This window comes from Adiantum capillus-veneris, chromosome 12 (genome assembly GCF_014529385.1).
Source record: "Adiantum capillus-veneris isolate H3 chromosome 12, ASM1452938v2, whole genome shotgun sequence".
NCBI lineage: Eukaryota > Viridiplantae > Streptophyta > Polypodiopsida > Polypodiales > Pteridaceae > Adiantum > Adiantum capillus-veneris.
In genome coordinates, this window is record NC_140942.1 from 133,926,293 (window position 1) to 133,998,381 (window position 72,089).

General features: G+C 45.1%; 1 protein-coding gene and 1 pseudogene across 3 annotated transcripts; both read right to left on the bottom strand.

Moving 5' to 3' along the window:
• Positions 1 to 10,260: 10,260 nt before the first annotated feature.
• LOC147446532 (glutamate receptor 3.3-like) lies at positions 10,261 to 53,204 on the bottom strand. Of its 3 annotated transcripts, none has more exons than XM_086525749.1 (6): positions 52,786 to 53,201; positions 51,387 to 51,496; positions 47,644 to 48,048; positions 12,099 to 12,130; positions 11,535 to 11,956; positions 10,261 to 10,974 (listed from the first exon to the last, which is right to left on the bottom strand). In XM_086525749.1, exons 1-6 carry the CDS (start codon positions 53,167 to 53,169, stop codon positions 10,591 to 10,593), a joined length of 1,737 nt encoding a protein of 578 aa, XP_086381875.1. In that variant the 5' UTR covers positions 53,170 to 53,201; the 3' UTR covers positions 10,261 to 10,590. The 3 variants fall into 3 exon arrangements, with proteins under 3 accessions (XP_086381875.1, XP_086381876.1, XP_086381877.1); XM_086525750.1 differs by having other exon boundaries at positions 10,838 to 11,084; positions 52,786 to 53,204; XM_086525751.1 differs by lacking the exon at positions 10,261 to 10,974 and adding an exon at positions 11,091 to 11,432 and having other exon boundaries at positions 52,786 to 53,203.
• LOC147446533 (uncharacterized) lies at positions 33,229 to 36,951 on the bottom strand (annotated as a pseudogene).
• Positions 53,205 to 72,089: the final 18,885 nt, after the last annotated feature.

Here is a 72,089-nt window from a genome sequence, read left to right on the forward strand (position 1 = left end):
ACATTTAATGCAATAGTAACTTAAGTGTAGCAAAAAATGATGACATAGTGAGAATTTCATTAAGAACAAGTTCCTAATGAGCATAGAGAGAGTACTTGGTTGAAGAAAGCAACATAGCAATTACACCTAGCTAGTTTGGCATCGACAATACTTGAAAAAAGAGAGAAATGGAACAATTGACAACATTTGAGGACTAGATTTACATGGAGCCGGCAGTCCCCCTCCAAAAAAGCTTTTTTATAATAGCTTCTCCCATCAAGGGAGACTTTTGTACAATGCAATCTTTTTGTTGCTTTACAAAACTCATTGGTGCAATGAAGATGGAAGCTTCATGCACCAAATTATGCTTGAAAAACACACAAAGTGGACCTAGCCTCAGTCCCAAGACCTCACACACCTTCAAAGAAGGTGAGAGCTACCACGGAATGAGGAAAGATGAAGAGGAAGAAGATGTATCTTATGAGGAGAAAGAAGTATTCTCCTCACATAATCACTCTTACATCATAGCTTAGCTTAGTAATTAGCATGGTAGAGGAGATGAGCATGCCATTGAAGGTTGGCTCTTGGTTGGATTTGCATTCCATAGCCAAGAGTTGTTGGTGTAGGACTCTACTTCTCAATGCTTAGAGAAGGAGATGGAGTTCTTGCTCAACACATGAGTTGTGTGTGTGTGTGTGTGTATGTGTAGCAAAATGAGTTAGATTCAAAATTCCAACCCTCTCTCTTCTTGGTCGATCCCTCTTCCCATTTTCTCTTGTTGGCTTCCCATTGGCTCCTGTAGAGCTTAGCCAATAGAAATTAAGAGGCATATTTGATATTCTTGTGACAAGTGTCCCCCTTTTCCCTTTTGTGAGGTCTTTAGATGATAAAAATAATTTATTTAAACTCCCATTGGACCTTGTATTCTTTTGGTCAATAGAAATCAAGCAAGCCATTTGGCTGCTTGATGCTGATTGGACCCCTTGGTAGACTGTCCAATAGTCTAGGGAGCTTAATTTCTATTGGTTCTTTTATCAAGCATTTTTAAATTGATTGAACTAATTTTACTCTAGCCTAATTTTGAGTAACATGAGACTTTTTTATCTTCCCTCAATTACCTCAAAAGTCGCTTTTCCTGTGGAAGTATGTACATTGTTATTATAAGCATACTCCACTAAAGGGAAGTACTTCTCCCATTGGGACTTTTGATCTACTTCTGTGACATAAGCTTTTAGTAGATCAAGAATTGTTAGGTTAGCTAATTTACTTTGGCCATCCGTTTGTGGGTGATAGGCCAAAGAGAAGTTTAGCCTTATACCTAATATCTCAAAGAGACCCTTCCAAAAATTACTGGTCATTCTAGGATCTCTATTTGACACTATGGACGTTGGCAAGCCGTGGTACTTGAAGATTTGTGATATAAAGAGGGTCGCCATTTGATGGGCCTTGATAGTCTTTTTGATAGGTATGATATGCGCTTGTTTGCTAAACATGTCCACTATCGTCCATTTTCATGTATTCCCATGGATAGACTTGGGCAATCCAAAGATAAAATCCATGGATATGCTCTCCCATGGTGAATTAGGGACTGGAAAAGGTTGAAGAAATCCAGGTTGCTTCCCTCTATCTAACTTTGTCTTCTGGCATACCACAGATTTTAAAACATACTCTTGTATGTTTGCTTTCATGGTAGGTCAATAGAAGTATGTTTCTATCTCTCTTAGGGTAGATTGAATCCCTCTATGCCCCGCATAAGGAGGATCGTGAGATTCATACATTACTTTCTCACGTAGTGAGTTAGTAACACATAGCATGTTGTCATAGAGAAGATAACCATATTGTAAGGTAAATGGTTCTTCCTTCTTCCCTAGTGCAAGGGCTGAAATCACATCTTTAAAATCGAGATCGAGAGCAAACTCATCTACTTTAGAAGAAAGATCATTGTGAGTTGCTATGGATACCGCATTCACTCTCGGTCATCTTGAGAGTGCATCGGCTACTTGATTATGCTTGCCAGATATGTGAGCAATATGAAAATGGAATTGTGAAAGGAAATTTTTCCACCTCATTTGTTTGTCAGAGAGTTTGATCTACGTCATGAAGTACTTAAGGTTTTGGTGATCCATTCATAGAATAAAAGGAGTCCCCAATAAATAGTGCTTCCACGAGTCGAGAGCATATAGAACTGCTAAGAGTTCCTTCTTACATATACCCAGAGCTTGCTCAATAGAGTCGATCCTTTGACTTTCATAGGCTATGGCGTGCCCTTCTTGGAGCAAAATAGCTCCTTTGCAATCACCACAGGTGGCGCATTGGACCTCAGATGGCTTTGAGAGATCCAACAGTGTAAGCATAGGTTGAGAGATAAGCTTCTCTTTAAGATTTTTGACAGCATTGTTCTCCTTGGTGGACCATATATACCTAGTGTTTTCTTTGTTAGGTCATGTAATGGTCCCATGACTTGTGAGAACTTTTCTATGAAGCATCTGTAGTATTCACATATACCGATAAAGCTTCTTAGTTCATGCAGATTCCTTGGATTAGGCCATCCATTTATTACCTCTAACTTTGATGGATCCATTTGGATGCCATCGTGAGAGATAATGTGACCTAAATATTGAATCTCTTGTAAGAAAATATCACTTTTATTTTGATTTATATAAAGCTTATTCTCTCATAAAACTTGAAATATTACCTGGAGGTGTTTCTTGTGTTCGTCTAATGAATTAGAGTAGATGCTTATATCATCAAAGAACACTGCAATAAAGCTTCGTTGAGGCCTGAATAGCTTCTCCATCAAACAGTTGAATGTGACTAGTGCATTGGTCAAGCCAAAAGGCATGACAATGTACTCGTAAAGACCAAACGTAGTGCAAAATAATGCGGTCTTTACAATCTCTTGATCAACTATCCTTATTTGATGATAGTCACTTTTTAGGTCAATCCTACTGAAGTAGTTTGACCCCTATAGCTTACCAAAATGGTTCTTCTACCTGTGGAACGAGAAACCTATTCTTGATAGTGATCCTATTTAGTGCTCTATAGTCGACACACATACGATATGTGACTAATAAAATTGGCGAACAAAATGGAGATGAGCTAGGCCTAACCATGCCTTTTTCAACCAACTCATGCACTTGCCGCATAATCTCCTAGAAACTCGATAAGGAGGTTTGTTGGGCAGTGAGCTTCTTGGACGAATCTCAATTGCATGGTCGTCATTCCCTCGTTTGGGAGGTAGTTCACAAGGGATTTTGTAAATAAAAACATCTTGGAATCCATTTAGGAAATTAGACAACTCTAATTCCTTTTCATTCCCTATATCTTCTTTTGCTAAAACATTAGGTTCATTTTGAGAGTCTTTAACAAAAATCATGTACACGGAAATAGAGCTCTTTATTGACTTATCAAAAGCTTGCTTATGTACAATGGGTATGGTGCTACCCGACTCCTTAGCATCTATGTACATATACCTAAAGTAATTTTGTCTTTTAGGGTATTTAACATTGGCAGCCATGCAATCAAACCATGGTGCCCCTAGGATTACATCCTCATGCTTGAGAGGACAAATGAAGAAATCCTCCTTGTCCACATGGCTTTGGACATGGAACCTCAATTTCCCCATTAAAGGAGTGACTGAGACTTCTTGTCCCTTGAAAGCACCATCGGCAGGTAGGACATCTCCCACCATCTCATAGGCTTGGATGCCTAGCTTGGTGGCCAACTCCGTGGATATGAAATTGTGAGTAGAACCAGGGTCAAAGAGAATGAAAGCATCATGTTCTCTTACCTTTCCCCAGGCATAACATAGAGGAGACCCTTTGTGATGAGCATCCTCTTCTTGAACTTTGACTATGGAAGCTCTAGGAGGCTCATTACATGTATTCTTGTGGGGCAAGCATGATAGGCATTCCCTTGCTCCCTGCACTTGTAACAACGGTTATCTTTTTGATAATGCTCTAGCTCTTTAGGAGAGAGTTTATTTTTGCCTTTATAAACTCCCTTCTCCTTGTCTTTGTTATTGTTGAAGTTGCCTTTGGGAGACTTTTGGACTTTGTCCTTCCCCTAGGCTCACTACAGACCTTGCTTTCCATTAGCTTAAGATTTCTCTTAGCCCCTTGTTGGAAATTGGTTCTAGAAGCCACCATTGTATGGTGTATGACCGCACATTCGATGCGAGGCCTTTGGGAGTTAACATACTCCACCATATCCTCCAATAAACCTGCACAAAATTGTTGTTTTTGCTCTCCAAAATCCGTGTTTTTGTAGACAATGGCTTTGAGATGTAAATCCCAAAACTTGTCTACATATTTGTGAATAGATTCATAGGGATAGAGCTTCGAGCTTCGCCATTTTGTGAGTACTTTGTCTTTGGCATCGCTAGCAAAAAACTTCTTCACAATGGAAGCTCTTAAAGCTTTCCATGTTCATGCAGCTTAACCGTTTGCTCGTAGGCTAGACCACCATTTCCTGGCAAACTTTTGAAAATGTAGAGCTACATGACGTAGCTTAGAGAACTCTGTGAAGCCCTCATCTCCAAACACCGCATCAAATTGCTGGATAAAGGCCAAGACTTTTTCTGTAGCACCAAAGGTGCCATCGTAGGTAAGGAAAGAAATGTTATTTCCTCCCTCTTTGAGCTTTTTGATCTTGGACGACCTTTTCCAAGCGGCATAGGATTTCCTATGGCCTCTTCTCTTGGGCGTTTCAAGAGGAGCTGCACCATCACTTTCTTCAGAAGAGGAAGAGGATGAGGAGGATGGAGAAGAGGGTGACCTCTTTCTCGCCTTTTTCTTCCCTTGTTCCTCCTCTTCTGCACCATTACTTTCTTCAGAAGAGCCTAGAGGATGAGGAAGATGGAGAACAGGATGATCTCTTTCTCATCTTTTTCTTCTCTTGTTTCCTCTCTTCCCTCTTTGAATTATGGTAAAGAGGAGTATGCAATGGTCTTCTCCATTTAGGGGGTGTTGGAGAGCATTTTTTCCTCCTTCGTGGAGCCATCTCCACCGAGGTTCCAGGAGACTCGCTTATTTCTCGTTCTTTCGATGGGGACTCTACCATTGAAACTTAGGCTCTCCTTTGAGAGGGAGATGCCTCATCGAGTAGTAAGTTTTTGAGCCCTTCGTACAGATCCTCCTCTTCTTCTCTTATCAAAGAGAGTACTCTTTTGGAAGTCTCACCAGGAGCTTTCCTAGGTACTCTCTCTTCTTGGTGGGGAGTTTGGAGAATACCATGGGTGCACAATTGCTGTAGCACTTCACCTTGTAGGGATGGATTGCCCAGGGCTTGTTGAAGCCTAGAAACAAGATATTTTACAAGCATAGGGACATCATTAGATGCTCAATTACTAGCAAAATCAAAGCTATCAACATTCATTTCAATCTCTTTACCCTTGTGAACCAAGGCTAGCAAATTTTAGATGTAAATTTTTACTTGTACTTTGGCACTTCAAGCCCTAGTTTCTACTCTTGTTTACCTTCAAAGGTAAGCACTCAAGCATCTATACTCGCGGCTCGAATATTATTATTACAAGGAATAGAAGAGAGGGTTTCGCAGAGCCGAGACAGCACTGGCTCCTGGCAAGCTTCTAATAGCTCAATAATGGTTAAGCCCCATAGGACTCCATTATTAAGATCATAGCTCTCGACGGTATCCCCGTTAACTGCATAAATCCGGCGTGCTTCAAGGATGAAAAATCCCTATTGTACTTACTCTTTTTTAATTAATAACACCAACCAGTTGTAGCAAGCTTGAGAACCTCTCTTCTTGAGCAAGAAAACAGAAACCAATAGCTCTGATACCAATGTAACATTTAATGCACTAGTAACTTGTGTGTAGCAGAAAATGATAACATAGTGAGCATTTCATTAAGAACGCGTTCCTAATGAGCATAGAGAGAGTACTTGGTTGGAGAAAGCAACATAGCAATTACACCTAGCTAGTTTGGCATAGACAATACTTGAAAGAAAGAGAAATAGAACGATTGACAACAATTGAGGACCGGATTTACGTGGAGCCGGTTCCCCCCTCCAAAAAGGCTTTTGTATTATAGCTTCTCCCATCAAGGGAGACTTTTTGTACAACACAATCTTTGTGTTCCTTGAAAAAACTCGTTGGTGCAATCAAGATGGAAACTTCATGCACCAAATTATGCTTGAAAAACACACATAGTGGACCTAGCCTCAGTCCCAAGACCTCACACACCTTCAAAGATGGTGAGAGCTAGTAGGAAATGAGGAAGATGTATCTTATGAGAAAGAAGTATTCTCCTCACATAGTCACTCTTATAGCATAGCTGAGCTTAGTAATTAGCATGGTAGAGGAGATGAGCATGCCATTGAAGCTTGGCTCTTGGTTGGATTTGCATTCCATAGCCAAGAGTTGTTGGTGTAGGCCTCTACTTCTCAATGCTTGGAGAAGGAGATGGAGTTCTTGCTCAATACATGAGTTGTGTATGTGTGTGTAGCAAAATGAGTTAGACTAAAAATGCCAACCATCTCTTTTCTTGGTCGACCCCTCTTCCCATTTTCTCTTGCTGGCTTCCCATTGGCTCTTGCAGAGCTTAGCCAATAGCAATTAAGAGGCATAGTTAATAGTCTTGTGACAAGTGTCCCCCTTTCCCCTTTTGTGAGAGCTTTAGATAATGAAAATAATTTATTTAAACTCTCATTGGACTTTTTAGTCTTTTGGCCAATAGGAATCAAGCAAGCCATTGGGCTACTTGATGCTCATTGGACCCCTTGGTAGACTGTCCAATAGTCTTCTAGGGAGCTTAATATCTATTGGTTCTTTTATCAAGCATTTTTAAACTAATTTTACTCTAGCCTAATTCTCATTGGTCCACCTTTATGGCCATCCAATAGGATTTGAGGGGACGTTGGGGGCAACTGGGCTAGGAGCCTACCATGTGTCCATTGTTCCCTTTGTGTAAAGGGAGAGCTTGGGAGTGTGTGTGTGTGTGTGTGTGTGTGTGTGTGTGTGTGTGTGTGTGTGTGTTTCTCTCTCTTCCCCTACCTTTAGGGTTTGCCCCCTCCTTCTTAGGGATGTGGGAAGACTTTTTAGTCTTCCCATAACCATCCAATTTTCCCCACTTTTGGCCATTGGAATTTTTAATTAAAATTTGGAACCTTAGCCTATGGAAGTATTAATGGAACAAAACCTTAGGTCTTTTAAGCTCCATTGATGCACATTGCTCTTTTGCAGACTGTCCCCCTTTGGATCCCTATTTTCTCTCCTTTGGATCTCTGCTGAGACCGGTCTAGCAACCTTACCCATATTCTAGCTTTTACTCCCCTCGTACCTCCCCATATTAAATGATCATTTTAACATGAGAAAATAATTTGGGAGAATTACATATTAGTTTTATGACAGCAATGAGTGCAAGGAGGTCAACGAATTCATTACGAGTGTTGATGGGGCTTACGTTCATTGGCAATGATTGGAAAACATTTGGGAGAATTACATATTAGTTTTATGACAGCAATGAGTGCAAGGAGGTCAACGAATTCATTACGAGTGTTGATGGGGCTTACGTTCATTGGCAATGATTGGAAAACATTACGTGTGTTGACTTGTTCAGCAGCCCATAAGTTTCCTTGAGCTAGCTTGGCAAAAGTTCATTGAATGCATGACAAGGACTTACTGTGTGCTGACCTGGCAACAATCGGGCGGCTGTTGGAGTCGATCCGCTCAAGAAACGCCAACGATGGAGGGCCAGAAGCACCTGCCATGTGACCAGCGACCTTGACAGTGAGAGAAGAACTCTTCAATCCACCCATTACGTTCAATAAAATAAAAAGCTCAGATCCTTTTCAAGTTCAAAAGAAGACCCTCTTTACAAGGGTCAGACCTTACATTTTTCTTCTCTAGATAGGGTGGTGCTACCTCCTCTGTATGGTTGTTCTTTTTTGGTGGCTAGACTTGGTTTGAGAGGACATGTAAGTGCGTTTAAGTTGAAACACCTTCGTCTTTAGGGTTAGAGAAAGAAAAAATCCAACAAAGGACTTAGGCCTACTTAACTAATTGGAGTGTCTACTCTTAGAGGTGTGCTTTATCAAAGGCTTGGCAAACCTCGTCCTACTTGCTATCTTCCTTCTCCTACATGAAGACAATCCTCAATTGAGTGCAAGACCTCCTCTTCATGTAAGGTGGTACCATTCATATCAGATAGGATGACTATTTCTTTCAATTTGAGACTTGTATCGGCCCCTTTTCTAACATTAGTGAGACTCTAAACACCCACTTTTTTCTAGGATTATGAACTTAATTAAGTATTATAAGGCTGACCAAAAATTGAGTTGCGTTTTTCTTTTCATGTACTTTTTGAACAAATTTGTGCCTCTCTTGACATGGGTATTCACATGGTATAATATACAAGCATGGCTAAATGCCTCTTTTGAACGGTGGATGTATGCCTCTTCTGGACTTCAATGAGTATTTACAACTTTCACGAGTTGTTCACAATAGTGAGTCCCTCTGTCCCTAAAGGCGGCTTGGCATGAGCTTGAGACTGATTTGTAATCTATTGGTGACTTTATAATACAATCACTCACAATTGTGAGTTTTGCACACATACAAATTCTTTTGCATGTTCTAGACCTTAGTAGAATGTGATAATGGCATAAAGTATGTGCATTTCCTTTATGATGGCTTATTGTTCTTTGAGGATAGATTGATTCATGAAAGGGTATGATCTTCTATCAAGAGTTAAAGCATACAGCTACTAAACAAAGAAGTTGGTGGGAAAATACAAGTCTCCATTTGTCAATAAAACTATATTTCCTCTCGTACGTATTTGCTTAATTACCTGATTTTTTTTTGCTGAGACAAGATGAGCCCCTGGAACCAAGGCTTCTTGTCAAAACATCATTATATAAGGGAAAAGAAAAGCTTGAAAAAAGGGATTCATTGAATACCATGTATGCTAGGGGATTTTGTTTTTTGTGATTTTTACCTATTTCTCTTACCTTCTTTGAGAAAACCTTATCAAGGTGGCATGTTAGAGCATTTTAGATAGTCTTGTACCCACTCTGGAAACAAATTCCTTTTCTTCATAGGAGGATTTGAGAAAATAGTGAAAAAGTAAAATAGGTAAACACATCATTTCCTTTCTCATCAACATTATTCCACACAAGAGTGAAATCTCTTTTTTCTCATAAAATGACAAACTTTTCTCTATTAGGAGACCGTTTGCCAATTTTTTTTTGCCAAAACTCCATGTTCAAAGCAAGGATACTCTAGGCTTCTAAAAGCTCTTCCTACCAATCTTTTTTTGTTCTTGAGATCTAAGAATTCATGGTGTAATTTGTTGAATTTTTTGTTTTGTCATTATTCTTCTTTGTCATTCAATTGCCTTAGAATCCTACCAACTTTTCATAGAATGGAAAGAGTTTTGCATGCTAGAGTAGATTATTTCTAGGTTAAGGGAATAATAGAGACTAGTCCAAATGGGGCTAGCTAGTTTGCAAAGTGGATTGTGACCTTGAGATTTTAACCACCAATGGCTTTTCATCGAAGTCAACAGTGCAAAAGGGAAGGTTATGAACTGCAAGGGACATCAAAATGCATAGTAATCTGATTCCAACATTTCTACACATTACCTAAGGCAATCTACCCTTTCTACTACCATATGTCCTTAGTGGTTAGTGCCATATTAAATTAAAGTCTTCCACAATCAAGTTCAAAAGAAGACCCTCTTTACAAGAGTCAGACCTCACACATTTCTTCTCTAGAAAGGGAGGTGCTATCTCCTCTAGATGGTTATTCTTTTTTGGTGGCTAGACTTGGTTTGCGAGGACATGTAAGTGCGTTTAAGTTGCATCAATTGCAACATTTTCATCTTTAGGGTTAGAAAAAGCATCAAGAAGGTGCAAAAATCAGACAAAGGACTTAGGCCTACTACACTAATTGGAGTGTCTACTCTTAGACGTGTGCTTTATCAATGGCTTGGCAAACCTCATCCTACTTGCTAACTTCCTTCTCCTACATGAAGCAAATCCTCAATTGAGTGCCCATATTTATAGCAATGAAAGCAGGCTTAGGAACATTTTATGCAAGACCATCCATATCAGATAGGATGACTAGTTCTTTCAACTTGAGACTTGTATCGGCCGCTTTTCTAACATAAGTGAAACTCTTAATACCCACATTTTTTCTAGGATTATGAACTATTAAGTATTATAAGACTGACCAAAAATTGACTTGCATTTTTTCTTTTCATGTACTTTTTGAAGAAATCTGTGCCTCTTACCATGGGTATTGACATGGTATAATATGCAAGCATGGCTATTAAATGCCTCTTCTGGACTTCAATGAGTATATACAGCTTTCACGAGCAGACGTTGAACCTCTGAAGTTGTGCGCCTCTCTTGACATCCAAGTACCATAATTTCAATGAATCTTACTGTACACAATCTGCTGGTCATGTGCCAAACTGCTTGTCATGTGCCAAAGTACATCCAACTTGCTGTGTTAAAAAGTAATCTGATGATGTGCAGCATGTGCTATAAACAAGTAAAAGAATTGAGAAGGGAGCTTTCTCTTGCAAGTGCAGCCATATTCGTTGCGCTTGCAAGCGTTTATACTGGGATGTGTTTCTTTATGTACACATTGTCAAGAGATTTGATCATTTTGACTCTCGTCGTGAACTCTGTTTGAGCGCCTGCTTAACGACAAATCTCCTCTTCGTTGAATGTTAGCTCCATGCTGAGTACATGGCAGAGCTTGAATGAGAGGGCCACAGCTCCCTTCTCTTGATTTGATTGCCTTGGTCATCAAGTGCCATATTAAACATGCGACATACACAGCAGCAACAATACTGAAAAGCCCTCCAAAGCTCTTTAGCCTCAACCGTGTTGGCTCCGAGTTCGAGCTGCATCGCCCTTTCTTATCTCCGATCTTCCATCCATTCTGCAATATCTGGAGTGTTCCATCCTCTGCCATTTCAAGTATCGCCTTTGACACATGATCATTTAGCGGATTTCCTTTTCGGAACGCCTTCACAAACATTCTCCTTTAATCAATCCAGCATACTTTTCGATATAAGAGGCTATAAACACACAGCAAACAAGTGTGTCTATAAGGCTCGTATGCTCTGTTTTGCATGCCTACATACACACCCATAAACATTCTTGTTTTTGCATGTAGTTGTCAGCTATGTGCTGCTTCTTGTATCGTGCAAATTACACAAAATACGATGCAGGCTTGTATGCATGACCCGCAAAAATGGTTATTACTGTTTTGTCCATCTTGAGTTGCCTCCAAAAGTCTTGTGCATAAATGCATGCGTATCATCACTTTCCAACTTGATGCCACATTATGCATTTGATGAAACTCCAATACAAGATATAAAAGAGCTTTATCCAATGTATTTGTGTAGATTGTCATCATGTACAAGATCCAGTCTATTACTGTGGTCAGACGTTTCGACACTCTTCAATTGAGCAGCATTTGAGCTTTGCGCATTTGCGGGATCACAAGCACAGACAGCCGAGTGTAAATGCACAAAAGAATGCTAGCTCAACAGGAAGTGAGATTGGAGCAATATGGGTACTTACAAAGCCAAATCCACCAAAGGAAGGGAGATGATCGTCCTCCGTGGAGCTCTGGGTGATGTCACATTCGGTTTGAAGAAGAATCTGAATATAAGGGAGCTCTTCTAGCCATGCCCCAACACCATTTGGATTAAGGTTGCCTGCTCGAAGGGCTTCAGCATAGTCCCTTTCTGATGTAAAAGTTTTAATCGTGTGTCCCTCTAGGTCGAGCTTGTCCATGTAGGTTTTCATGAAGGAGCCCTGTTGGTACCCTACTGATATGCTCTTATCTCTCAATAGGGCCTGGAAGCCATCTATGGTTGGGTACCGTTTCTGAGCTGAAAGGAGAGAGGCTAAGCTAGCAGTGTAGCTTGAGTTGAATATGAGCATTACAAATAGCCATGTAACTGTCACAATTCTTCCGAGATGCGTTCGCACAGACTCCTCTGCAATGGACAAGTTTACCAGAAAATGTTGATAAACATGAGAAAGTAAGGATGCTTTTATATCTCAGTTTTGATAGATTATAGTGCTTTGCCATAGTGCAAGCTGTTGATTATCTGTTATCAAGAGGAAAGAAGAACTTACGTTGTGCTTGAAAAAGGCAGAGAGACGTGAACCTGCATTCACAACGTCATCAGAGAGTAAGGGCATGCCAACTTTAAATAAAGAGCATCTAATACAAACTTGTAAGGCAGCTATAGAAATGGTTTCATGTCCATGATGTGTAATCCTTAAATTCAGGTTAATGCAGCTCAATATATCACCTAATCACAAGTCACTTCATGACTTTGATGTCCTCTGGAATTGTAATCAAGATATTGCATCACATTCTTACATGAATAGAAAATCAACAACCACCATTTCACCATTAATTGTGAAATTCGTTCTTGAAATATTATCAAGATTCCCCCCACTCTTTCAGGATTTGCCACACATTCAATCTCCTAAAGTAGGAGTAGAGGAGTCGAGCTCGGATTCTACAGAGTGTAGATGGAATCGATCACACTAAACCAGTCCAGCTTTGGCTACTAACCGATGCTGTCATTTGTGAGTGTCACGTGCACCTCTAACCCTATGTGCATGTGGACAAGCTATTCCTACTTCTTGTTACCATATACATGTGATAGTGATGTGTGTGAACATACTTAGAACCGCCGGGGCATTTTTTCCCTCACTAGGAGTTTTTGTCCCCCGTGCATTGTATATACGCCCATCACTCTAGGGCTATCTCATCTTTCCATTGCACACTAAGTAATATATTCTACCTTGAGCTTCCTTCGTCTTCTCCAAGCAAGTTGCATCCTCCTGGGCTTAGTCGCCAACAGCTCCAGCACACACCTCCTCACTTTCTTCGATTTCTGTGAGCTTTGGCGAGCGTCAGCAGGTCGACAAATACTTTGGGTAAGCTCGTAGAGCTTAGTCTGCTCAGATTTTTTATTCAGGCTCATTTCGGCCTCCGTTTCCACTACAGTGTTGTGCAGGCAATTTCGTCATTTTGTGCAAAACTTTTGTCAGTCCCGTATTCTGCATAACATGTCCCTTGTAGTCTGCTACGGTTTGTGCTATATAGCACGTGTTGTTCCTGCTTTATTTCTCCTCTTTTCGAGTAGTTTTCACAACAGGTGCAGCATTGGCCACGGCTTACAATGACACAAATGTGTTCAAGATGTTTGCTATTGAGAACAGATTGGATGGGGACAATTAACCTATGTGGGCTTACATGATGCAACATGTCCTTGTGTCAAAGGGCGTTTGGAGCATTGTGCAGGACATTACCACTTGGTTCTGAGGATGTAGGCGATGTTGTAGGTTTTGCTGGCAGAATTGTTGCTGCCGAAGCTCTTTTGCATATGGCTGATCAAGCTCGTTGGGATCTAAAGGATGCACAGGCTCATGCATTGATTGTGTTGTCTGTCAAGCGCACTATTACTCCTCACGTTCGTTCAGCAAAATCTACAAAACAAGCTTGCGATATTTTGGCTTGTCTTTATGCAAGTCGCAATGAAGCTAAAATTGCATTGCTGCGTAAGGAGCTAGAGTCAAAGATTATGCATGAGGAAGATGACATGGACACGTTCCTTGCTAATGTCAAGGATATCAATGAGCAACTTATTTCTGCACGCGAAGTCATTTTAGACAGTTCCCTTGCGCAGACTATTCTTGATGCCTTACAAGATTCTTATCAGACTTTTGCTAGTACTTGGAGACTTATGACCCAAGGAAATCCTGAAGTTGTCCCCTCTGCCGCCCGCCCTGCCCCCGCTGCCCCCTCCTCCTGCTGCCGCCAGCCTCCCCCTACCCCCCCCCCACCCTCGGTTTCTCCTCGTCATCCGCTTCAGTTCGACCTCCTCGGCATTGCTTCGTTTTTGGGGCAGTGTCTTCTGCGCCTGATTGCAGCGTCCGCCCGTCGACCTCTTCTTACGACACAGCAGTAGACACAGATGGAGGCTCCAGCTTCACCACAGAGGGACTCGCCAAAAGCCCCCTCACCCGACCCCGTTGAGCCCACCATTCGACTTGCTCTATCGCCGACAGAGCAAGCGAGCCTAGCCGTTGAGGTAGAGCGTTTGCAGGCGACTTCGGTCATCTGCAAAATTCTCGGCACCCGTCCTAGCAGAGGAGAGCTGCGAGACCTTCTCCAAGCCCGCCTTCTCGTAGAGGTGGGCAAGACCTTGGATGTCTAGATTCTCGGACGGGAGTACTACCAAATCGAGTTCGAGACCTCCGAGATGGCTTCCAAGGTTCTAGCTCACGCGCCCACTTTCGACAGTGGCGACATGGTTTTGATCCAACTTCGGATGTGCTAGTAGAGGAGGCAGACATCCCCATCTCAGTCTGCTTTCCGGGTTTACGGAGGGAGTACCTACCACTTCTTTCCAGGATTGGCTCCGCCATCGGGATTGTCCAGGAGACGCCTCGTACGGCAGCATCAGTAGCTGCAAAGGCGGCTGGCATCCCCTCAGTTCGAGTTTTGGTCAGAGATACCCACACGCTCCCGAAGGTCATCCTTCTGCCTCGGGTGAGTGGGGGTTGGTTTAGACAGAGTGTGGAGTACTCGGGCCTCCCGAACCAGTGCTTCATTTGCAGACAGATGGGCCACCTAGCGAAGGCCTGTCCATGGAGGAGGCCACGACCTGCACCTCAGCCTCAGCCCCAGCCTGCCAAGGCTGGGCCGCAGCCACAGCCAGCGGCACAGCGCACACATTCAGAGCCACCCTCCGAGCCTGGGGCTCCAGCGGAGGCGGGGTGGCAGCAAGCCCGTAGCCGTCGACGCCAAGGGCCACAGCGACAGCCTGGCACTCAGAGTGGCCCTCAGGTGCCTACTCAGCAGCAATGGGTTCCCATGGGGAACCGCTTTGGTCCTCTTGAGCAGGAGGAGCCCCCTACGCCAGCCTCCACCTCCGCTTCACCCTCGCCAGCCGCCCCCCCTTCAGAGTTCCCCTCCTCCTCCTCATCCTCCCCCCCGCCCTCTGCTCCCGTCCACTCCCCACCTCGCCCCTCTACCTCTGTCGCCCCACCCCGCTCCTCTTCCCCTCCGCCCCCCCCCCAGCTCCTTCTCCCCCCCCTCCTGCTCCAGTTCCACAGTCGACTCAGGAGACTAGTCCCTCGCCGGCGGCTAGGAGATCTCTTGGCAGCGCCTTTGCCACGAGTCGCCTAGCGAGAGAGGGTCAGCTCTTCTTGCGGCCCCCTCTGCAGATTCAGACATCTTCCCTTGCAACTATCCCTCGTGGTCTGACGAGCATTGACCTCCGACGCCGCTGGGATTTCTTCGACTACGGGTTCACTCGCTTTCTCGGCGATTCCACAGCAGACCACGAGGCAGCCTGCTTTAGGGTCCATGCTTTGTTCCTCGCCGCTAGGGGGACAGAGGCCTTGGACTCAGCAGTTGGTTTCTCCTTCCCCCTCTGTGGTAGGGCCGAGACATAGCGGTCCCTTGACTCACTGGTGGAATGGTTGCATACACAGGTTCTCGAGTTCTCTCACCACATGGGAGAACTTGGAGTTACAGATTTGCTGCAGACTTTGTGGCCACTGGCCAAGTTTGCAGTGACACCCCCAGACTCAGCAGGATGTAGGCACATTGTGGTGTACTTTTTTGCTGATACGCAATGTTTGCCTTGCTATGTATACATTCATGAGGACTCCTGGACAGAGGAGGTTGCTTTACGCACGGCTCGCTCTGCTTGGGCTTGGGCTAGGCACTCACTGCAGTCTCGCCCATCTAGAGGACGCTCGGATGCGGATTACTCCCCATCCAAGCCAGCCTCGAAGATAGCCCGTCTAGCTGCTGCGGCAGCATCTGTTCTCTCTCGCTCCCCATGAGGATCATCTCATGGAACGTGCAGGGACTAGGTGGGCCCCAGTTTCAGCGACAGCAGGGCCGATTGTGTCAGGAGCTTCAGCGTTGCCTTGTGGGAGGAGAGATTGATCTCCTTATGCTTCAGGAGCACCATCTGTCTGAGAGCCGCATTCGGCGATGTGGTCAGATTTTGCGTGGACGATATGATACCCTTTGGTCAACTGCTTTTGGACCTGGAGGCATCCAGGGTGGGGGTATGTATGACTATTGCGGACTCATTGCAGCAGGCCATTGTGGGCAAAGGGATTATTGTGCCAGGCAGGGCTCAGTGGATTACTATGCACGTTCAGGGTGGCCTTGTGGGCTTCCTGAACATCTATGCGCCCAATGTGGCGAGTGCTCGTGCAGAGTTTTGATCACAGATTGTTGAGTCTTTGCCACAGGCTGACCATTGGTGTGTTGGAGGGGACTTCAACATGTTGGAGGACCCTTCTGACAGGATTGGAGGCAGCCATGTTACTGTGCATGGAGTCGAGTTAGCAGCTTGGGAGAGGTTGTGTATGACTTTGAGAGTCTCGGATACATGGCAGCACTCTGGCTTTGTGAGGCCTCCGGCCAGTCTTGCCTTCTCTAGATTGGACCGCAGAGTGGGAGGAGTAAATCTATCGCGGATAGATCGCTTCTACAGTAGTGACCACTTTAGTGACTTGGGGGGATCAGTGGGCATCCTGGCAGGGACATCCTTCTCGGACCATGCACCAGTGATCCTCACAGTGGCAGACAAGCAGAGGAGTGGGAGCACGATGCTTTGCATCCCAGAGCGGGTCTTGTTGGACTCAGCACTCAGACAGAGGGTAGAGACTCTCTGGACAGAGGGCATGGACAGCCAAGCTCTACCTGCAGACAGAGTGGCCTTAGGCCTAGCTCAGCTTAGCCACTTTTTTCTCCAAGAGTCTTTGGCTCGCCGGGCTGCAGCGAGAGAGGAGGAGCAGCGTCTCAGACGAGGCATTGCTTCACTACAGAGGATGCAGGAGCAGCATCCAGACAGTCCATGGTTGGAGGAGCAGTTACAGCAGGCTCGACAGGAGCTTGCTTGCACAGACGAGAGGCGTCATGAGTTTGCCTTTCATCGATAGACATCTCAGTGGACTCAGGTGGGTGACAGAGTGACAGGTACTTTTTTTGAGACAGTGGGACCTCGGCACTCGCATGCCAAGGTCAATCAGTTGAGGAGACCCAATGGGTCAGTTGTTTGTGAGCCCGAGGATATGCGTGCAGTTGCTACTGACTTTTACCGTGAGTTACTGTCGATTGAGCCCCAGTCAGAGCGGCAGGATGCATGTAGGGAGCAGGTTTGGGCACAGATGCCTTGTCTTGTGACTGAGGAGATGCGCCAGAGGCTAGAGATGCCTCTTCATCTTGAGGAGCTGCACACGGCTCTTAGGGCCCTCCCTCGTGGTAGCTGTCCAGGTGAGGATGGGCTGACTCCCAGCTTCTTCTTGGAGTACTGGGACCTGCTTGGCCCAGATCTTTGTAGTGCCTTTCAGTACATTCTGCACACAGGAGTGATGCCGGATAGCATGAGTGAGGGCCTGATTTACCTCATTCCAAAGGAGGGTGGCCCCTTGGATGAGATTCGACAGTGGCGTCCCATCACCATCCTCAACTCAACCTACAAAATTCTTCCCAAGGCTCTGAGTTTGAGGATTCAACCACTTTTGGAGAGCCTTATACATGGGACTCATACCGGTTTTGTCAAGGAACGCAGTATCCTTGACAACATCTTCACTTTCTGGGAGGCTTCTGCCCTGGCACGGCTCCGTGGGGAGGACCTTGTGATTCTTCTTCTCGATTTTGAGAAGGCATATGACAAAGTTGACTGGGACTTTCTAGAGGGCACTCTACGTAGGATGGGCTTCTCAGATGCTTGGATCAGAGGGGTGTCAGCTTTGTACAGACAGGCTCACAGTCAGGTGCTTTTGGCAGGAGGTAGAGGTGAGCGCTTCATGCTCACACGATTGGTCAGACAGGGTTGTCCTCTTGCCCCCTTTCTCTTTCTGTTCTATGCGGAGGCGATGAGCAGATTTTTGGTGTCACAGCAGGTTGGTCTGAGGGGCTTAGCACTCCCTATTCGAGGAGATGAGCTTCTGGACGCTGAGTTTGCCGACGACTCAGCCTTTTACTTAGAGGGCCAGGAGGCCAATCTACACAGATGTGAGCAGGCTTTGGAGACCTTCTGTTGTGCATCGGGCGCACTGATCAACTGGAGAAAGACAGTGGCTTTCTCGGTTGGTAGTGCTCCTGTGCCAGATTGGATGCCAGGAGAGGGTTTCAGGTGGATTCCCCCAGGGACAGCAGTTCGGTACTTGGGTTGTCAGGTTGGTTTGGACTTGTCCCCCGAGCAGCAGATTGCTCCTCTTCTCCTGTCCATTAGGAGAAAGTTGTTACATTGGAGCTCAGCACGACTTTCGTTGGCTGGTAGAGTAGTAGTTGCCAACCAGGTGTTGTTGGCGACTATGTGGTACATCACTTCTTGCTAGATCTTCTTGAGTTCTTGTATCAGCCAGGTAGAGAGGCTGATCAGGAACTTCCTTTGGTCAGGTCGTGACACTCAGATTGCCCGAGCCAAGGTGGCTTGGTCGATCATCACACTTCCTTGTTCTCAGGGAGGGCTTGGGATCATTGATCTAGCACAGCAGAGCAGAGCCCTTCTTGGGAAGTTCGTAGTCAGAGGACTTCTTCCAAGCGAGGAGCCCTGGAAGGAGTTCTTGCTGCAGAGGCTTCGTGCCAGGGTGCCTCAGTCAGGAGGCCCTTGGCAACCTTCGACCAGATGGATCTTTACAGAGTTGCGCCGCAGGTCCAGCGCGCTCTCTAGGTGACTGGCTAGAGTTCACAGGTTTGTCAGAGGAGGCGCAGGGTTTCCAGCTACAGGGCATGAGAGGGGTGCAGAGCATGGGTCAGGACATCTCAGAGTCAGTTCCAGCTGAGTGGCTCACGCCTCTCGAGCCAGTAGCACCCCGGTGGATGGGAGCCTTCACACGACTAGAGGTTCTCATTTCAATCAGGGCCTGCTCAGAGACTGTCCCAGCCTTGTTCTTCGAGCTTCAGGGTGGGGGACGATTACAGCGAGTTGCAGTAGAGGCCCCGCACGTAGCAGAGTGTTGTTTCCAAAGGATCCGAGTTGTGGGCATCTGTGGGAGGACTTGCGTCATAGACTCTAACCCAGCAGCTCTTGAGACTGGACACTGGAGGCTATGGGCTTGGGAGTGTTGTCCACTGGCACGAGTAGAGTGGGATCCTGGTGAGTGGCTATGGAGGGACCCCTTCTCTTCTGCAGACCGCCCAGGAGTCCCCTTCTTTCAATACACTGTTCGGCTTGGACGTCATATACTTGCAGCACAGAGAGGCCCGCCCCGCTGCAGCACGTCATTGGCAGGAGGAGGGCCTCACAGTCGAGTTCTTGGCAGCCTTTTGGCAGAGGCTGTGGGACTCCAGACAGTCGAGGCGCGTCACTTTGTTTCAGTGGCTGGTTGCACATAGAGCCACAGTAGTAGGGAGTTGGCTTGTGCATAGTGGTCTCTCGGCCGCATGTGCAGCCTGTGGCCAGTTGGTGGAGAGTCAACGTCATTGTCTTTGGGATTGTCCCTCGGCCCAGCAGGTGTGGCTACGAGTTCTTCGGCTGATGCCTGCTATCTCCACGGCTCGACAGTACACTTGGGGGGCAGCGGCCTGGTCCACCCTCACGGGCCCGGCACTTCAGTTTGAGCTATCTTCCACAGTCAGGATGATAGTGATGCAGGGGGGGCGACCTACACTCGAGCCTGCTACAGAGCTTACTCCACAGGAGTGGTGCAGTGAGAGAGAGGAGTGTTGGGAGCTCATCAGTGGCCTGACACTTTGGTTCATCTGGCGGGCCCGCTGCTTCCGCATCTTTGAGGCTCGCCCTGTGCCACCAGCAAAGACTGTTCGTGACTTTTGGCTAGAGCTGATCCATACTCTCAGAGGACAGCTTGAGGGACTACAAGGTAGCTCCGACCGCATGCGGGAGCGCCACGAGGCTTTCCTTCGACTATGGCGCCCTGGGCCTTTCTACACCATAGTCCAAGGGGTGCTCATATAGCACTATTGTCCACCTGTGTGGCTCTTCCCTCCTCCCATCTCTTGATTTAGCCTCATTGTATATATGCTGTTTTTTCATTGGGAGAGTCTCCCCATCATGCTTGTTGTAGCCCTCTCTTGCAGAGGTGGATGTAGCCCTATGGGCAGTTTTCATTAACTAATAGAAGGATCTTTTTCTCGGAAAAAAAAAGAGGCTGGTTCCACTACAAATGCAGCTATTGTTGAGTCTTCTATGAAAGGAGATTGTGATGTTGATGTTGATGCAGAATGGGCTTTTAGTACAGAGTGCACTTATGATCCTACTGTCCATGATGCATGTTTGTTAGTTGCTGCAGATGCTCATGTGTGGTACTTTGACAGTGGTGCTAAAAAGAAAGAGGCTGATTCCACTACAAATGCAGCTTTTGTTGACTTGTGGTGAAAGGAGATTGTGATGCTGATGTTGATGCAGAATGGGCTTTTAGTGCAGAGTGCACTTATAAGTTATGATCCTCCTGTCCATAATGCATGTTTGTCAGTTGTTGCAGATGCTCATGTGTGGAACTTTGACAGTGGTGCTACAAAGCATATTACCTCTCATCGTGACTTGTTTACCTCTCTCGAGGATGTCCCTCATGGAAATTCTATCACTTGTGCCAACAATGCTTCTTATCCTATTAAGGGAGCTAGAAAGATTGTGCTAACTGCTGCGAATGGCAATTCTTTCACACTTAGTGATGCATTTTATGTACTTGGGATCAAGAAGAACTTTTTGTCTGTATCTGCACTTGCTAGACGTTGTCTTTTTGTGAAATTTGTGGATGACAGATGTATAGTTCATGATCTCAATTTTGGTGATGAGGTTGTTGCATCAGGCATTTTATGTCGTGGGCTGTATAAGCTCACTTTCTATGACAAGTGAGGGCAGAATTTTACAAATGCAATTGTGGATTCTAAGGCTATTTCAGATGCAAAACTTTGGCATGCAGAGACACAGAGCACACAGGCTGGCCAGTAGCAACAGGCAGAGACACAGAGCACATAGGCAGAGCCACCCTCCGAGCCTCGGGCTCCAGCGGAGGAGGGACGACAGCAGGTTCGTGGTCGACGACGGCAGGGGACACAGCGACAACCTGGCACTCAGGGTGGTCCTCAAGCGCCTGCCCAGCAACAGTGGTTCCCTTGGGAAACCGATTTGGTCCTCTTCAGCAGGACGAGGTCCCTGCTCCAGTCTCCACCTCAGCCTCACCCTCGACAATCCCCCCTCCCCCCGAGTTCCCCCCCTCCTCTTCAACCCCGCCTCCTGCTCCCTCCGCCTCTCCTCCTCGCCCCCTACCTTTGCCGATCCCCCTCGCCCCTCCTCCCCCTCCCCCTGCTCCTACACACCCCCACCTCCCGCTCCAGTCCCATAGTCGACCCAGGGGGCAGGGCCATCCTCAGCTGCCAGGAGATCTCTTGGCAGCCCCTTTGCCACAAGTCGCTTGGCAAGAAAGGGACAGCCTTTCTTGTGACCCCCTCTTCTTGTACAGACGTCTCCCTTTGTAGTAGTCCCTCGTGGTCTAACGTGCTTCGACATTCAGCGCCGATGGGACTTCTTTGCCTACGACTTCACACCCTTTCTCGGCGACTGCTCACCAGCCCTTGAGGCAGCCTGCTTCAGGGTTCATATTCTGTTCCTGGCAGCTAGGGGGATAGAGGCCTTGGACTCAGCGGTTGGCTTCTCCTTTCCCCTTTGCGGCAAGGACCAGACTGAGTGGAGTTTCGACTCAGTGTTGGAGTGGCTACAGACACAGGCCCTAGAGTTCTCTCATCACATGGGAGACCTAGGAGTTACAGACATGCTTCAGACTCTTTGGCCATTGGCCAAGTTTGCTGTGACACCTCCAGATGCAGCAGGATGTAGACACATTGTGGTCCCCTTCTTTGCTGATACGCAATGCCCGCCATGCTATGTACACAATCATAAGGACTCCTGGACAGAGGAGGTTTCTTTACGCACGGCTCGGTCTACTTAGGCTTGGGCCACAAGCACTCTTTGCGGTCACGCTTATCTAGAGGACGCTCGGATGCGGATTACTCCCCATCCAAGCCAACCTCGAAGATAGCACGTTTAGCTGTTGCGGCAGCATCTGTTCTCTCTCGCTCCCCATGAGGATCGTCTCATGGAAGTACAGGGATTAGGTGGGCCCCAGTTTCAGCATCAGGGGGGCCGACTGCGTCAAGAGCTGCAGCAATGCCTTGTGGGAGGAGAGATTGACCTTCTTATGCTACAGGAGCATCATCTGTGTGACAGCCGCATTAGACGTTGTGGTCAGCTTTTGCGTGGACAATATGATACTTTTTGGTCAGCTGCTTTTGGACCTGGAGGCATCCAGGGTAGGGTATGTATGACTATTGCGGATTCTTTGCAGCAGGCCATTATGGACAGAGGGATTATTGTGCCAGGCAAGGCTCAGTGGATCACTATGTAGGTTCAGGTTTGTCTTGTGGGCTTCCTAAACATCTATGCGCCCAATGTGGCGAGTGCACGAGCAAAGTTTTGGTCACAGATTGTTGAGTCTCTGCAGCAGGCAAAGCAGTGGTGCATAGGGGGTGACTTCAACATGTTGGAGGACCCTTCAACATGTTGGAGGATCCCTCTGACAGGATTGGTGGTAGCCATGCTACTGTGCATGGATTGAGCTGGCAGCTTGGGAGAGGTTTTGTATGACTCTGAGGGTTTCGGATGTGTGGCAGCATACTAGCTTTGTGAGGCTCCCAGACAGCCTGGCCTTCTCTCGTTCAGACCGTAGAGTGGGAGGAGTGAATCTATCGCGGATAGATCGCTTCTACACTAGTGACCACTTCTGTGACTTGGGTGGGACAGTTGGCATTCTGGCAGGGACTTCCTTCTCGGACCATGCACCAGTGATCCTCACAATGACAGATAGGCAGAGGAGGGGGACACGATGCTTCGCATCCCTGAGAGGGTCTTGCCGGACTCTACACTCAGAGAGCGAGTGGAGGCTCTCTGGACAGAGAGCTTAGACATGCAGGATTCTCCTGCTGACAGAGTGGCCTTAGGACTAGCTCAGCTTAGCCGATTCTTTCTTCAGGAGTCTTTGGCTTGCTTGGCTGCAGTGAGAGAGGAGCAGCAGCGTCTCCCAACGAGGCGTTGCTTCCCTGCAAAGGATGCAGGAGCAGCATCCAGACAGTCCTTGGTTGGAGGAGCAATTACATCAGGCTCGCCAGGAGCTTGTTAGCACAGAGGAGCGGCGCCATGAGTTTGCTTTCCATCGACCGGCATCTCAGTGGACACATGTAGGTGTTAGTGACTAGTCCATTCTTTAAGGCAGTGGGACCTCGCCATGCGCATGCCAAGGTCAGTCAGTTGAGGAGGCCCGACGAGTCAGTTGCTTCTGGGCCAGAGGATATACGTGCAATTGCTACTGACTTTTACCGTGAGTTACTGTCTACAGAGCCTCAGTCAGAGCGTCAAGATGCATGCAGAGAGCAGGTGTGGGCACAGATGCCTTGTCTTGTGACTGAGGAGATGCGTCAGAGGCTTGAGCTGCCACTTCAGCTTGAGGAGTTGCACACGGCTCTGAGTGCACTCCCCCGTGGTAGCTGTCCACGTGAGGATGGCTTGACTCCCAGTTTTTTCTTGGAGTACTGGGACTTGCTTGGCCCAGATCTTTGTAGTGCTTTTCAATACATCTTGCACACAGGCGTGATGCCTGACAGCATGAGTGAGGGCCTCATCTACCTCATTCCCAAGGAAGGTGGCTCCTTGGATGAGATTCGACAGTGGCGCCCCATAACCATCCCCAACTCAACCTACAAAATTCTTGCCAAGGCTCTGAGTTTGAGGATTCAGCCACTTCTAGAGAGCCTTATACATGGAACTCAGACAGGTTTTGTCAAGGAGCGTAGTATCCTTGACAACATCTTTACTTATTGGGAGGCTTCTGCCCTCGCGCGGCTCCGTGGTGAGGATCTGGTGATTCTTCTTCTCGATTTTGAGAAGGCCTACGACAGAGTTGACTGGGACTTTCTGGAGGGCACTCTACGCAGAATGGGCTTCTCAGATACTTGGATCAGAGGGGTGTCAGCTTTGTACAGACGGGCACCCAGTCAAGTACTTTTGCCAAGAGGTAGAGGTGATCGTTTCATGCTCACACGTTCGGTCAGACAGGGCTGCCCTCTTGCCCCCTTCCTCTTTCTGTTCTATGCTGAGGCGATGAGCAAGTTTTGGTGTCCCAGCAGGTTGGTTTACGGGGCTTAGCACTTCCAGTGGGATCCTGGAGAGTGGCTTTGGAGGGACCCATTCTCCTCTGCAGACCACCCCTACACTGCAGCCTGCCACAGAGCTTACTCCACACGAGTGGTGCAGTGAGAGAGAGGAGTGCTGGGAGCTCGTCAGTGGCCTTACACTCTTGTTCATCTGCCAGGCCCGCTGCTTTCGCATCTTTGAGGCTCGCCCTGTACCACCATCAGAGACTATTCGCGATCTTTGGCTAGAGCTAATCCATACTCTCAGAGGACAGCTCGAGAGACTCCAGGGCAGCTCCGACCACATGCGGGAGCTTCGAGAGGCTTTCCTTTGACTTTGGCGTCTGGGCCTTTTTTCACCAAGGTCCAGGGTGTACTCAGTTGGCACTACCGTCCACCTGTGTGGCTTTTCCCTCCTCCAATTTCTTGATTTAGCCTCATTGTACATATGTTGTTTTATCATTGGGAGAGTCTCCCCATCATGATTGTTGTAGCCCTCTCTTGAAGAGGTGGTTGTAGCCCTATGGGCAGTTTCATTAACTAATAGAAGGATCTCTTTCTCCGAAAAAAAAAAGATATTGCATCACATTCTTACATGAATAGAGAATCAACAACCACCATTTCACCATTAATTGTGAAGCTCATTCTTGAAATATTGTCAAGATTCCCCCCACTCTTTCGAGATTCGTCACACATTCAATCTCCAAAAGTAGGAGTAGAGGAGTCGCTCAGATTCTACAGAGTGTAGACGGAATCGATCACACTAAACCAGTCCAGCTTTGGACACTACTCGATGCTGTCATTTGTGAGTGTCACGTGCACCTCTAACCCTATGTGCATGTGGACAAGCTATTCCTACTTGTTACATATACATGTGGTAGTGATGTGTGTGAACACACTTAGGACCGTCGGGGCATTTTTTCCCTCACTAGGAGTTTTTTTCCCACGTGCATTGTATATACGCCCATCACTCTAGGGCTATCTCATCTTTCCATTGCACACTAAGTAATATACTCTGCCTTCAGCTTTTTTCGTCTTCTCCAAGCTGTGTGTATTTGCCTGCAACCCTAATTCCAACAATTGATATCAGAGCAGGTTGCATCCTCTCGGGCTCAGTCGCCAGCAGCTCCAACACACACCTGCTCACTTTCTCCGATTTCTGTGAGCTTTGGCGAGCGTCAACAGGTCGACAAATACTTTTGAGTAAGCTCGTAGAGCTTAGACTACTCAGATTTTAGATTCAGGCTCATTTCGGCCTTCATTTCCACTACGGGCAGTGCTGCGCAGGCAATTTCGTCATTTTGCGCAGAACTTCTGTCAGTGTCGTTTTTTGCATAACACGTCCCTTGTAGTCTGCTACGGTTTGTGCTATATAGCACATGTTGTTCCCACTTTATTTCTCCTCTTTTCGAGCAATCTTCACATCACGTGCAACATTGGCCATGGCTGACAACAACACAAATGTGTTCAAGATGTTTGTTGTTGAGAACAGATTGGATGGGGACAATTAACCTATGTGGGCTTACATGTTGCAAGATTGGATGGGGACAATTAACCTATGTGGGCTTACATGATGCAACATGTCCTTGTGTCAAAGGGCGCTTGGAGCATTGTGCAGGGGATTATCGCTTGGTTCTGAGGATGTAGGCTATGTTGAGGATGTTGCAGGTTTTGCTGGCAGAATTGTAGCTGCCAAAGCTCTTTTGCATACGGCTAATCAAGCTCGTTGGGATGTAAATGTACAGGCTCATGCATTGATTGTGTTGTCTGTGAAGCACACTATTACTCCTCACATTCGTTTAGCAAAATCTACAAAACAAGCTTGGGATATTTTGGATCGTCTTTATGCAAGTCGCAATGAAGCTAAAATTGCATTGCTGCGTAAAGAGCTAGAGTCAAAGATTATGCATGAGGAAGATGACATGGACACTTTCCTTGCTAATGTCAAGGATATCAATGAGCAACTTATTTCTGCACACGAAGTCGTTTTAGACAGTTCCCTTGTGCAGACTGTTCTTGATGCCTTGCTAGATTCTTATCAGACTTTTGCTAGTACTTGGAGACTTATGACCCAAGGAAATCCTGAAGTTGTCAAGATTGATGCATTATACACATTGTTGTTGCAAGAGTCACTTTCCTCAAAAAACAAGAGTAGATAGCATGCAGTTGAGCAGTACTTTATTTTGCTCAAAGAAAAGGTGGTAATAGCAATGTAGCCACTTCTCATGGTTCTTCTATGAGTGAAAAATCACCTGTTCCTAATGCTTCTACTGACAGCAATTCAATTGGGAATTTTGGTGATAAGGGAAAAAAGAAGATGTGTTGCCTAGTATTGAGTGTTGGCTGGCAACTGCTGCTCGCTACTGCTGAACGCCCCCCCCCGGCTGCCCTCGCGCTGCCCCCCGCCCCTGCGTGCGCTCGCGCGGCCCCTCGCCCCTGCTTGCCTTTGCGCTGCCTCCCGCCCTCGCCAGCCATTGCTCGCGGCAGCCCAGCCTGCCCGTCCCCCCTGCTACGCGTTCCTGCCCGCTGCCCCCGAACCCGCCCACTGCACCCCTTTCACGCCGCCTCCCCCCCCCCCCCCCCCCCCCCCCCCCGCTGCCTCTTGTGATCCCTCACTTTGCCCGCCTTATCCACTCTCCCCCCCCCCCCCCCCCCCCGCTTCTTCTTTCCCGAAGATTCCTGCATTTGGCTATGGCAGCACTTCTTCCTTGGACGTGCTCGGCGCGCTCGGTTGCAGAGTCTCTTCACCGTCCGCTTCTTCGCAGCAGTAGTAGACACACATGGAGGCTCCAGCTCCGCTTCAGAGGGACTCGTCCGAAGCCCCCTCGCCCGACCCCGCTGAGCCCACCATTCGACTTGCTCTTTCGCCGACAGAGCAAGCGAGCCTAGCTGCAGAGGTAGAGCGCTTGCAGGCGACTTCTGTCATCTGCAAGATGCTCGGCACCCGACCTAGCAGAGGAGAGCTGTGTGACCTTCTCCAGGCCCGCCTTCTCGCAGAGGTGGGCAAGATCTTGGACGTACAGATACTAGGACGAGGTTACTATCAGATCGAGTTTGAGACCTCCAAGATGGCGTCCAAGGTCATTGCCATGAGTCCGTTGACCATCCGAGTAGCACGAGCCCACTTTCGATAGTGGAGACATGGTTTCGACCCTGCTTCGGATGTTCTAGTAGAGAAGGCAGACATCCCCATCTCCGTCTACTTTCCGGGTTTGCAAAGGGAGTACTTACCACTTTTGTCCAGGATCGGCTCATCCATTGGGACGGTCCTGGAGACACCTTGCACGGCAGCCTCAGTAGCTGCCAAGGCGGCTAGCATTCCCTCAGTTCACGTTTTGGTCAGAGACACTCACACGCTCCCGAAGGTTATTCTTCTGCCTCAGGTGAGTGGGGGTTGGTTTAGACAGAGTGTGGAGTATTCGGGCCTCCCAAACTAGTGCTTCATTTGTCGACAGATGGGCCATCTAGCGAAGGCCTGTCCACGGAGGAGGCCTCGACCTACACCACAACCTCAGCCCCAGCCTGCAAGGGCTGGCCAGCAGACACAGACAGAGACACAACGCACATATGCAGAGCCACCCTCTAAGCCTGGGGCTCCAGCGGAGGAGGGATGGCAGCAGGTCCGTGGTTGACGACGACAAGGGCCACAGCGACAGCCTGGCACTCAGAGTGGTCCTCAGGCGCATACTCAGCAGTAGTAGGTCCCCACGGGGAACCAGTTTGGTCCTCTTAAGCAGGATGAGGTCCCTGCTCCAGCCCCCACCCCAGCTGTACCCTCTTTGCATCCAGGGTGGGGTATGTATGACTATTGCGGACTCTTTGCAGCAGGCCATTGTGGGCAGAGGGATTATTGTGCCAGGCAAGGCTCAGTGGATTACTATGCAGGTTCAGGGTTGCCTAGTGGGCTTTCTGAACATCTATGCGCCCAATGTGGCGAGTGCTCAAGCAGAGTTTTGGTCACAGATAGTTGAGTCTCTGCCGCAGGCAGAACACTGGTGCATAGGAGGGGACTTCAACATGTTGGAGGACCCTTCTGACAGGATTGGTGGTAGCCATGCTACTGTGCATGAAGTTGAGCTGGCACCTTGGGAGAGGTTTTGTACGACTCTGAGGGTCTCGGATGTTTGGCAGCACTTTGGTTTTGTGAGGCCCCCAAACAGCCTTGCCCTCTCATTCAGACCATAGAGTGGGAGGAGTGAATCTATCGCAAATAGATCGCTTCTACACTAGTGACCATTTCAGTGACTTGGGAGGGACCGTGGGCATTCTAGCAGGGACTTCCTTCTCAGACCATGCACCAGTGATCCTCACAGTGGCAAACAGGCAAAGGAATGGGAGCACGATGCTTCGCATCCCATAGAGGGTCTTGTTGGACTCAGCACTCAGAGAGCAGGTAGAGGCTCTCTGGACAGAGAGCTTGGACAGGCACGATTCTCCTGCTGACAGAGTGGCCTCAGGCCTAGCTCTGATTAGTCGTTTCTTTCTCCAGGAGTCTCTGGCTCGCCGGGCTACAGCGAGAGAGGAGGAGCAACGTCTCAGACGGGGCATTGCTTCGCTACAGAGGATGCAGGAGCAGCATCCAGACAATCCTTGGTTGGAGGAGCAGCCACAGCAGGCTCGACAGGAGCTTGTTAGCATAGAGGAGAGGCGACATAAGTTTACTTTCCACCGACAGGCATCTCAGTGGACCCAAGTGGGCCACAGAGTGACTGGTGCTTTCTTTGAGGCAGTGGGACCTCGGCATTCGCATGCCAAGGTCAGTCAGTTGAGGAGGCCCGACGGGTCAGTTGCTTCTGAGCCCGAGGATATGCATGCAGTTGCTACTTACCGTGAGTTACTGGCTGCAGAGCCCTAGTCAAAGAGTCAGGATGCATGCAGGGAGCAGGTTTGGGCACAGATGCCTTGTCTTGTGATTGAGGAGATGCGTCAGAGGCTTGAGCTACCACTACAGCTTGAGGAGCTGCACACGGCTCTTAGGGCCCTCCCCCGTGGTAGCCGTCCAGGTGAGGATGGCAGTTTTTTCTTGGAGTACTGGGACCTACTTGGCCCAGATCTCTGTAGTGCTTTTCAGTACATTTTGCACACAGGAGTGATGCCTGACAGCATGAGTGAGGGCCTGATCTACCTCGTTCCCAAGGAGGGTGGCTCCTTGGATGAGATTCGACAGTGGCGCCCCATCACCATCCTCAACTCAGCCTACAAAATTCTTGCCAAGGCTCTGAGTTTGAGGATTCAGCCACTTCTAGAGATCCTTATACGTGTGACTCAGACAGGTTTTGTCAAGGAACGCAGTATCCTTAACAACATCTTTACTTTTTGGGAGGCTTTTGCCCTAGCACGGCCCCGTGGTGAGGACCTAGTGATTCTTCTTCTGGATTTTGAGAAGGCATACGACAAAGTTGACTGGGACTTTCTAGAGGGCACTCTATGCAGGATGGGCTTCTCAGATGCTTGGATCAGAGGGGTGTCATCTTTGTACAGATAGGCTCACAGTCAGGTACTTTTGGCAGGAGGTAGAGGTGATCGCTTCATGCTCACACGTTCGATCAGACAGGGCTGTCCTCTTGCCCCCTTCCTCTTTCTGTTCTATGCGGAGGCGATGTGGAGGTTTTTGGTGTCGCAACAAGTTGGTCTACGGGGCTTAGCACGCCCTATTCGGGGAGATGAGCTACTGGACGCTGAGTTTGCCGACGACTCAGCCTTGTACTTAGATGGCCAGGAGGCCAACCTTCACAGGTGTGAGCAGGCTCTGGAGACCTTCTGTTGTGCATCAGGCGCACTGATCAACTGGAGAAAGACAGTAGCTTTCTCGGTTGGTAGTGCTCCTGTGCCCGATTGGATGCCAGGAGAGGGTTTTAGGTGGATTCCCCGAGGGACTGCAGTTCGGTACTTGGGCTGTCAGATTGGTTTGAACCTGTCTCCCGAGCAGCAGATTGCTCCCCTTCTCCTGTCTATCAAGAGAAAGTTGTTACATTGGATCTCAACACGACTTTCTTTGGCTGGCACAATAGTAGCGGCCAACCAGGTGTTGTTGGCGATTATGTGGTACATCACTTCTTGTTGGATCTTTTCGAGTTCTTGTATCAGCCAGGTAGAGCGGCTGATCAAGAACTTCCTTTGGTCACGACGTGACACTCAGATAGCCCGAGCCCGAGCCAAAGTGGCTTGGTAGGTCATCACTCTTCCTTGTTCATAGGGAGGGCTTGGGATCATTGACCCAGCACAGCACAGCACAGCAGAGCCCTTCTTGGGAAGTTCATCGTTAGAGGACTTCTTCCAGGTGAGGAGCCCTGGAAGGAGTTCTTGCTACAGCGGCTTCGTGCTAGGGTGCCTCAGGCAGGAGGCCCCTGGAAACCTTCGACCAGATGGATCTTTACAGAGATACGCAGAGTTGGTTTGAGCAGGAGACTGGAGGACCGCTTCGCTATGAGTCTGCTTCGATCTTGGGAGCTCTTGCGGCGAGGCCTGGAGCAGAGACAGCCTACTTGTATGGAGGAGCGCTTACGGCAGCCCCCTGTCTGGAACCCCATGGTTAGCACTCAGAGAGGCCACTTGGTTGGTAGTCGGCCTCATGTTTCTTGGGGTCCCATGGCAGCGGGTCCAGCGTGCTCTCTAGGTGACTGGTTAGAGTTTACAGGCTTGTCAAAGGAGGTGCAGGGGTTCCAGCTACAGGGCATGAGAGGGGTGCAAAGCATGTGCCAGAACATCTCACAGGCAATTCCAGTTGAGTGGCTTACGCCTCTCGAGCCAGTAGCACCCAAGTGGATGGGAGCCTTCACACGCTTGGAGGTTCTCATCTTAGTCAGGGCCTGCTCAGAGACTGTTCCATCCCTTTTCTTCGAGCTTCAAGGTGGGGGACGCCTACAGCAAGTTGCAGTAGAGGCCCCGCAAGTGGCAGAGTGCTGTTTTTCAGAGGATTCGAGTAGTGGACATCTGTGGGAGGACTTGTGTCATAGATCCTGACCCAGCAGCTCTTGAGACTGGACACTGGAGGCTGTGGGCTTGGGAGTGTTGTCCACTGGCACGAGTACAGTGGGATCCTGGTGAGTGGCTCTGGGGAGACCCCTTCTCTTCTGCAGACCACCCAGGTGTCCCGTTCTTTCAGTACACTGTTCGATTGGAATGTCATATACTAGCAGCACAGAGAGAGGCCCGCCCCGTTGCAGCACCTCATTGGGTGGAGGAGGGTCTCACAGCAGAGTTCTTGGCAGCCTTCTGGGAGAGGTTGTGGGACTCCAGACAGCCCAGGCGAGTCACCTTGTTTCAGTGGCTGGTCGCACAGAGCTACAGCAGTTGGGAGTTGGCTAGTGCATAGTAGTCTCTCGGCCGCATGTGCAGCTTGTGACCATCTTGTGGAGAGTCAGCGTCATTGTCTTTGGGACTGTCCCTCGGCCCAGCAGGTGTGGCTACGTGTTCTGCTGATGCCTGCTCTCTCCACGGCTCGACAGTACACTTCGGGAGCAGCGGCTTGGTCCACCCTCACGGGCCCAGCACTTCAGTTTGAGCTATCTTCCACCAATAGGATGATAGTGATGCAGGAGGGGCGACCTACACTCCAGCCTGCTACAGAGCTTACCCCACAGGAGTGGTGCAGTGAGAGGAGTGTTGGGAGCTCATCAGTGGCCTGACACTCTGGTTCATCTGGCGGGTCCGTTGCTTCCGCATCTTTGAGGCTCGTCTTGTGCCACCAGCAGAGACTGCTCGCGATTTTTGGCTAGAGCTGATCCATACTCTCAGAGGACAGCTTGAGGGACTACAGGGCAGCTCCGACCGCATGCGGGAGCGCAGAGAGGCTTTCCTTCAACTATGGCGTCCTAGGCCATTTTACACCATGGTCGAGGGTGTACTCCGATGGCACTACCGACCACCTGTGTGGCTTTTCTCTCCCCCCATTTCTTGATTTAGCCCCATTGTACACATGCTGGTTTTTTCATTGGAAAAGTCTCCCATCATGGTTGTTATAGCCCTCTCTTGAAGAGGTGGCTGTAGCCCTATGGGCAGTTTCAGTAACTAATATAAGGATCTTTTTCTCGGAAAAAAAAAGAAGATGCGTTGCCATTATTGTAAAGCTAATGATCACTTTATCAAGCAGTGTCCTAAGTTGAAGGCAAAAGAGGCTAAGAAGAAAGAGGATGGTTCCACTACAAATGCAGCTATTGTTGAGTCTTCTGTGAAAGGAGATTGTGATGCTCATGTTGATGCAGAATGGGCTTTTACTGCAGAGTGCACTTATGATCCTACTGTCCATGATGCATGTTTGTCAGTTGCTGCAGATACTCATGTGTGGTACTTTGGCCGTGGTGCTAAGAAGAAAGAGGCTAGTTCCACTACAAATGCAGCTATTGTTGAGTCTTCTATGAAAGGAGATTGTGATGTTGATGTTGATGTAGAATGGGCTTTTAGTACAGAGTGCACTTATGATCCTACTGTCGATGATGCATGTTTGTTAGTTGCTGCAAATGCTCATGTGCGGTACTTTGACAGTGGTGCTAAAAAGAAAGAGCCTGATTCCACTACAAATGCATCTTTTGTTAAGTCTTGTGTGAAAGGAGAATGTGATGCTGATGTTGATGTTGATGCAAAATGGGCTTTTAGTGCAGAGTGCACTTATGACATAGTCACATGGGGACGGGGACGGGGGACGCGACAGGGGACGCACTTTAAAAAACACTAGGTCTTAATTTAATACTGAGACAACAGTGAACACTAAGAGCACAAGATTGCAAAAAAAAAGTGGGTTTTGCACTCATATTACGTAATACCAAAATATAACAAAGGACGTGCGGCGTGCACGACACAGTACACCATTGGTGTGGTGATCAAGCATCAAGCATCCTCGCCAAAGGGCAAAATATAACGACGTACAAGTGAAGAGTGGATAAGGAGAGTTAAGCATAAATGGGAGTCCAAAAGGGAAGGACTTGAGTCAAAAGTCAAGACTCAAGACTCAAGACCTTCCCTTTTTGACTCCCATTTATGCTAAACTCTCCTTATCCACTCTTCACTTGTACATCGTTATATTTTGCCCTTTGGCGATAGACTCTACATGTTGGCCCAAGGTGCCAACTGAATGTCAACAGGCTCTACATAGTCCGTTTGATCCAAAAAATCATCCTCAAGTGGTGTTGTCTCAATCTTTCCTCTGCATCTATCTGTGTCTCTGGGATAGGATCATCCTCTGCAAGTGCCCACTCCGCGAAATCATCACCTTGGTCTGACTTGGAAAGCATCTTTAAATTTGATGAGACATATATGAGATCATTGGCTCTCTGCACATCAAGACGATTCCCCTTCTTTGAGGCTACATGAGCATACACACTCCAAAGTTGCTCCAAGCAACTCGTAGTGCATGCTTGGCTAAGAATGCAAATAGCCAAATCCTGTAAACCGCCCAATCCCGCCCCAAACTCCTCCCACCAAAGAGCACTCCCCATCTCAAAGCGAGATGCTTGTGCATCAGGCATGTAACAAACTTCTCCCTTTCCATTTTTGTAGACATTGATTTGCCTCCGAATCTCGGTCCTTTCCTTTAAGTAGGCGGGCACAAGGCGCGCAAGGATGGTTTGCCAACCATTCATCACCTCTTTGTCCTACCATTGGTTCCCTCGTTGGAATTGTGGATCCACTATATAAGCCGCCGCATGAAGAGGAAAATGGTAGGCATTCCACCTTGACACACACAATTCTTGGATCTCCTCGTACCTACGTTATCAAGATTCAAAACAAAGTTACAAACTCAAGAGAGTAAACTTGTAATGTAAGGTGCAGCGGAATGAATGTTTGTGCTTTGCTCAAGATGAGTGCTCCGAATTGTGCTCAAGGTTCCTTTTGTTCTTATGGCAGGTAGAGCCTTCCGTTCTTCATGAGAGATGCTATGATCACAAACAAAGTGAATGGACACTGTGCGTGCAAATGTATGAGACTGAGAGATAGAGAGAGAAGAGATATACGACACGAGAGACTTGTAAAACCCTCCTCCGAAGGCCCCACTCTCCTCGGCGAGAGTGGTCTACTTATGATTGCACAATCTGGTACAAATGGAATGCATGGGACTGATGCAAGTCTAGGCTATGTCGGCGATGACGACGGTGATGACGAGACCGACCTAAGGGCTGAAATCTGCAATCTTGTATCTGCTATCCAAAAACGCTATGGGCTGAAATCTACTGCTAGTCCAAAAACGCTGATTTTGGGGGCTGTTTTCTGATGATCTTTGTCGCTGAAAATCTGCACGTCTTAGGCTGAAACTGAGGTTTCTTGGGGCTGAATCTGCTACTCTTTAGGGCTGAATTTGCAGGTCTTTCTACTGCTGAAAATGGCGAAGGCTGAAAGCGGTAAAGGCTGAAATCTGCAATGTTGGGATCTTCAAAAACGCTAGGGCTGTAGCTTGTCAAAAACGCTAGCTGCTGGGAAAAATGCTTGGGTTGTCAAAGCTCTGCTGGCGATGGGTTGTCGATGCAAACGCTAGGCTTGTGGTCTGGATCTGCTGGCGATGGCTACATGCTGGAGAAAACGCCAATGGTGCATGTTGATGCAAAACGGTAGATGAGGGATAGTCTTTGCTTGGAGGAAATCCACCAAGTTCTTGCTTGAGAAGTTGTCTGCTGAGCTTGGCTCCTGTTGCCTCTTCTGCCAATTAGTGCTAGTTTAGGTTTGCTTATATACAAACTTACTCAATTTGCCCTACCTACTTTCCAACAAAAGTCACTTAAAAATAATAAGTGAAAAATGTCAAAAATAGGTAAAATAGGCTAAATGCACCGGAAAATTCCCCTGAAGGTATCTGATGGATTCTGATGGGAATGCTTATGATCATGTTGTGTGCAACCAGAGGATATGCATCTACACTAAGTGACTGGGCATGCACGGTCTACGAATAGACTCACAAAAGTGACAGATCACATCTAATTTAGACTGACTGGACTTACTGAACCCTTGTCGTGATGTAGCTTGTCCACGGACACATAGGGTTGGATGTGTCACGTGACATGTAAAGCATAGGGAAAACTTAAAAGTGACTCGTGTGACGGGAATACCTATCGGGGTCAGTCAAAGTTTTTCAAGAGAGTCAATCATGGTGTCCATGGCCTCATATATCTTGCCAATGCAAGGCTTCATGGAATCCAACACCCGCAAGAGGTGGATGATAGGCTTCACTATTTTGGAGATTGTCTTTACTTCCTCCCACCATTCCGGCATGTCGGCCCGTGCTCGGCATGCCACTCCATTGACACTTTTTGACTCGGGCATTGCCAAGAACTCATTACTAATGAAGAGTCCCCTCAATGCCAAACTACATGAACTCAAGCGATGGAGCATAATGAAGTTGTAGGCGAAGCAAGTCTCCGAGTATTTGAGAAGAGCTAGCTTTGACCTCTTTGAAATTTAGCCCTCGCCTATTTAGAAAAATCAAGTTTCAAAATTCAAAACGAGAATTGGCCTTCCATATTGAAATTAGATTCGAATTGAAATGAGATTGGTTAACACTTAATGGTTACCTTTTGATGATTATTGACAAAAGTCACTATTGAATTCACATGCTCAATGACGGGGGAAATCCATTCCAAGGCGCCTATATCTTTGAGAAGATTGTCGAGGCAATGAGCCATGCAATATGTGACCGTGATTTGTGGATAAAGGGATACGATGATGGCTCCGATGGCATGATTCCTATTTTCTCCATCGGTGACGATGGCAATGACATCATGCTTTTCCACTTTCTCAATGGTAAGCGCCCACTCTGATGCAAGTACTTGCGCACTCTTCCCGGTCCCCGATGCATCATGGGAGTCAATGAAATACATCTCTCCCCGAGAATATGCCACCACGCCATGAATGGAGCGGCAACGGGTATCACTCCACCCATCCACAATGAGAGATACCCCATTCTTCTTCCATGAAGCCCTTGTGGATACACATGCCGCCTCCACCATGATTTTCTCCCTGTCAAGAAGAGTGGTGCGCAAGTTCTCCGAAGAGGCAGAGACATATATGGGTCCAGACTCTCTGATCTTCCATGCCATCTCTTTAAAATATGGAGACCTTTTATATCAAAAAAAAAAGTGTACATGAGTGATATACATTGTATAAACTAAAGATTAAAGCTTAAGCCTTAGATGTTAAAGTCTATAGAGCTTACCGTGCTGTATTGAAAGCAATATGGTCGTGGTAGAAAAATCTTGCTACGGCAACATCTACCTCCTCTTTCAAGGCTGGTTTCCAACTATCTCCAAGAGTTGCTTGCCGCTTGGGTGGACGAGAATGAGGGAAAGATGATGATGAAGGGTTGGTAGAGAGTGGAGGTGGGCGGTCGCCATCGGTGCCAATTGATGCACAAAATGATGCCGAAGAAGGGGATGCCGATGCTCGGATGAAAGCCGCCATGGCCATCTCCCTGGGAATCACCGTGCGACGCTTGGTACGATTCTTCTTGGCTTCTTTTATATCCTCAAGAGTCTTCTCAAGGTTCAGGAGCTTTTGCTTCTCCTCTTCCGAGCCGATTTGCGGGCAAAATTGAACTTGATGTCCTTTTTTGTGAAGGAAGTGGGCGTGCACCTTCCTCACGGAACCATTGCGCTCGTAGCCACAACGGCAGCACTTCCATGGCTTGCTTCCATCTCCAACACCGGACTTGGGAGCAATCACCTCATTCCACCATGTCCATGTGAAGTCGGCGGAGGAAGGGGGTTGAGAAGCGGCGACAGGGCCGGAGGAAGGAGAAGGAGAGGGCTTGGAGAAGCTTCGGATCCATCTTGAGATGCCATTGATGATAGATATTAGAGAACGCTCGAAGAGAAGGAAAGAGGGGTAGGCTTCAAGGCTCAAGCCTTCGACTTGGAGAGGAGGGGAGATGGGGGAGAGAGAGAGAGAGAGAGAGAGAGAGAGAGAGAGAGAGAGAGGAGAAGGAGACTCAAAAGTCAAGAAACTCAAGGGTGGAGGCAACTTGGGCCTTGGCTCTTGCAAAGTTGCAAGGTTTGGGCAATGGGAATTGGCCTTGAGTGTGGGTAATAGGTATGAGCCTTGAAAGTTGAGGTGGGTAATAGGTATGAGGCTTCGGTGCTCTTAAGTAGAAAGAGCTCCCCCCAAAAAGAACGTTTGAAAGGAGGCCTAAAATCCCGCCTCTGGCAGCCCGCCCCCTGCCCGCATCCCATTCGGAGGTGTCACCGGGGACGTGCGTCCCGGGACCCGTCCCCTGTGAGGGACGTCCCCCCGTCCCAAAAACGCGTCCTCGTTCCCGTCCCGGCATCCCCCGCCTTGTCCCTGCACATACAGGCCGCGTCCCCCGTCCCCTCTTTTTATGGCAGTCGCCGTCGCTGCCGGTTGATGCACAAAATGATGCCGAAGAAGGGGATGCCGATGCTCGGATGAAAGTCGTCGTGGCCATCTCCCTGGATTCACCTTACATTGGTATCAGAGCTTTGGCAGTGTTCAGTATCACTCAAGGAAAGAACCACAATAATTATTTTTTTTGCTTGTTGCAGTTGCACGTAACCCAAGTCCTCTTGGGTGTGTCGATTCCTAATCGTGTTTTTGAAGAGTGACAAGAAACCCAAGAAAGAAGGGCTTGTCCAGCCTCCCCTTGTCTCTCTTTTCACTCATTGAGAGCGGACCGTGTACCTAGCGGCCAGCCAATCGACGTGAGGTGGGAAAAAGCAAGCTTGGTGTGAGCGCAAGGACGCTAAGGGGTGCGCCCGCGGGAAAGAGAAGAGCTCAGGTGAAGAGAAGATCCTTCTCTAACATAGATTGTAAGCGAAAGAAGAACCTCAGACCCTCAAGAACCCAAGCACCAAGAACCACAAGAACCCAAGTTCCTCATGAACTTAAAAACCCAAGACTTCAATGTATGATCATTACCCGAAACGGAATGGATACTTCGCATGGAGGTGATGAGCATGGAAGTGGCGAAGAAGAATTTTCCCCACCATGAGGTTTTTCTCACCCTCCCCCTACCGCATCTACGCCACGGATTATACCAAATCCTATGGAGGCTTTCGACAAGATGATAATGGACAGGAAGTTAGAACGCGAAGCAAGAAGAGCAGAAAGAAAGGCAGAATTTGATCGTGAACACAAAGAAAGAATGGCAGCCATAGAGTATAAGCGCGAGCAAGCACACTTGGAGGCCGCAGAAAGAAAAGCAGAATTGGATCGCGAGCACAAAGAAAGAAAAGTGATGAGCGACCAACACATGAAAGAGTTGTTGCGACTCTTTTCTAGTGTGCAAGCACATTTTGAAAAGACTCAGGAGAAGGAGACTCTCTCAGTCTCTTCTTTTCCAAAGCACGATACACACGATTTGCATGATAATGATAAGCATGATGATTTGTATGATCAAGATGTGATTATTCACGAGCATGATGATTTGCATGATCAAGATGTCATTACTCACAAGCATGATGATTTGCAAGATAAAGATATGATTGTTCACAAGGATGATGGTTTAGTTGATACTTTGTCTAGTGAAACTAACCTCATTGCAGATCCGATCGATCACGAAGAACCGATCTTGGCTCTCGAGTCGAGGTTCCAAGAACCCCCACAAGAAGTATTATATGTACGAGTAATTAGTCAGCACGCATTGTTCGAGTGTTTCATTTGTGATGCTTTCCTGTGTTTTAGTCACCATCCTTATGTGATCCCTTTTCATAGGCATGACATATTGTACACTGAACACGATTCACTAATGAATGAGCATGGATGTATGCGGATTACTCATGAAAAGATGAAAAGTTTGCACCCAAGAAATTCACAGTCTATGTCTCTTCCTTGGCATGACACAGTATCCGAAAGAGCACAAGAAGGATTGAGCATCGAGCATAGGCATTTCCATTGTGTTTTGCCACAGTTGATTGATTTAGATCAGAAAGTCAAGATTCGACCCCATTGTTTGCGTGTGTTTGATGAACGGTTTGGCACTCCGTCTCTATGTTCATCTACATTGTATGCACAGTCTTTAAAGAAGACTAGAATTTTTCCAATCACCTTACATGGAATGGGTATATTCATGTTTTTGTGTTAGAGGTGGTTTCAAGAATTTTCATCCTCGGAATTTTGAAGAAGGTAGACGCATGACTATAGACGAAGTTGAAGCATTGAAGGAGCCACAGATGACTTTGTCTCGCTTTCGGCGCGGCCCAAAGAAGCAAGCGTTGCAGACCTTTATGAAGTTTAAGTATCGCATGACCCACGCATCAGAGTGGGCCGGCGAAGAGTCCTTTCTAGGATTCCAGACGCTGTTGGCGATCTCCCTCGCCGCCATACAATTCGGTACCAGTACCTCACTTTGAAAAGGAGGGGATGTCACGTGCACATCTAACCCTATGTGTACGTGGACAAGCTACTTCATGACATCGGTTCGGTTCAGTTAGATTAGGAAGTGTTATGGCACTTTTGTGAGTCTGTTCGCAGACCGTGTATGTCTAGGCACTTCCTTTGGTTGCGCACAGCATGACCATCAGATTTCAGTCAGTACCCATCACGAGCATTTTTACAGTGCATAGACCTATTTTCCCTATTTTAGCCATTTTTCACTTATTATTATTAAGTGACTTTAGTTGGGAAACTGGGTAGGGCAATTTTGACAGCCAAGTACACAAGAAACCCTAGCGCTAGCACTTTTTGGCAGAAGAGGTAGTAGGGACTTGACATCCAGCAGTGCACCTTCTCAAGCAAGACCCCCCCGGCAAGAAGACTCGGTGTTTTCAGCCAAGAACAGCCAGCGTTTTTCTTCAAGTGCAGAACCAGCCAGTGTTTTGCATTTGCAGGCCAACTCGGCGACAGCAGGACAGCAAAAGCATAGCGTTTTTGCAGCAGCCCCAAATTCAGCCCTGACGTTTTTTTTTTGCACATCAGCCTCGACATTTTGCAGATCTACCGCGACAGATTCAGCCGTAGCCTCAACGTTTTCAGTTTTCAGCACATAGACCCCGCAGTAGAAGTCCCAAACCTCGCAGATCTCACCTTCCCACAGCAGATCCTCCCCGCACGGTCAGATCTATCGAAATTTGCAGATTCAGCCCGAAAAACGCAAATGCTGAGGAAAATGCAGATTTCAGCATCTGCGTTTTCAGCGCGCCGTCATTGCATCGTCATCATCGCCGTCGTCACCGACATAGAGTCTGAATTCAGCAAATAAATATTTGCAGATTTCAACCATTAGCGTTTTCAGACTTTAGCCCGTCTCGTCGTCGTCGACATCGTCGGCAAGTCCATTGCATTGTAGAGTTTTGTGCAATCAATAGTAGACCTCTCTCGCCATAGAGAGTGGGGCCTTCGGAGGAGGGTTTGACAACATTCTGGTGTCGTATTCTTCTCTCTCTATCTCTCAATCTCATGCACCTTCATTCACGGTGTTCACCGCTTTGTTTGTGTCCATTGCACTCTCTCACTAAAGGAACGGAAGGCTCTCCCTTCCGTAAGTAAAAGGAACCCTTGAGCACAGTTCGGAGCACTCATCTTGAGCAAAGTTCAACATTCACATCCGTTGCACCTTACATCTCGGGACAGAGAAGGCCAATTCGAGGACACCTTTATTGTTCTCAAGAGCAGATGGAAGCACTTTCAACAAACCTCGCATCGATTCACACTCGCTTGGATCAGATGCAGATACAAACCTCTTCTCGGAGTCACCCAATTGCTTCTCGGACTACACATGCAGTTTCTCTGCCATCTTCTTCCGATGGTTCAGTGGTCGACCAGGAAGAACCACTCAAACAAAAGTCTTCGGAACTCAAATTTTCTCACCCAAAGCATGGTTTTTCAGAGTCAACTAGACACAAAATACCTTCGTGTGAGCAGCAAAAGTCTCAGCATGAATATTCTTGGAAATGCTACAATTCTAAGCAACTGTCACAAGACGAACACCACGTGCCAATAGAAAAGAGCAGACTGAACAGACTTTTAGCACTTCAGAACTGAAAGAGAGACGACACGCGACACGGATTGGCAGAATTCCACCCTAGAGAGTATTGGCCCCAAACCTTGGCGCCCCTTTCGGTATTTCTTTATATTACTGCTGATTCGCAAAGTACAACAACCGGGGAGTACCTCCTTTGCAATCTGCGCGCTGAAGAGTGCCAGAGAGGGCTCCCAAGGCTCATATTTAAAGGCCCAAATCCTAAAAGCATCAAATATGAAAAGCTGATCCCAAAAAAACACTTACCTAAAATTTCGGGATTTCCCTATCCGCCGCAAATTGCGGAACGTCCGTACGGGTGCCACGCCATCATATTTTGATGTGCAAAGTCTTTTGAGTGTGTTCTGCTTTATTTTTAATGCCTTTATGTCACTTGGGCCCCATCGGACGGGGTCCCGTAAGTTGGTGGAAACTCTTCTTTAAAAATAGGCCACTCGTCAAGACTTTGTAAGTCTGTAAAACTTCTTCTTCTTCTGTTGCTTCTTCTTAGGTTTTTGGCTTCTCGGTCAGGATCTGCAAGTTGGCTCCTTTCTTCAGTGGCTTAACACGTCAGCAATTTGTGACATCCCCCCTTCTTGAAAGGAAGTAATCGTCCGCGATTACAGCATATCTGCAAAACAACTCAAGCTAGCTCAAAAATTTCCAAGGGACATTCCGAGGGACAATCAGTTTGCTCTTTTTGCTAAGGAGTTAGCTTCTCCTTTCGGCTCTTTTGATCAAGGAGTTGGCTTCTCCTTTCGTCCAGAACGGAAGTCTTGATATTCCGACGTAGTAAAATTAGCCATCACGCCCAGACCGCACTGATCTTCCACGGGTGTCTTGATGCACTAAAATTACATACCAAGGCAATCTCATCCAATTAGGAATATTTAGTGGTTGGCACATCACAATGCAACACAAATGCTCACGTATGCATGTTACAAGACATGGAAACATAAAGTCGCCAATGAACACTCCCCCCGCAAATAACCATCCAGGTCTGGGCCATGAGCTGTTCAACAACTCCCTCATCACTCCTCCCGCAAATAACCTAAAAAGGTCCAGGCCATGAGATATAGAGGCCTTTTATAACCAAATGCCCCCCAGACCGCAGCCTGCATCGTTTGGAGGTGTTGAGAGTAACCACTGCTCAGACTCCTTAATACTCCCCCCATAAATAACCATGCAGGTCCGGGCCATGAGTAACAACAACAATACTCCCCCCGTAAATAACCACAAGGGTCCGGGCCATGAGTATGAACAAGCATTCTCAAACATCATTTCTCACCCTCCACCCAGGGGTGAAATCACCAATCATTGAAACCGGTATTAAAACTAGAGTCAAACATTTCAAATCGGCACCAAGACAGGTTCAAAACAGATACCATCCATTTCAGACAAATTCCAAACAAGATCACCAAACAAGTTCAAACAGAACTCAAACTCAAAAAGCAATCTCGACATTAGCCGAGCTCGAAAAGTCGATTGACTTTCCATCCTGCAACCTGCACCAAAAATTAGGGTTAGGTTCCTTCCATAAGGTCATAGCTGACCGCACCATGGTCCATAACCTCTTCGAGAGACAATGTTTCTTTGGCGGCGATGGTCGTCCGAAGACATAGCAATCACACTGGACCTCCAAGGTTATCAGCTCGAGAAGAGACATCTACTGAGAGATGTCGAGAAATTTCAAGATATAATCTGCTAGGGTCTCCATGGCAAGCATTTCAAATAACCCCACTCTGCCACAAGTTGCACTTTGAAGGAAGATGTCAAAAACCATAAAACTTTGGGCAAAAATTTTCTTAAAAGCTTTCCAAGTCCTTCGAGTGTGTGGCTTGGTAGCTATAGACATCAACATTTGCATGGCACTGCTTTTGAGAAAAACAGTGACTCGAAACAAATCTTGGATCCTTCGATGCAAGTGATCTTTTTGGCTTATGCCCTGTAAGATATGAGCGATGAAGACGGGAGCGCGCCCGATGTGCAATGAAGTAAGATTGGGAGTGCCTAATAAGTCCGGGGTTGGGACCCGAAGATACTTCAAATAAGATTCCAATAGACTTTGATTTGCTCTATCTACTCTTTTGTGGGACTAGTATGCTTACAGAAAAGCACACGTCTGATGCTCTGATACCACTATCACAAGACGGACACCACGTGCCAATAGAAAAGAGCAGACTGAACAGACTTTTAGCACTTCAATAACAACTGAACTAAAAGAGAGAGACGACATGCGACACGGATTTACGGAATTCCACCCCAAAGAGTATTGGCCCCAAACCTTGGCACCCCTTTCGGTAATTCTTGATATTACTGCTGATTCTCAAAGTACAACAACCGGGGAGCACCTCCTCTACAATTTGCGCACTGAAGAGTGCCAGAGAGGGCCCCCAAGGCTCATATCTAAAGGCCCAAAGCCTAAAAGCATCAAACATGAAAAGCTGACCCCAAAAAAACACTTTCCTAAAATTTTGGGATTTTCCTAAAACTCCGCCGCAAATTGAGGAACGTCTGTACAAGAGCCACGTCATCATATTTTAATGTGCAAAGTGAGTGTGTTCTGCTTTATTTTTAATGCCTTTATGTCACTTGGGCCCCATTGAACGGGGTCTCGTAAGTTGGTGGGAACTCTTCTTTAAAAATAGGCCACTCGTCAAGACTTTGTAAGTCCTGTAAAACTTCTTCTATTGCTTCTTCTTAGGTTTTTGGCTTCTCGGCCGGGATCTGCAAGTTGGCTCCGTTCTTCAGTGGCTTGACAAGTCAGCAATTTGTGACAACAACCAACTTCTTATTGGAATCATCAACATCAGAAGCAGCAACATGAAGCTTCCAAAGGATCTCATCTTAGGAAGCAATCAAGCATATCAAGATGGGCTTACTTAGTGGCACATATATCCGACCCTAGTCGAGTACTCGGTCATGAACGCCGCGACGTTGGACAAGTTTCCCTTGGCGAGCCATGCCCTACATTTAAGTCTTTCTTGTCTGATGGCGGTAAAGTTAAAGATTTATTGATCCTTTCCTTGTGCAAGAGAATTCTTCAGAGGTCTAAGAGGCAACAGCTCCCTCGACCTCCCCCTTCTCAATTGGAAGCCTTAATACCCGCTAAAACAGTTGAAGATTCAGAAGATTCTGGTTCTTGTGTAACAATCAACAGGCATATAACCCTTTCTTTGGCCGTGATCCAGGTAGGAAAATTCACCTCGTCACCACCCTTGCAGAATAAAGTCTCTCTCTGTGAACAGATACCAAATGCAGTGGTGAATGATAATTCTTCAAACTTGAAGACTCCAATCCTTACCTTATGCAGTGCAAAGGATAAAACAGATGCAGACTCTTATAGCACGACTTCAATCGTTGAAATTGAATCTTTTGTCACGTGACACATCAAACCCTATGTGCACGTGGACAAGCTACTTCACGGCATGGGTTCAGTTCAGTCAAGTCAGTCTAGAATAGGAAGTGTTCTGGCACTTTTGTGAGTCTTTTCGCAGACCGTGCATGTCCAAACACTTAGATTAGATGCATATCCTCCGGTTGCACATAGTATGACCATCAAATTCCAGTCAGAAACCATCAGTAGCATTTTTACAGTGCATAGACCTATTTTTCCTATTTTTGACATTTTTCTCTTATTATTTTTAAGTGACTTTTGTTGGAAAGTAGGTAGGGCAATTTGCTAAGTTTGTATATAAGCAAACCTAGTGCTAGCACTTTCTGGCAGAAGAGGCAGCAGGAACCCTATGTTCATCAGGCAACTTCTCAGCAAGACCCCCCAAGACAGACGACCTAGCGTTTTTGGATCGCAACAGACCTAGCATTTTCAGCCCATCTGAGAAGCTAGCGTTTTTGCAAGACAGATCAGCCCTAGCGTTTTGTACAACAGATTAGCCCCGGCGACAACAGAAGATAGCACATTCCACAATCACACAGCAGATCAGCCCAGCGTTCGCAGATGTCCACCGCAGGAAGACATTCAGCCCTAGCGTTCTTGCATCTGCGAGGCACTTCAGCGTTTTTGCAGATCTTCGCGACGGAATCCCCACAAGCATCAGCGTTTTCAGTTTTCAGCAGTTAGTACCCGCAGTAGAACCCCAGAACCTTGCAGATCTCACCTTCCCGTAGCACATTCTCGCCACACGGTCAGATCCCGCAAAGTTCGCAGTTTCAGCCCGGAAAACGCAAATCTCAGCATCTGCGTTTTCAGCGCGTCATCGTTGCATCGTCGTCATCGACATCGTCACAGACATAGAGTCAGAATTCAGCAAATAAAGATTTACAGATTTCAGCCATTAGCATTTTCAGATTTCAACCCGTCTTGTCATCGTCCTCATCGTTGTCGACATCGTCGGCAAGTCCAAGCATTGTAGAGATTTGTGCAATCATAAGTAGACCTCTCTCCCATAGAGAGTCGGGCCTTCGGAGGAGGGTTTGACAACATTCTGGTGTCGTATTCTTCTCTCTCTCTATCTCTCAGTCTCAGCGCCTTCATTCACAGTGTCTATTCACTTTGTTTGTGTCCATTGCATTCTCTCACTAAAGGAACAGAAGGCGCTCTCCCTTCCGTAAGTAAAAGGAACCTTGAGCACTGTTCGGAGCACTCATCTTGAGCAAAGTTCAACATTCATTCCGCTGCACCTTACATCTTTGGACACAACTTGTTCCATAAGTAAACCTTTACAGATGGATGTACCTCCAAATACTACTCTGTCTCAATCTACGACATCCCTTCAGGAGGATTTTACTCTTCCAGACAAACTAATGGAATACCTTGCAGATTTCCAATCAATGGTCATCACTCAACAGAAAACTCGAGTCAGTTTACAAATACATTCACTCGAAGCAGATAAAGATTCAATCTTTTCTTGGATAAAGCTCGAAGTTACAAAAGACTTTGACAAAGGCACTTATCAAGTTGCAGATATGATCAATTTTCAGTTTGGCAAAATTGTTATGATCAATAATAGTGCCATGACGTGGGAATTAACAGAAAGAGCTTTGGTCGCAGAAGCACTACAACAATACATTTCCTTCTCCCGGAGTTTCTATAACTACCCTTGGTTTTATTTTAAATGGGAGAAAATATCATGATTGTGACTATGTTGCAGCATTACATCTACTCCTAGTTGCAGATACGCAAAGTGGCATGCCAAGGAGAACCCCTATGCATGGATGGTCACGACTCTTCGCTCAAGAGACGTGCCTCTTCGCCAAAAGCCACACTCCTTCGACGACTGGTCACACCCCTTCGCTCTACGGTTACGATTCTTCGTCCAATGGTTGCAACTCTTCGTTGAAAGGATGTGTCTTTACGCGTCTCTTCACCATGAGATGTGTCTTTTCATTTGTGTCTCTTCATCTCCTATATAAGGATCCTATTGTACTCAATTTTCAAGCATTCATTCAATCATTCAAACAACAAGTGTTCTTGTCTCTTAAGTCTCGGTTTGATCTTAAGTATGAAGTTTTAAGTCTTAATTATAGGATTAGCACCACTAATCCTCACAGTGTCCATATCAGCATCTTGCATAGAGCCACATGCCTTCAAGATGATGGTGGGTCATGTCCTTGTTGCTGCTGCAAAGCACGACTTGGAGACACAAGCAGAGGGGATGGGAGATGGAGGTGGTTGAGAGCATTGGCTCGTCATGTATGATAGAGGAAGATTGCATGCGTGGTCCATCGTACAGAAATAAGATGCATGCGTAGGTGATCGCATTTATGCCTGCGTAGGTGATTGTGCATCTAGAGAGAGGCCCCTGCTTGGCATCTACCTGCGACGAAAAGCTGAGCACGTAAACGAAAATAGCTGCAAGATGAGCATGTAGACCAAAATAAAACGTTAAAAAAGAGGACAGCCACGTGGATGCCTGAGAAGCCAGTTTTTGAATCTGTCTATATGCTAACGAAGTAACCATCATGAGAGTAGCAAAGAGTTTGGGTGCCAAGCAGTTGAGATGCAAGAGAAACCAGAGTCATTTGTTTTCAATGAAAAGAGGGAACTTATGTTGGCTTGGGGTTGCCACCAAGGAGATAGCCTTGCCATAGCACACCCCTTGACCCCAACGCAGAAGAGAGAAGCAGTGAGTATCACTTTTTTTCATCTTTCTTTTAAGCAAACTATAGTATGGGTCATAGCACCGGAGACATTAATAATATGGCTAACCAGCTCTAACTTCGTGTCCTGTAAACCACCTGTATTAGTGTCAGACTGGATGGATTCAGTGGTCGTCAGAGCCCATGTCGGGACTGGTACGGTTTATCATCTGATGTTTCTGACTTGGTTGATGTATCTGTCTAGGAAGTTGTTTGATGCGTTCCCATTGTAACTTTTTGGGTTTCTTAATTTATATCTTGTGAGTTTGGTAAAAAAAAACTTCCCATGTGAAATTTAACTTCTATGTTCTAGAGATAGATGTTTTTTGCATGCTATTCAAGGGAGAGTAGGATTTAACATACAAAAGCAAGTTTCTTGTCAGAGAAGTAAATGCTAATTGAAGTGGGAAAAATGAAATATTCATGAAAATATAGTGATGCACTCTTGCACACATAGAGAATACCAAATTTCAAATTTAGAGGCATACCAGTAGGCGTTCATAATCCGACGTTTGTGAGAAGCTTGATCTTGAATGGGGGTATCAACAGCAAGAGGGAGGGGATTGGGGTTGTGATCGTGTGATGGTGGGGTAGGGGCCTCGGCAGCGGGCAAGCGGGCGGTAGGCGGCGGACTAGGTGACAAGGGAGAAGGGGAAGGGGAAGCATTTGCGGCTGCCATGTTTGTTGGAAGAGTTGCTTGACCCTGTGTAGAAGAAGAGCCTCCATGACTGCTACCTCCCTCCCTGTTCTTTGATGTTCTGGCAAAGTCTGGATTTTGACCTTCTAGCAAATAAAGTGCAGCTCCTGTGACTGCAAAACAACCAAGTAGCGTAATCCACAATTGCCCTGAGAATGGCTTCAGAAAGCCCCACAATGCCCCTGTACTCCCGTACCTGCACCCAAAATGCCAATCTTTAATCATGTTGGAGTACGTTGTATCCAAGGACCTCGTATAAATTTTGCTAACGTAATCAAGGGGTGTGCACTGTGCATGACCCAATACTTACTCATAGCTGTGACATTGGACTACACCATTTAAGACAATGCTTATATACCATTGTTGTGAAAAGAAAGAGCATACTGACAGAGAGGGGGAGAACGAACTTGTTATTTTTTACCCTGACAGAAGCAGAGCGAGAGAAAACATATATGTTGTTGTTGACTACAACTTTCATGTTCAAGATGTCCTCTGTTGGAGCGCGGTAATTGCAAGAATATATGCCCACCATGGTTGGGGCAAGGGAGCTCTAACCTCTTTTTCACAAATACGAAGTGAAGACCTTTTCTCAAATGTAATCACCTATGATGCACCTTGAAGGCATTAGGCATTGCGCAAACGTTGACATGGGGGAGATAATGTAGACGAGATTGCTAGTCGATAGCTAGTGCACAACCATGCCTTGCTTGGCATTGCGTGTATGCCAATGCAGCGTCCTCACAAAAAGCACAAAAAGTTCTCCATGAGCTCCTAGTGCAGAATGTCGTCGCTTGCAGCCTAATGGCTATGGGAATGAAGCTCTGGCCCATTTTCTACGAAGGTTAAGTGAGGGTTCCTTGCCAGACAAAGGCACTTGGAAATTTGGAATGCACGTATAGGAAGATATTTCCAACAAGCTCTAGACTGTTTTTTGTTGTATGCAACAAGAGGGCACCTCCCCAAGTGCAATCACTTTTTATTAGTGTGCTAGTTTGTTGAGCAAGCTTTGGACTATTTTTGTTGTAAGCAACGAGAGGGCACCTCCCCAATTGCAATCACCTTTCAATGCATGTAGTCACAGTGGAAGAAGTATAAATGCTTTTCCCGAGCATAAGGTAAAAGTATGGAATCTATATGCGATGCGGAGTACCACATCTGCAAGGTTAATCCTTTTGGGCTTGCAATGCATACTGACAAGGCTGGTTAAGATAATGAAAATTATTCCATTCTCTAATTGTCATTGGTTTGGTGTGCTATTCTAGATGCTTGTCAAAAATGGGAAAATATGGAGCTTGGATAAATTCAAGTGTGCAATAAAATGAGATAAGGATTTTACAACATATGTAGTGATGAATAACATGTATGCAACAATTGGCATGCAGAAGGAGGCACAAAACCTCGAATGCATTACAATTAGGAATGTTGTTCAGAAGTATCTAGGATGTAGGAATGACACTCAAAAGCAACCAAGACTTAGTTTTTGGATCAATGCAAGTGGAAAAACCTAGTTGAAGCTACGTCTTGAATTCAAACTGGGCAGAATCCTTGCAAAAGCAGACATGGTGCTTTGGGATGAGAATAGTGGTATTATGTGTTAGTGTGGAATACTCCTAAAGCAGATGTAGTGCCTCGTGATGAGAACATTGGTATGATTTGTTAATCATGTCATGCTTTGCAATGCTTTGATTCAAATGTATGGCTCATATAGACTCCAGAGATCTTGTGAAAACAACAGAAGTTCTTTCGAGGTTTTTGTTTAGGGGGTTTTCTTGGGGAATGAATTGATTGTTGGTTGTGCATAACAAGGGCCTCCTAGAGAAGGTATGGACTATGTTCAATGGATGTAGAATTAATGCTTTGATTCACCTCTATGGGTAGTACAGAGACATTGTGGAAACAACAAAAGTTCTTTCGAGGTTTTTGTTTAGATTGTTGTCTTGGGGAATGAATTGATTGTTGGTTGTGCCCAACAAGGACCTGCTAGAGAAGGTATGGACTATGTTCAATGGATGTAGACTCAAGGCCTCTTCCCTGATGAAATCTCCTTTGCATACACCTAAAAGACCTGTAGGCTATGGCATTATGCAAGATAGTGACATGCACCAGAATGTTCACGCTTGCGGAGTGCATTGATTCTAGGTTATGCCCAAGGCCAAGAAGCTTTGGATTGTTCACATGATGAGAATGGTTGTCAGATTTTCCATTCATGCCACACTTTGTAGTACTTTAATTTCCATGTAGGCCGCCTCACAAAAGTAAAAGAAAGGAAGGTTCTTAGATTGTTCGTCGCGAAGAACAATGCAATGTAGGGAAATGACCCCCAAAATCATAGAGGAGAAAAATTCACCCTTCAACACTGGAGGAGCATATGATGACCCTTCAACACTAGAGGAGATAACAAGTATATGGGGGAAGCACAAGTTCCAAAGCGGGTGAGGATGGTGCCACACCCCCACCATACAAATTTATGGTATTTTCTCTCTTTATGATGGACATACCATACAAGCACATAATGCATTTCCATTCTTTTTTAAGAACCATGTATGTAAAAATTAATTTCTATTAATACCTGCTAACTCTTAGTTTCTCCAATCTTTTGATGGTTAGAAAATACGTAGAGTTTGTTAAAACACTTGAGGTCAACCTACAACACCAAATTCATGTCTACTTTAAGCTTCTTTATTTGAGATGCAAAAAATTTAATTGAGGGCTGACCTCTTGAATATTTTCTTTGGCCATTGTGAGCGGCTCTCGTGTTGTTGCAACGAAATTCTTAGGGAGAAACACTAGAGGTCATGGGGGGATGGAGAGTATCAATTGTTTGTTGCACTTATGCACGGGTTTAAGGATGTGGCACTCCACCATGCCAATGAAAGCTCAACCCTTGCCGCAGACATTGCATGAAGTTGTAGGAAGAACCTCTAGGGGAGGGTGAGGTATTACAAGTGGGCCGTGGGGGAGGGGGTTGGTGACATCCCAAGCACTGAAGGTGAGAGAATAATGAAAGGAGAAGGATTGAAGAACCCACAAAGGGACATCCCTTTCCCAAGTCGGAGAAGACAATGTGGCTCACAAAGAGGATGGCTACGCCATCACCAAACCTAGGGTTTTTCTCACATTTGAAGAGACTGCATGGTAAATCACATTAAAAATCTAGTCAAGTGCCTTAGGTAATAAATCGTGTCATTAATAGCTACCTATTTATTTATTCAAAAATTCAAACCCTCCAATTCTAGCTCCCATGTTCTGGATATACTATATTAGGCACCTTTTGGCCACAAGGCATTCTTAGGTCTAACTGTGAGGGGTTTACCACATTGAGTGTCAATCAACTTGCTTTATCGTCTAAATGAAAGTGGATGCCAAGTAAGAGGCCTCCATTGACTACACCAAAATATGGCCACAATCCTTGACAAAGTAACTCAAGTACATACGCTTCCCTTTCTTTCTTGTAATTGGTCTATATGGAAAGGCTCTTAAAGGACACGGTGCAAAGGGCTTAAGATAACCAGAAGGAGTTAAGGTAAAACTTACTTGAAGGGAGTGATCATGACTAGTGAGGAGGCTAGGTATGGCACTGTGAATGCCACTTTCTCTGATCGCTCTGCTGTGATAGTAAGGTCTGCCACCACTGCATCCACTTTCTGCACATGATACACGATGAATTATTGGTTGGGAAAAGGGCATCTCAACTTACAACTACAGTGTTTCAGAAATCCAAAAATATCCAATGTAAGCAAATGAAAAAAGCAAATATTTCTTGAAATTTTTGGAACTATACTATACAATTTTAAAGCTTGTGTTACAAGTTTAAAAGTTTCTACTAGTAGAAGGTGGGCTTTCAAGGAAGCACGTGTTAAAGTTTTATGCAGTAAAAATTTTGGGCTATTGAGACTCTTAGATTTTTGCAAAGTCGAATGTGTACTACATAAAAGTTAATAAAAGTGTCTTCAAAGCGATGCTCTTGTAGCCCCATTTGTAGTGTAAACTTCTTGGTTAAAATTGAACAAGGTCAAGAACCTGTGAGAATCTCACAATGGTCTGTGGCTGTGTGTGTGTGTGTGTGTGTGTGAGAGAGAGAGAGAGAGAGGGGCTATGCCGGTTGGTTGCAATCCAATCACATATTGTGTCTTCATATTTGTGACTCCAACGTGTCTAAGCGACCCTTTTTGTCCTTGACAATGCGCTTGTTTGTGACATCTATATTTATCTATTTATATCTATATCTATACTAATAGATAATGGGGGAGGGAATTCCGCCCCCCCCCCCCCCCCTTGGCGAAAGGAGGTTCATCCGGCCACAGTTGCGGCAATGTCGCCTGCACCTGAGTGCGCTCAGTGAGAGAGAAAGCGTCTAGGCCCTGCACGGAAAGAGAGAGGCGGCGGAGCCGCTGGCTGCACTAGTTGTTATAATGGGGGAAGGGATTCCCTTGGACATCTGTTGCAAGTACGTTCATCCCACTAGTGTAGCTTGTAGCCCGACGTCACAAGTGGCGAGTGTGTTGAGAGAGAGAGAGAAAAGAGGGAGGGGGGGGGGGGGGGGGGGGGGGGGTCCAAAACTGGGAAGAATGTGGCATTTCGACTCTCGAGAGTGTGTGTGTGTGTGTGAGAGAGCGACAGAGAGAGAGTTTTGAACCGTTCGAGGGGAACTGGGGAAGACTTCGCAAAAACAGCGTGCTTCCGACAGCAAGGCGCGTTGTGCGGGGACGCAAATGTGCCATGCGACTGTTCCTCTTTCCTCTCTGCGGGTTTCTCGTCGTCGCAGCGCCCCATGCCTGGCCAAATGCCAGAGTTCTCTCAGAACGCCATCATTGGAAGCCCATGCCAGAGCTCTCTCAATTCTCTTCATTACCATGGCCCCAGAGAGAGAGAGAGAGAGAGAGAGAGGCAAGAACGCTCAATGTGTGTGTGGTGGTGGTGGTGAGCGGCTCACCTTATTGAGAAGCATGTCGAGCATCCCATCGTAAGAGGGGGTCTCATCGCCCGATCCATGAAGCACGAACTTGTATTGAGGGGACTGTGGCATGTGGCGCAGGGCTTGCAGGAAGACTTGGATGGAGAAGCCATCCAGCAAGCACGACTCAGGCCGAAATTTCACAAATTGCTCGAAAGAGCGCTTCCAGGGCACCAGCACCAGCAAAGTGCTGGAGTTGTCGCGAGCCTCGCCGCGGCTCGTCAAGCTGGCTGAGGTGAGCCAGTTGGGGCATTTGGCAGAAACGTCAAAGGCCTGGCTGCTCAAAGAGCAGAATATGCAAAGATGAAGCAGAGAAATCCTAGTAAGCAGAGAGAGTGATGAGCAGTAACTGTTAGCAGCCATTGATCATGAGTCTTGCTCCTTGTGATACATACGTAGTAGACTGTAGGCCTATGTACACGTTGTGGAATTCAAAGGTCAACTAATTCCCGAGCGTGGGAGCCCAACAGTTGACGTATGGAGTGTTCCTTTTTCGACCCACTCTTCTTTCGGACCTATTCCTGAGAGAATGACATTCAAATTAATTGGCCAACCTGTAAAGGTCAAATTTAATAGGATTCTCCCCTCAAATTTTGTACTCCTTCATTTGCTTCACTTCAAACTCATAAAACTTTTGAAGACCTATAGGAACTAACTTTCAAGACTCTTTCTCCTTGACCCCAAGCTCTTTCTCCTCCTAGCATGGTGCCCATGAACACTACATCATCGGACAATAGCTCACGTGGTAATAGTGTCCTGAAGCTTAAGGGTTCAAGCATCTGTTTGGATAGCTGTGACTATCCCAACTAATGCCAAACTGGTAAGGGTTGTGGTATTCATGAGGGCATGTGTCTCTCCACCTTGGTTATACAAGAAGACACAATGCATCAAATAAAACATGTGTGCACTAACAATGCTACTTAGGGTTTGCCAGTCCTCTATGGTAACTACTTTTTAGGTTTGTATCCATGTCTCTCAATTCGTCGAAGCTCGCAACTTGATAGATGTTTATGTGTGGCTCTTGCCCAATATTACATGGCCTTTTGCCCGCAATGTTTCACAACAAAGAAGGCTCACAATGTCAAGGTTCTCGTGTGTGAGTGATTCCAAAAAATAAATAGGGTTGGGTTTCCAAGCCTTCTCCATTGTACAAATATAGAATTTTTGCAAATCTCACAATATGTGAGAGATTATATTAATAAGAGAAAACCATTACATCAACACCATGCTTAATTCAAGCCATGGCCATATACATTCCAAAGGAAACTGATGATCATAAGGAGCCCCAACCTCGCAAACATCAAATTGTCATAGAGTTACCCAAGTCCACTCGCTAGAGATCTTGCTTTTCCAATCCCAATAATAGACGGTTTCTCTACTATCTTGGATAATCTTTATATAGCTAGCTACCGAGAGATCCTAGAGAACACTCGATTGTTCTTGCCCTTCCAAATATGTTGGAAGAAACACAATCTAACGACTTGAGTACATAGCAGAATCGCTTGGCTTTTCATCCCTTTCCCACCAAGGAGCAAATCATTCTCAAAAAACCCAATCTTCCAAGTCCTTTGGATCCATTTGCACACCTTACCTGCCATGCCTCTAACCCCCGGACACTCCAAAAATAAGTGGGGTAGGTCCTCCCTAGCAGTTCTAAAGCCCGAGCACCTATCAGAGCCGATACCTCAAGCTAAGATTTTGTTACCTGTTGGAAAGGCCCCACCATAACACCTTCCATAGAAAAATCTTCATTGACAAGGGTAATTAAGGGTTCCATATGTTCTTCGTAGACGCTAGTCACCGAGCCTCTGGCCATTGCTTACCCCACTATTTGTTGAGGGGGGTGAACCAATCCGCCTTGTGCATAAGGACTAGGTATATGCCCTTGGTGTGTGGTTTGAGAAAGTGGCTACTCTGTGGCCATTGCCAGCCCTTCCACTCAAAGTTGGGTACGCCGAGGGGCATTAAGAGATTGCCCATCCTTTCCAAATCTCTGTTAATCAGTAACATCTTCATGATGTTAAGGTGAAATTAGGCAACCATAAGGTCTACCTCTTTCTAGTTTAGGTTAATGACGTTCCACAAATGGGGGTCAGATGTTGGAGTCCTTTGTTATTCACCTTTCTAGCAATCTCTCTCCAGTAGGGGTTGAAAAGTATACCAACAACTCTGGAGAGCCAAGTGGGACCAAAATGTTATAGAGTTATGGAAGTATCTGGTTAAGTCCCCCCACTCCAAAGCCTCCGTTGCTTTGTTGCACTTGCGCACCAGCTCACCTGTGTGCCGCTCAATCTCAAGCTAATCCACTAAGGGGCTAGTAGTTTTTCACGAACCTCAATCCCTTTCCATCGCCCCCTTTTGAGTAGATCTTTTCGCGGTCCATCATATTGTAGGTCATGATAGCCCATGCATAGTCTTATTTTTCAATCGAGATCACAAGCTTGGCACAAAGGGCCGCATGAACGATAGGGTTGAGGATCCCTACACCACCTTGTTCCACTGGTGCTTCTGCATTGGACTCTTTGGAAATCTAAGAGAATCCAAGAGGAAGATTGGTACACCTATTATCAACTTTTGTCTCTTCCTTTTGCATTGTACAATTAGAAGAGAGAAAAGATAGGTAATAGGTGTACCAGTCTTCTTGTTGTATTATCTTAGATTGCCAAAGGGTGCCTTTGGTATTAAATGACAGTTGCAAGCTTCTCTCTTTTTTTTTTTGAAATCCCAAGAGAGTATTTATTTTGTTTCATAGAAAACCAAGGGAGGGAAAACTTTGCATGCGCAAGGTCCACATGCCAGCCCTAATTGGTTTACACCGAGGTGGGGACCCGCATAGGAGAATGGTCTAGGGGTTGCCCCATTGTTCGCTGCTAACGCTCATAGGTGATGCTATGTGTGCGGGCCCCATTGGGTGGTGTGGTTGTAGGCCAGTGGCCATGGGAGCTCTAGGTATTGGGCACCGGACTGCCCTTCTTACCTAGCGGTGGCGGTGTTTCCCTTGTAGATGCTACAAACGGAGGCGCGACGTCCCTGCAAAATACATAAAATAAAATGCTACAGACAATAAATCAATAGATCTCCATACATGCACAATCTTGTACGTGTAAACTCCCTAGAAAATCTGACATGAGAGAGGCAGAGAGCGAGACATAGTAAGCGAGAGCACGCAGACGCACCTCTTAGAGCGGAGTGCTACGCCGGCACGGCGAGAGAGAAGAGAGAAGAGGAGAGAAGAAAGACACAAGCACTGGGTGCAATCTCCCCCCGTGCAAGAGTGGCCATTTCCCTCTTGCACGTATTTGATTTATAAATTTCTTGAATGGTCAATGTGAGTACAAACTGGCCGGCCGGTCATAAATGGCCAAAGCTCATAAAAGAGCACTTGAATAATAAAATGTACAAAATGTATATTTGTGCACATAGGCCTAGATCGGTCAAGCCTTTTCCACCTCTGCCCTGCAATAAATAGTAAAATATCAATTCCATAACATACACCTCCATTAGAAAGCAATTGTCCTCACCTACAAAGATAAGAATCTACAAACAATACTTGTCAAAAATAGTAATTAATATTCTGAGTTTGGAACATGTCATAATAAAAGGAAGAGATTATTAAACTAAACAACTTTGCTTATGCCAGTCGTCATCCAAATACTACCTATTCCAGTGTCCCATACCACTAGAATAAGTAGTATATGTCATACCCTGATGAATGAGGATATCATTGGTCACACTTATCATTCAATAATCTATTCTCATCAATCTCAAGTTCACTTTCATAAATACTATCGTGATAGAAAAGCATTATATACCAATTCCCAATCCAAGTCCAAATCCAAATATCTGCCAACATTTACCCATGTCAAATCCAAAATCCAAAATCCAAATATCCTTCAATTTGTATACTTAAGTAACAAAATCATACCAGTTACAGTGGTGGACAACCACTGCAACATGATTCTGTGATTGGTGTTGCCTAAACCGGCAAATCTACATCCGACTTGCTGCCTAAATCGATGAATCAACACTTGTGTTGCTTAAAGTGGTGAATATGCACTGATATTATGTAAACTTCTGAGTCTGTTGTGTGTTGTTGCTGCCTAAATCAGAGAATCTACATTTGATATTGTTTAAAAATCATGAATCTGCTATTTATCAATGTGTTGCCTAAATTGGCGGATCTGCACCAAGATGAGTATCTACACACTGCCTAAATTGACGAATCTGTGTGTCTATGACCAATGGAATAGACTAGGCATAAAAATATAACATTTATGACATGTGTGAGACCATTTGAAGCATGTTTGAGTAGGAGGGTACTTACAAACTGTTGTTCACTATCCCAGAGCATTGTAGCTCACATGAGTAGCTGTATAGCTTAATGACAAATGATCTTAATGTAAAATCCTTTAAATCAATGAGAAACCATGGCCATAGCAGTGTGTGAGTATTCAGCTTAGAAGACAATGTAGACAAATGAAATATGAAAAGAACACTAATGTATTGTTTTACATATCATCAGGATTTTGAATAGATAGCTATGTATGCGTGTCGAGAGAGCTATGTTGTCTTTTTGAATGGTGTAAGCAAATACATCTAGTAGTTTGGCACAATCTTGTATGACAGTGTTAGTATAGGTAACCAGGAAGTAGTAAGATATGGATTAATTAAGATATTTGATTGATTATCCAAGAAGGTAGATATGGGAAAGTCTGAGAGAACATGGTGAGTATATTATCACTGAAGCTTTTAAAATGAGTTGACAAAATAAAGTAATGAGATGACTTAACTGAGTGTCGCACATTATGGCTGCATAAATTATTGTGAATCCTGAAATGAGTTAGAGAAGTGTAACAAAAACAGATGAGGATCATGATAAAAGAAAACATTGGATTAATGTCAATCCAGACAGAGACACAGATGATGAATAAACTGAAAGTGCGAATAATAATGACCACAATGACACTTTCCCTTGTACAACTGGACGCTGATCTACGTGGTAAAAGAATTAATCGGGACAAATGATCATTTGCTATGAGCTGGCGATGTCGAGATGAAAATTGAAATTTGATGTCCGTTATACTATAGGCATAGACAAAAAACTAGAAAAAATGGAATTTGAAAAAAATTAGATGGTCTTTTTGTCACCATAGATTCGGTGCACCTTTGCCTCCCAGTTGTAACCTGCAACAATTGAAGTCATTTCTTTCCAATCAGAGCGGTTGTGTTGTGGTTCTTGAGACTGCCATGGGGCATATTTGAGGCAAGAAAAGTAAGGTTTATGGTCGTCGAACCAAGCATCATGTAGGGTAAGATTGGTAGCGGGGATGTGTTCACGTGCGTGGATTTCGGCCCTTTCTTCCGATACATGGTCAGATAGATAGGGTGAATGGTCATTCCATCGATTTCCAATGCAGACATCCCAAAAGTCCTCAGACATAAGTGGTTTGTGGTAAGTATCATACATGATGAGGGTATTGTGGGGGTTATTGCATAAAATTTTACCAAAGACATTTTGGAAGTGGTCAGGTGGGACACAATGAAAAGACTGATAGGCATTATGCTTGATAGACCTATCCCAAACTTTAAACATAACAATGGGAAAGCAACCCCACTGTTGGTTGAGACTGAGTGCTTTACAAGCCCGAGTGGTTTCCACCGTCGATGATTGGAGTAAGTAGAAGGCATTAATATAGAGAATTTTATTGGTGATGCGTATTTCCCCCGTGCGAAGTTTTGCTTTAGCCCACTCGATGTTGCCTGGGCGGGGTGTGCCGAGGTTCGAAAGGCCACGAAATTCTGGTTGCCCTTCGACATATTCATGCCAAGCACGTAGGGTATTGGGTACCATATAATCTGTAGTTGAGCGACTATTGGGAAAATATTGACAGACTTCGATACCCCAGCAGAGATGTCATTGCCGATGGCGTAATCCTGCAGAATGGAAATTCGGATGTCGTGGAGGGCCATGAGAAAGGTGTTTCAAAATCAAGGAATGGTTGTAGGTGCGTAACCGAAAGTGGGCTAGGGAGGTAACCGATAGCAAGCACAAAAGGTATGTCTAGAGGACACACACAACCGAAGCACTTGCGAAGAGGCCGGCTTGTCAAATACCAACAACAACAGCACGTGATGATTGGGGAGGGAGCACGTAAAGATGTAACATTTAATGCACTAGTAACTTGTGTGTGGTGAAAATTGATAACATAGTGAGCATTTCATTAAGAACAAGTTCCTAATGAGCATAGAGAGAGTACTTAATTTGAGATAGCAACATAGCAATTTACACCTAGCTAGTTTGGCATTGACAATACTTGAAAAAAGAGAGAAATAGAACAATTGACAACATTTGAGGACCGGATTTACATGGAGCCAGGCGGTCCCCCCTCCATAAAGGCTTTGTATTATAGCTTCTCCCATCAAAGGAGACTTTTGTACAATACAATCTTTGTGTTCCTTGACAAAACTCATTGGTGCAATGAAGATGGAAGCTTCATGCACCAAATTATGCTTGAAAAACACACCTAGTGTCACTAGCCTCAGTCCCAAGACATCACACACCTTCAAAAATGGTGAGAGCTAGCAGGGAATGAGGAAAGATTGAGAGGAAGAAGATGTATCTTACAAGAAAGAAGTATTCCCGGGGTCTTCACTAAGGATTACTGTATGGTGTCACGTGTGTGTACAATAGGGGGGGTTTATGAGGCCAAAAAGGTAGATTTTAGAAAGGAGGGTACTCTATATAGGGGGTAAAATGGCAGTTTTGGTGCACGTAGGTGATGTATTCCTGGTACTACTAGTGAATCCCATGGGGAAGGATTCTCCTCACATAATCGCTCTAATAGCATAGCTTAGCTTAGTAAAAGAGATGAGCATGCCATTGAAGCTTGGCTCTTGGTTGGATTTGCATTCCATAGCCAAGAGTTGTTGGTGTAGGCCTCTACTTCTCAATGCTTGGAGAAGGAGATGGAGTTCTTCTTGCACATATGAGTTGTGTGTGTGTGTGTGTGTGTGTGTGTGTAGCAATGTGTTAGACTAAAATGCAACCCTCTCTCTCTCTTCTTGGTTGACTCCTCTTGCAAATTACTCATGTTGGCCTCTCATTGGCTCTTGCAAAGCTTAGCCAATCACAAATTAGAAGCATAATTAATAGCCGTGTGACATGTGTCCCCCTTTCCCATTTTGTGAGAGCTTTAGGTAATTAAATTAATTCATTTAAACTCTAATTGGAACTTTTTGTCTTCTAGCCAATAGGAATCAAGCAAGCCATTGGGCTGCTGGGGACCCCTTGGTAGACTGTCCAATAGTCTTCTAGGGAGCTTAATTTTTGTTGGTTCTTTTATCAAGCATTTTTAAATTGATTAGACTAATTTTACTCTAGCCTAATTAATTCTCATTGGTCCACCTCTATGGCCATCCAACCAATAGGATTTGAGGGGAAATTGAGGGCAATTGGCCTAGGAGCCTGCCATGTGTCCATTCTTCCCTTTAGGGAGAGCTTGGGAGTGTGTGTGTATGTGTGTGTGTGTTTCTCTCATCCCCCACCATTAGGACTCACCCCCTCCTTCCTAGGGATGTGGGAAGACTTTTTAGTCTTCCCATGAACATCCAATTTTCCCCTACTTTGGCCATTGGACAATACAATTAAATTTAGGAACTTTAGCCTATGGAAGTCTTAATGGAGCTTAACCTTAGGTCTTTTAAGATCCATTGAAGCACATTGATCTTTTGAAAACTATCTTTGGATCCCTATTTTACCTCCTTTGGATCTCTGACAGAGACCGGTCTGACAGCCTTACCAATATTCTAGCTTTTACTCCCTTGGTATTTCCCCATATTAAATGATCACTTTAACATGAGAAAACCATTTGGGAGAATTAGATATTAGTTTTTATGACATTACCTCTCTCTTGAAATCATAGTCATCCTCGACTATGAGGTACACAAAATAAAGCCTAGTCATTAGTCTGTTTGCTAGCGGGTAGAGGATCCCTACTTTACCCTATGACACCAGACAAGGTTTAGGTTATCCTTTAATTGTATGCCTTGCATCCATCTAGCATCTTCAAAAGGATAATTTAAAACTTGATAAGATATCCTTACTGCCTTGTAATACGTTGTCTTCGTGTTGGAGAATGGAATCGGGCTGCAACACCTCTTCTTGGTCCTCGATCTCCGGTGGGTCTTCAATGATTGCTTCTTGAGGTGGCTCTTCTTTGTAAGACTTTAGTAGGCTCACGCGGAAAGATTGTGTATGAGCCAATGGTTGGGCAACTTAAGTTGAGAGGTCATCTCATTGATTGGCCAAAGAATCTAAAAGGGGACCATAGTACCTTTTTGCTAACTTAGCATAGTTCTTTTTGGTGTCTTGTAGGATTCTTGCCCTTTATGTGCCTTAATCAAGACTTGGGAAACTTAAGCAAGACCCAATCACTTTATTTAAAGGCTAGGGATCTTTTGTGCTTATCAAAAACATCCTTTTGCCTTTGTTGAGAGATGGATATAGCATCCTTAATCTTTTGGAAAGATTCTTGCAGGTCTCGGCTATATTCATCTTCAACGAAGATCTTCCCATGTACCTTGAGTAGCAGGGGACTTTTTGATCTTCCCTCTATCACCTGAAAAGGTGCTTTTCCGTGGAAGTATGTACAATGTTATTGTAAGCATACTCCACTAAGGGTAAGTACTTCTGCCATTGGGACTTTTAATCTACTTCTATGACATAATCTTTTAGTAGATCAAGAGTTGTTAGGTTAGCTATTTCACTTTGGCCATCCATTTGGGGATGATAGGCCGAAGATAAGTTTATCCTTGTACCTAGATTCTCAAAGAGACCCTTCCAGAAATTACTGGTCATTCTAGGATCTCTATCCGACACTATGGACATTGGCAAGCCATGGTATTTGAAGATTTGTGATATAAAGCCATTTGATGGGCCTTGATAGTCTTTTTGATAGGTATGAAATGTGCTTGTTGCTAAACCTGTCTACTATCGTCCATATTCCTATATTTCCATGGATGGGTATGAAATGTGCTTGTTGCTAAACCTGTCTACTATCGTCCATATTCCTATATTTCCATGGTATTTGAAGATTTGTGATATAAAGCCATTTGATGGGCCTTGATAGTCTTTTTGATAGGTATGAAATGTGCTTGTTGCTAAACCTGTCTACTATCGTCCATATTCCTATATTTCCATGGATAGACTTGGGCAATCCAAAGATAAAATCCATGGATATGCTCTTCCATGGTGAATTAGGGATTGGCAAAGGTTGAAGCAATCCAAGTTGTTTCCCTCTATCAAAGTTCTTCTTTTGGCATACCACACATTTTGAAACATACTCTTGTATGTTTTCTTTCATGGCAGGCTAATAGAAATATGTTTCTATCGCTTTTAGGGTAGACTGAATCCGTCTATGCCCCGCATAAGGAGGAGCATGAGATTCATACATTACTTTCTCACGTAATGATTTAGTAACACATAGTCTATTTCCATAGAGAAGATAACCATCTTGTAGGGTAAATGGCTCTCCCTTCTTCCCTAGTGCAGGGGCTGAAATCGCATCTCTAAAATTGGGATCGATAGCGTACTTATCTATCATAGAAGATAGATCATTGTGAGTTGCTATGGATACCGCATTCACTCTCGGCCATCTTGAGAGTGCATGGCCACTTGATTATGCTTGATAGCAATGTGAGCAATATGAAAATGAAACTGTGAAAGGAAATTTTCCCACCTCATTTGTTTGTCGGAGAGCTTGGTCTGCGTCATGAAGTACTTAAGGCTTTGGTGAGCTATTTGCAGAATGAAAGGAGTCCCTAGTAAATAGTGCTTCCACAAATCTAGAGCATGTAGAACTGCTAAGAGTTCCTTCTCATATATGCCTAGATCTTTCTCAACAAGGTTGAGCCTTCGACTTTCATAGGCTATGGTGTGCCCTTCTTGGAGCAAAACAGCTCCAAGGCAATCACCACAAGCGTCGCATTGGACCACAAATGACTTTGAGAGATCCGACAATGTAAGCACATGTTGGGAGATAAGCTTCTCTTTAAGCTTTTCAAAAGAATTGTTCTCCTTGGTGGACCATATATACCTAACATTTTTCTTTGTTAGGTCATGTAATGGTCCTATGATTTGTGAGATTTTTCTATGAAGCATCTATAGTATGCACACATACCTATAAAGCTTCTTAGTTCATGGAGATTCCTTGGATTAGGCCATCCTTTTATTACCTCTAGCTTTGATGGATCCATTTGGATTCCATCTTGAGAGATAATGTACCTAAATACTGAATCTTTTGTAAGAAAATTTCACTTTTCTTTTGATTAATATAAAGTTTATTCTCTCATAAAACTTGAAATATTACCTGGAGGTGTTTCTTGTGTTCGTCTAGTAAAATAGAGTAGATGATTATATCATCAAAGAACACTCTAATAGAAATTTGGTGAGGCCTGAACAGCTTCTCCATCAGGTGGTTAAATGTGGTTGGTGCATTGGTCAAGCCAAAAGACATGGCAATGTACCTGTAAAGACCAAACGTAGTGTGAAATGCAGTCTTTACAACGTCTTGATCAACTATCCTTATTTGGTGGTAGCCACTTTTTAGGTCAATCCTATTGAAGTAGGTCGACCCCTATAGCTTATCAAATAGGTCTTCTACCCGTGGAATGGAAAACCTATTCTTGATAGTGATCCTATTTAGTACTCTATAGGCAACACACATACGATATGTGCCATCTTTCTTTGGCACAAATAACACTGGTGAACAAAATGGAGATGAGCTAGGCCTAACCATGCCTTTCTCAACCAACTCATGCACTTGCTGCATAATCTCCTCTTGTTGAGCTTGGGAAACTTGATAAGGAGGTTTATTAGGCAGCGAGCTTCCTACAAGAAGCTCAATTGCATGGTCGTAATCCCCTCGTTTGGGAGGTAGTTCACAAGGGATGTCGTCAATAAAAACATCTTGGAATTCCTTGAGGAACTTGGATAACTCTAATTCCTTTTGATTGGTTATATCTTCTTTTGCTAAAACACTAGGATCATTTTGAAAATCTTTAATAAAATCATGTACACGGAAACAGACCTCTTTATTGACTTATTGAAAGCTTGCTTATGTACAATGGGTATGGTACTACCCAACTCCTTAGCATCTATGTACATATCTTTTTCCCTGAACCTAAAATAGATTTTTCTTTCAAGGAATTTAACATTGGCAGCCATTCGATCAAACCATGGTGCCTCTAGGATTACATCCTCATGCTTGAGAGGAGATATGAAGAGATCATCCTTGTCCACATAGCTTTGGACATGGAGCCTCAATTTCCCAATCAAGGGAGTGACTGACGCTTCTTGCCCCTTGAAAGAACCATCGGCAGGTAGGACATCTCCCATCTCATAGGCTTGGATGCCTAGCTTGGTGGCCAACTCTGTGGATATGAAATTGTGAGTAGAACCAGGGTCAAGAGAATGAAAGCATCATGTTCTCTTACCTTTCCCCAACCATGGCATAGAGGAGATCCTTTGTGATGAGCATCCTCTTCTTGAATTTTGACCAAAAGTAGCTCTAGGTGGCTGATTACGTGCATTCTTGTGGGGACAAGCATGATAGGCATGTCCTTGCTCCCTGCACTTGAAACAACGGTTATCTTTCGGATAATGCTCTAGCTCTTTAGGAGAGAGTTTATTTTTTCCCTTCTCCTTAGCTTTGTTGTTGTTGGCGTTGCCTTTGGAAGACTTTTGGACGTTGTCTTTCCCTTTAGGCTCGTTACGGTCCTTGTTTTCCGTGGGCTTAAGATTTCTCTTAGCCCCTTGTTGGAAGTTGATTCTTGAAGCCACCATGGTATGGTGTGACCGCAGATATGGTGCGTGGCATTAGGGAGTTAACATACTCCGCCATATCCTCAGTTAAACCCGCACAAAATTGTCGTTTTTGCTTCCAAAATCCATCTTTTTGAAGACAGTGGCTTTGAGGTGTAAATCCCAAAACTTGTCTACATATTTGTGAATAGATTCGTAGGGAGAGAGCTTCAAGCTTCGCCATTCGGTGAGAACTTTGTCTTTGGCATCGGTAGCCAAAAATTTCTTCATGATGGAAGCTCTTAAAGCTTTCCATGTTTGTGGAGCTTCACCATTTTCTTGTAGGCTAGACCACCATTGCCTGGTGGGCTTTTGAAAATGCATGGCTACATGACGTAGCTTAGAGGACTCCATGAAGCCCTCATCTCCATACGCCGCATCCAATTGTTGGATAAAGGCCAAGACTTTGTCCGTAGCACCAAAAGTGTCATCGTAGATAAGGAAAGAGATGTTCTTTCCTCTCTCTTTGAACTTTTTGAGCTTGGACGACCTCTTCCAGGCAGCATAGGATTTCCTATGGCCTCTTCTTTTAGGTGGTTCGAGAGTTGCACCATCAATTTCTTCAGAAGAGGAATATTATGAGGAGGATAGAGAAGAGGGTGACCTCTTTCTCGCCTTTTTCTTCCCTTGTTCCTCCTTGTCTGCACCGTCACTTTCTTCAGAAGAGGAAGAGGATGAAGAAGATGGAGAAGAGGGTGACCTCTTTCTCGCCTTTTTCTTATCTTGTTTTCTCCCTTCCCTCTTTGAATTATGGTGTAGAGAAGTATGCAATGATCGTCTCCGTCTAGGGGGTGTTGGAGAGCGTTTTGCCCACCGTCTTCGTGGAGCCATCTCCACCAAGGTGGCAGAAGACTCACTTATTTCTCGTTCTTTCAATGGGGGATCTACCGTTGAAACTTGGGTTCTCCTTTGGAAGGGAGATGCCTCATCAAGTAGCAAGTTTTTGAGCCTTTCGTATAGATCCTCCTCTTCTTCCCTTATCGAAGAGAGTCCTCTTTTGGAAGTCTCACCGGGAGCTTTCCTAGGTACTCTCTCTTCTTGGTGAAGAGTTTGGAGAATACAATGGGTGTGCAATTGCTGTAGCACTTCACCTTGGAGGGATGGGTTGCTAGGGCTTGTTGAAGCCTAGAAACAAGATAGTTTACAAGCATAGGGGCATCATTAGTTGCTCTTTCATTAGCAAAATCAAAGCTATCAACATTCATTCTGTCAGCCATACTAGCAAATTTTAGGTTTAAATTTTTACTTGTACTTTGGCACTTCAAGCCCTAGTTGCTACTCCTCTTTACCTTCAAAGATAAGCACTCAAGCATCTATACCCGTGGCTCAAATATTATTAATTGCAAGGAATAGAAGAGAGGGTTCAACAGAGCTAAGACATCACCGGTTCCTGTCAAGCTTCTAATAGCACAATAATGGTTAAGCCAAGCCCCATAGGACTCCATTATTAAGACCGTAGCTGTCAACAATATCCCTGTTAATTGCATAAAGCAGGTGTGCTTCAAGGATAAAAAATACCTATACTTCTTACTCTTTTGCAATTAATAACACCAACCATTTGTGCAAGCTTGAGGACCCCTCTTCTTGAGCAAGAAAAGAGAAACCAATAGCTTTGATACAAATGTAACATTTAATGCACTAGTAACTTGTGTGTAATGGAAATTGATAACATAACGAGCATTTCATTAAGAACAACTTCCTAATAATGAGCATAGAGAGAGTACTTAATTTAAGAAAGAAAAATAGCAATTTACACCTAGATAGTTTGGCATTGACAATACTTAAAAAGAGAGACAAATAGAACAATTGACAACAGTTGAGGACCGGATTTACATGGAGCTTCTCCCATCAAAGGAGACTTTTGTACAATACAATCTTTGTGTTCCTTGACAAAAATCATTGGTGCAATGAATATGGAAGCTTCCATTAGGAAAAATTTGGACTCACAAAGGGGCCTTATAAGGAGTTTGACTTCCTCTCTCATGTCCAAAACGGGCGTTGTCGAGAAATTTGCGGTCTTGCCAGGAAAGCACCGGGCTTATGGTTGTGAGATTTTGTGAGAGAACTAAAAAAAAACTATATGAAGGAATTAAACCATAGATGCCATGAAGACTAGGGCTTGGAAGGAAGTGCAATCAAAGAAGCCTCACTCTTTCTCTCTTGCACTTACACACACAAAGAAAGAACACAAAAGAGAATGTCAAAACAACACAAAGATGAAAACATCAAGGCTATGGTCATATCGTATCATGGGTAATATGAAAGGGTTAATAGATGAGTTAATGGCATTCAATCTTGGCTGACCAAATAGGCTACGGATTGTTCTTTGGAATTGTAGTTTTGTGCTTACCATAATATATATATTTTGTCTAGTGATTGGGATTAATTGTGTGTACAAATCCTCTTGGTTCATAGCAAGATAACTATGCTTACATCAAAAGAAAAGTTATAGTCTAAGAGAGGTAGTATGATGGGATCCAATGATAGAAGTATTTCATTGAGACTTTCTGGCCCAAAGAGAAACACTATACGTTGTTGAAAGTGTATTTTACGGCTAATCCATACGTTAATTCTAATAGATCGTACATAGTGAAAGAAATAGAAATTATCATCATGTGGGTTATTCATCTGGGATAGTATGTGAGAAATGTAGATATGAGAGAAGTGAAGAGATGAGAAGTTTCCCTCCCAAGCCCTATTCTTACCCGTAGGCAATAAGGATACTGCAGGGAGAGATGTACCTGTAGCAAGGAGAACCTAGAATTTGTAGAGAGGATGAATTACTAAGAATGAGAGAGATAGGTTTGGTTAAGGAGATGTGATTAGATATATATATATATATATATATATATATATATATATATATATATATATATATATATATATATATGTTGGATTAGAGATGAAAAAGAAAACAACAAGAAATCAAGAAAACATCAATGTAGAACACATCTTACTTGATAAACCCTTCGGCACCATTATTGATGGAGAGCGAAGAAGAGGGGAGAATTCAACTTTGATTGATACACCAAGTCCAAGACCTTATTGATTGGAGTTGATCTTCCAAGGATAGCGTGCAAGAATGGCTAGTCTTCCTCTAGGAGAAAGTGTAGGCTTAGGCTTATGTTAATGGCTAAGTACAATTTGGCATTACTACTCATTCCCTCATGAATTCCTCTCATCAATGGCTTGAATGCTTGAGTGTTTTTCAAGGAAGAAGAGATCCCCTTTTATAGGTAAAGGAAACCCCCAAGGGTTTACACAAGAAGAGAAGAGCCAGTGTGAACAGAAAATTTAAAAGCTTGAAATGAGTTGTCCCTGCATGATGTGGGCAGATTGGGGTCCAGTATTTTCATCATATCTCCTCAACCGTGGCTCCAAATAAAAAAGTAAAAATATGGGCAAAAAATTCAGTTCATTAGCTACGACTTTCATTTTAAAATCGTTTTCCAATTCATTGGAACCTTGTGTTAAAAAATCATCAAAATAGGGTCCATTTTTGGCAGCAAAAGTCTTCCTGTGGTCTCCTTAGCCTAGACTTTCATTTGATTCCAAAGGACACCTCATGCCATATGAAAGCATGACGTTGCTCCTTGACAAAGCTTTGTAATCATGCTTGCAATAATGCATTAAAAGAAGTGTATCTTTGAAATCATGCCACCTAGTCCCACTAGGATTTGATTCCCTCCTAGTAGCTATTTAAAAATAAATATAAGAAAAATACATAGAATATATATATATTGGAGTTTACTCTAGATATAGGATCTAGCTATGGTGTGAGATGATAATGAGATAGTAGAAATAAAGAATCAATGCTTTTTTGCCCCAAGTTAAAGAGGCGGAGCTATTGACGCTTTTTCGATAATATTTTCTGATGGTAAAGTAAGAATAGGTTATCCTTGAGATAAATAATAGGATGAGATAGAAAGCATATTATTATACTTAAAAATGCATATGTACATTATAGGAAATATAACTATGCATCTAAAAAGTTACAAGATAACTCTTGTAGCATGCGTTCCCACTATGCACGTGTCACAGCACGACATCCACCCCCTCTAAACCTATAGATCCTCCGGTATGTGCCACATTGTCTCTTTGTAAGATTAGCCCTCTTGTACATCTTCCTTGATTTCTTCTTCACTGGATAATTCCAAAGCTTCATCTTCACTTTGATCTTCACCTGTGTTTTGCTCTTCTTTCTCATCAACATCTTCTGGATCATTGTCTCCTCTTCTCTTAAACATTTTGATCCTTTTTCCTGCAATGGGAATCTTTACTTCTGTACCATCTAGTTCAGACAAGTTGTAAGTAGCATTTTCATGCACATGCTTTACAACATACGGTCCAAACCATCTTTTTGAAAACTTACGCATGACTGTGTGCTGGTTATCAAGGCTACTATCATATACTAAAACCCAGTCACCTTTGTCAATTGCTTTGCTCCTGAGCCGATGTCGCTTATCAAAGTAGTCCCTGTTTGTCAGCCTTGCATTTTTGAGTCGTTCTTTTGCAGCCTCAATGTCTCCAGGTCTTCTCTCTAGTTGCCTTGTGCGCAATGCAAAGGAGATCTTTCCTGCTAAGCCCCTCTTGCTAAGGTAGTACATTCCATGTGAGAATTGTATCTTCAATCAGCATCACTAGATTTTGACCATACATTAGCTCCGCAGGCATGTAGCCAGTTATTGAGCTATGTGTTGTACGATCAGCCCATAAAGCATATGGTAACAGTTTTGGCCATTCACCAACTCTTCCTTCGCAAGCATTAGCCAAAGCTTTGATGATCGGAGGATGCCCTCTTTTACTCTTTCCATTGCCTTCAGGGTTGTAAGCTGTAGTAAGAGAAAGCTTGATTCCTAATCTGGAAAAGAACTCCCTTGCTTCTTTAGCATCCAGTTCACCTCTGTCTGCAGTGATCTTTCCCACACAACCACAACGGCAAATCACCTCATCAAGAAGGAATTTGCACACAGCTTCCGTGGTTTTAGCTCTTAATGCTCTTCCTTCAACCTGATTAGTTAGGTCCTCTTGTGCAAGAACCAAGTACCTCATCTGCCAGAGTCCTAAAGGCATTGTGACTAGATCCACAACCCATTTATAGTGCATGGCTAGTGGATATGTAGGGTGCAATCCATCACGATGTCGGACATTTGAATACATTTGACAAGTTACACATGACTCTACAAATTGAGATACATCTTTATACATACTCTTTGTTGAAAGGATGCCCTTTAAACAACGTTTCTATAAAGATTCCATTAAGATTCCTCAAAGATTCTGTAAAGATTCCACATGAAGATGGTGATGAAGTAATGAAGATGAAGATGGATGCTGCAACATGAAGATACGAGTTCATGGACGTCATCGAATATCCCGTTATTATTATTTTGAGCCATTATGGCCACTTTTGTAATGTTTACGGGAACCTCATATTTTAAATCGGCACTTGTATTTTGGCCGCAGATGCTTGTATAATGAGTAAAGCCAACTCAGTTTCTTGTAATTAAGCTCTGTAGAAGCCTAGAGACAATTCAGGTCATTTGGCCGGACATTAGGTTTGAAGGCTTTGTATATAAGCTGAAACCTAAAGCTTTGTAAAGGACACAATTACGTTATCTCAATTAATATATAGTCGTGGGTTCTGGAGCACACGGTAGTGAGCTTCAGGCACACACACCATCACGCACACTAATCACATTGCAGATATGAGAGTAGGAGCGTGTTAGCATCGAGGAGCTCTCCGCGTCGACGCAAGCAATGCAAGCCGAGGACCACATCGCGAGCCCGCCTGCTACGAGCTATATTTGGTCCTAAGTACCTCAAACGACATCCGTTCTGAATGATCGAGTAGTCGTTAGAATCAGGGCGAGAAGCTTTGCGTGTTGATGTCTTTGTAGATCAGTTCCGGACACTTTGAAAATTACTGTTTTGAGTCTATTGTGATAGCGATTAGAGGTCTTACAGTTATGGTTTTCAGGGTTTAGGTGTTTGGCCGTATAGGATATGTCCTTGTGAGTCTTGCCCTGTGATTTCGAGTCATTCCGATATGATTTGAGAGTGTTTCGAGCTTGTAGTGTTTCGTAGGATGCGTTGTCTGTTTCTTTGCTTTATGGTAGTGTTGTGGTAGGATTAGTGACTGTAGAGTGTTGTTAGTGTCTAGCTCAGGGTTGACAACCCAGAGATTGCCTCCATGCCCTAGTCGGGTCAGCTACGTCCTCGGATTGACAGTTTGTTGGTCTGTGTTCTCGCCGTGCTCCATCGTCCGTCGCGGCGTACCCGCTAACATTGGCGCCGTTGCCGGGGACGAAGCGCCTAAACTAGCGTAGACCGCATCACTCGTGTTTGATAGTATAGCGTTTCTCTAGAGTTTTCTAGAGTGTTGTCACCATTTGCCTTCTTAGTGGGAAGTTAGAGAGCGGATCTCTTGACTGAGGGATAGCCAGGAAGCTTACGTCTCACCGAGGTGGTCCACCATGAGGTTGAGGTATGGTTATGTTATTTTGTTGTGTGTTTAAATTAGGTTTTATGGTTTGTGTGTTTGGTTGTGACTTATGGTTGTGAAGAACTTGAAAGAGAAAAAAAAAAACGCAAAGAAAAACGCAAAAGGTAAGCAGGAAGCTGTTTGCTTGCCAGAAGCAAAAACAACCATTCAACCATCCAAAGTAGGACTTTAGGTAGTGTAGGACACCTGATGTTGATCTAGAGCAATTTTGACATGAAGATGTGCTTGAAAACACAAAAGGCGGAAGTGTGCTGATTATGATAAAAGTGGTATAAAATGGTCGTTTGAAAGCCGATTTGAGTGCTTGTTTTTGCATTGGAGACCTTAAGGTAGAGGGAAAACACAGATTTGGTCCAATCCAAAAGAAAAAAAAACTCTAAAAAACCCAAAAAACAAAAATCTAAAACCAAATCTGCAATTTTTTTTAAAAAAAGTTTTGCATATGACCTTGTTTTGCATATGCTCTAGAGCTTGTGTGTGAAATTTCAAAGCATTTGCATCAGTGCTTGTGCATCTAAGTGGGAATTTGCTTTTTCTGAGTGTAAGGAAGTGAACTGTGAAATGCTTGAATCCAAAGGAAAAGAAGTCCAAATTGAATGAAACTTTGGTGATAGGCTTCTAAGGGCATTGGGAACCCAACTGTCCAAAAACAGAGAAAAAAATCACTTCCCAGTGGCTCTCTGCTCAGTCTATCGCGATAGATTGGTGAATTGGAGATAGACTCACAAATAGGCAAAACCCCTCATACCACAGGTAAAACACATCAATACAAGGCTGCTCCCAAAAATTGAGTGTACTTGGACACCTGCTTGACCACTAAACCTCAAGTCTGGTGTTTAGAGTCTAAGTTCAGAGACAAATTGGGTAAAGGAACTTGACCAAATTTCCAAACCTTGTGAAACTTGGTATACATGATCTACA

What these genes read in the sequence shown, in the direction of transcription:
- LOC147446532 (XM_086525749.1), bottom strand. Translation starts at nt 53,169, where the DNA reads ATGGCTGCTAACAGTTACTGCTCATCACTCTCTCTGCTTACTAGGATT. An exon ending in TCGACATGCTTCTCAATAAG is followed by an intron (nt 51,497 to 52,785) that starts GTGAGCCGCTCA and finishes TATCATGTGCAG; the next exon opens with AAAGTGGATGCAGTGGTGGC. An exon ending in CCTTTGGTGGATTTGGCTTT is followed by an intron (nt 10,975 to 11,534) that starts GTAAGTACCCAT and finishes ATGTTTGTGAAG; the next exon opens with GCGTTCCGAAAAGGAAATCC.